Raw genomic sequence first — 72089 nt, 5'->3', positions numbered from 1 at the left:
GCCGGGCTTCAGATTTTATCAATTTTGCTATTGTCGCTGTAGATTTTCTTTTAATACCACAGTATATAGTGGGAAATGATAGCTCTTCAGAGTCCTCATCTAATAGCAAATCCATGGGTCTATGGCCTTCACCAGGAGCTATTTCAATATTTTGAATTTGAACATTTTCGACTGGAATATAATCTAAGAGGGTTTCTTGGGGGTTATGTTCTTCAATGTGATCTTCATCTAAGTTAAAATCAATGACGCTCGATAATAGACTTCGATCTTCGGAATTTGCTATAAACGGCACTTGATCAGCAGGACCCATATTGGCCAACCATTCAGATGAAATACAAATTTCATGTTTCCTGTACAATTCGGTTTCAATAAGGTATCTTGCTGCTTCGAAAATTTTGCCGGGCCGAATCGTTTCAGACATAAAATAGTGTGTGTAAGATATTCTTCGCTTCAAATGAACCTGGATAACTTCAGTTTGATCGGCCGTTCTTGGAAGGACGTTGACGGTGGAATCGAGTGAAATGGGGACATTTACTACTGCACCCCTTACAGCACACTGTCGATTATAACCCAATGAAACTATTCTCATAAAGGGAATTCGTGGCGCAACAAACCTTTCTTCCAGCGACGTCAAGCCCTGAAGTTCACTCGGAATAGCTGGAAAATGTAGACCTTCTGAGAGACACATAGAAGGAACCTTCCCCGCATTGATTATTTTGTGGCATGTGTTGCAGAATTTATATATATCGTTATCAGATGGAAACTGGTCTGAAAGGAAAAAAACTGTACTTAAATTTGGGTATTTTTATACCCTCCACCATGGGTAGGAGGGTATATTAACTTTGTCATTCCGTTTGTAACACCTCTAAATATTCGTCGTAGACCTCATAAAGTATATATATTCATAATCAGCATAAAATTCTAAGACGATTTAGCGATGTCCGTCTGTCTGTCTGTCTGTCTGTCTGTCTGTCCGTCTGTCTGTCTGTCTGTTGAAATCACGATAGAGCCCACATTATTTGACGTAGACCTTTGAAATTTGGCACAAGTGTGTGTATTGTCCCTAGGATGGTTGGTATTGGAAATGGGATATATCGGTCCACGTTTTGGTATAGCCCCCATATAACGGTACCTCCCGATATTCGGTATTTTGATTATTTTTGCCACATTTTTCCACGGATTTGTCTAAAAATTGACCTTTGTAAGTCGTAATGGATTCTAGCTCCAGTGGGGTAACATTATATGTATGGGTCCACGTTTTCATGTAGCCCCCATATAACGGTACCTCCCGTTATTCGGTATTTTGGTGATTTTTACCACATTTTTCCACGGATTTGTCTAAAAATTGACCTTTGTAAGTCATAATGGATGCTGGCTCCAGTGGGGTAACATTTTATGTATAGGTCCACGTTTTCATGTAGCCCCATATAACGGTACCTCCCGATATTCGATAATTTGATGATTATTGACACATTTTTCCACGGATTTGTCTAAAAATTGGCCTTTGTAAGTCATAATGACTTCTAGCTCTATTGGGGAAACATTATATGTATAGGTCAACGTTTTCATACAGCCCCCATATAACGGTACCTCCCGTTATTCGGTATTTTGGTGATTTTTACCACATTTTTCCACGGATTTGTCTAAAAATTGGTCTTTGTAAGTCATAATGGATTCTGGCTCCAGTGGGGTAACATTATATGTATATGTCAACGTTTTCATAAAGCCCCCATATAACGGTACCTCCCGATATTCGGTATTTTGATTATTTTTGCCACATTTTTCCACGGATTTGTCTAAAAATTGGCCTTTGTAAGTCATAATGGATTCTAGCTCCAGTGGGGGTAACATTATATGTATAGGTCAACGTTTTCATATAGCCCCCATATAACGGTACCTCCTGGTATCCAGTATTTTGATGATTTGTTGCCACATATTTCCACGGAATCGTTCCGATGATATGAAGATATTGATATTAAAAGTTTGTAGCGGGTGACAAAACATTCGCTGTATAGGTCCCCGTTTACTTTAGACTCCATATGACGGTACCTCCCGATTTTTGGTATTTTGATAATGTAAGTCGCAATTTTAAACGGAATTGGCCCAAATTTGTTATTTGAAATTTGTAACAAGTTCTTAATCCAGTGGCTAAGCATTATATAATATTCCGTTTAGTATTTGGGGTTTGCAATGGGGTATGACATTGTATTTATAGGTCTACGGTAGCAACAACTTTATTTGAGTATGTATAGCGCCTATATGATGGTTTATAAAAGTTGTTATTGTTTGTGCCACAAATTTAGGGTAATAGATTTTAGTTTATCGCCACAGGTAGTATGGTTGTGATTTTTATTGCCTCTGTTTGCTTGATCCTGTTTTTGTACTGTTTCTACAGGTAGTACAGAGTGCATTTTGGTAACAATAACATAATAATTAAATGTACCTGTGGGTTATATAATCAAAACTCTCTTAAATTACCAGTAAACAAAGGTTAACCATAATAATAAAACTAATGTAATATACCTGGCGGTAATAAAACCCTCCCACTCGTCAACTTGGTTCATATACCTGGTACTCTACGCAGATTTTTACAAAACATCTTACCTGGGCAGTAAGTATTTGTGTATATAATAAACCAACTCAACTTTAACAAATCAGTTCACAACGAATCGTTAAACAAAACATAACCTAATACCAACGAAAATAACTGAAAAGTTTTCTATACAGATTTAAAACTGTTCCAATTCGACAATCAATAATTATGCCTAAACTACGTAAACAATCGGCACTACAACGTCAACGAATTATGAGGCAACATCTTCACAGTTACCGTGAACGGAATTTAAATGACGATCGGCTCAGAAACTCTCAACAGTTAGCAACAAGGAGACAGGATCCTGAATATAGAGAAAATGAGCGAGAAAGGGATAGAGCAGCACATTCAACTCGGCGCCAAGCAGTAAACTATAGATCTGCGGAACAAGAACGGGATATTTTGGCACACTCTATTCTCCGAATGAATTCCAGTTATCGAGCAACTGAACAGGCGCGCGATGCTTTGGCTCACGCTAATCGAAGAATGGATCCAACGTATAGGGAAGAAGAACAACAGAGGGACACATTGGCCCATTCAGTTCGAAGGATGGATCCGACGTACAGGGAGGAGGAACAACAAAGGGACACGGTAGCCCACTCAATGCGAAGAAGGGATCCGACGTATCGCGAAGAAGAGCAAGAGAGGAATACACTTGCACACTCTATCCATCGGATGAATGCGACATTTCGGGAAGGAGAACAAGAGAGGGATACTGTGGCTCGATCTGTTCGGAGAATGGATCCAACATACCGGGAGGAGGAACAACAGAGGGACACTTTGGCCCACTCTATTAGGAGAATGGATCCAACTTACAGGGAGGAGGAACAACAGAGGGACACTTTGTCCCACTCTATTCGGAGAATGGATCCAAGTTACCGGGAGGAGGAACAACAGAGGGACACTTTGGCCCACTCTATTAGGAGAATGGATCCAACTTACCGGGAGGAGGAACAACAGAGGGACACTTTGGTCCATTCTATTCGAAGAATGGATCCGGCGTATCGTGGAGAGGAACGAGAAAGGGACTCTTTGGCAAGATCTATTCGGCGACAAAATGAAGAATACCGCCAAGTCGAAAGAGAGAGAGACACAGCAATGCACCGAGTACGTCGAAGAAATCCAGTTTTCCGTATTATGGAACAAGAGCGGAACACTTCAGCTCGTCGTGTCACCAGACAAGTTGCTATGCAAATGCAAGAAGCAGAAAACAGGATGAGAAGTTGCCGCGTCCTTATTCATCGTATGAATCCTACAAACAGAGAAAATATAAACATGAGACAAGCTCTGAGAAGTTCAGCAAGGAGAAGAAATTTGTCGCCGGATTCGAGGTCACAACAACAAATTCAAGATACTTTGAGGTGCAGAGCTAGGATAATTTCCAATTTTTGCAATATTATCAAGAGCGGACCCACAGAAGTTTGTATTTGTTGTGGAGGTCTTTGGTTTGTTACTCAAATTAAGACTCTCCGCAAAACATTTGTTCTACAAAAATACCCAAATTTAAGTACAGTTTTTTTCCTTTCAGACCAGTTTCCATCTGATAACGATATATATAAATTCTGCAACACATGCCACAAAATAATCAATGCGGGGAAGGTTCCTTCTATGTGTCTCTCAGAAGGTCTACATTTTCCAGCTATTCCGAGTGAACTTCAGGGCTTGACGTCGCTGGAAGAAAGGTTTGTTGCGCCACGAATTCCCTTTATGAGAATAGTTTCATTGGGTTATAATCGACAGTGTGCTGTAAGGGGTGCAGTAGTAAATGTCCCCATTTCACTCGATTCCACCGTCAACGTCCTTCCAAGAACGGCCGATCAAACTGAAGTTATCCAGGTTCATTTGAAGCGAAGAATATCTTACACACACTATTTTATGTCTGAAACGATTCGGCCCGGCAAAATTTTCGAAGCAGCAAGATACCTTATTGAAACCGAATTGTACAGGAAACATGAAATTTGTATTTCATCTGAATGGTTGGCCAATATGGGTCCTGCTGATCAAGTGCCGTTTATAGCAAATTCCGAAGATCGAAGTCTATTATCGAGCGTCATTGATTTTAACTTAGATGAAGATCACATTGAAGAACATAACCCCCAAGAAACCCTCTTAGATTATATTCCAGTCGAAAATGTTCAAATTCAAAATATTGAAATAGCTCCTGGTGAAGGCCATAGACCCATGGATTTGCTATTAGATGAGGACTCTGAAGAGCTATCATTTCCCACTATATACTGTGGTATTAAAAGAAAATCTACAGCGACAATAGCAAAATTGATAAAATCTGAAGCCCGGCGTTATGATAGAAGATGTGCGCGGGTAGACAAAGTCTTATACTCGTATAAAAAATTAGAGTTTTCTAAAATCAAGAACAGTATTTCTACTTGTTTGAGGAAGAAAATTGGTACTCGCAATTATACTGCAACGGATGCTCTTAATGACCGGTTCATACAAAATATAGTGCAGCACGACGAAGGGTATCACATTTTGAAAGGCGTGCGGTCTTCTCCAGCACATTGGGAGGCAGAGAAAAAGAAGGTCTTGGCTATGATCAGGCAATTTGGCATTCCAACGTTCTTTATAACTCTTTCTGCTGCTGAATCACAATGGCCAGAATTGATCGTTATATTGGTAAAAATTGCAGAAGGAAGGAATATTACCGAAGAAGAGGCAATGTCATTTAGCACCCAAAAACGGTACGAACTAATTAGGTCAGATCCAATTACATGTTCCAGGTATTTTGACCACAGAATAAGACACCTCTTCAAAAGTTTCACGGTTAATGGTGGAATATTCGACGAGTTTAATGTAATCAAATTCTACTGGAGAATAGAATTTCAACAGCGAGGGTCTCCTCATGTCCACGGCATATATTGGCTAAACAATGCCCCTTTGTTTGATATATCAGATCGAAATAGCTTCCAACGTGTTACGGATTTTGTAGATAAATTTGTTTCTACAGATTCGTCTAATAGCGAAATCCAAGACATAGTCCACTACCAGCAACACAACCACGGAAGAGCATGCCAACGTGAAATAAGAGGTCAAAAATTCTGTAGATTTCATATACCATATCCGCCAATGTCTAATACGGAACTTCTTTTGCCGTTTTCGGATGATGTAGATGAGCAACAATTATCAGCTCATAAGTGCAACTATGACAAAATTTATAATTTACTTAACGCAAAGTTAACAGATATAGAATGTGAACGATTAAATAATTTTGATCAGTTTTTGGCAGACCCACGGATTAATATGGACAAAGATGAATATCTTGCGGCGATCAGATCTTCTCTAAGAAAACCTAAAATTTTTCTTAAAAGATCCTTCAAAGACAGATCAATAAATGCTTTTAATTCGCGGATTTTAAAAATGCACAAAGCAAACATGGATATTCAATTTGTTCTGGATGCTTATGCATGCGTGTCATATATAGTTAACTATATAAACAAGTCGAATCGGGGTGTTTCACGTTTGTTGCAAGAAACAATGAACGAGATACGTGAAGGAAATTATTCTGTAAAACAAAAGTTGCAGCATATAGGTAATAAATTCATATCAGCATCCGAAGTCTCAGCCCAAGAAGCAGCTTACAATATCTTGGGAATGCATTTGTCTCAGTGTAGCAGCAGTGATGTTTATGTCAATACTCTCTTGCCAGAAAAACGTGTTCGCATACTAAAACCGAGGCAAGAGCTTCAAAATCTTTCTCCTGATTCAACCGATATTTATGTATCGAATTTACTTGAGCATTATATTCAAAGACCGGATAATCTAGGCGATGTATGTTTGGCTTATTTCGCTGCACATTATACATACTCTAAGACATTGCGCAAAAGGAATCGTCAACATGATGAGGAGGATGAAGATATTCTTGAAGATGACGAGGAACATCCTGATGATGTCGGGGCTTTGTTTCGCTTAAAAAATAATTCGGGTTACGTATATAAAAGAAGAAGTCCGGCTATAATTCGTTTTCCCTCATTTAGGGCCGACTTAAACAGGGACGACTATTTTCGCACATTGGTTATGTTATACTTTCCATGGCGTAACGAAGACGAAGACATTATAGGAAGAAACAACGAAGATACCTGCTCTATCTACATGGATGTAATTGAAAGGAACCGACAGCAGTTTGAAATGTTCAAGGATGGTGAATTACATGATATATTGCAAAGTATTCGTGAAGACAGTGATGGTGGTGAAGACCATGCGAGTAACGATAACATTACAAGTGACCAACTTTTAGACGAGGAGTTTAGAGCCTTGGTTGTTCCAGAATTAGAGGAAAATATAAATGTCTTCGACATTGACAACCACCATGAAGATGACCTGGAATCAGAAGCCAATGTACACTTAGTAAGACTCCCACCATTAGTAAATTTCGAAGAACTTCAGCATTTAATCAGAACGCTGAACAATAAACAGCGGTCTTATTTTCAACATCTTTTACAAAATATAGTTCAGAAAGTTCGATTTTATGAGTATGTTGCGGGAGGAGCTGGCGTAGGAAAAAGTCGCCTTATAAAAACTATTTATCAGGCAGTTACTTTTAGATATAATTCTATACCTGGCGCTAATCCGGATTTGCCAAAAGTATTATTAAGTGCTCCTACCGGAAAAGCTGCTTTTGGAATTGGAGGTGCGACATTACATTCACTTTTTTCCCTTCCAGTAAACCAGTTCCGAGGAGAGCTACGTCCACTAAGCAGTGATCTTGTTAATAAGCTCTTGGTTAAATTTACAGATCTGAAATTGATCATAATAGACGAGGTCTCCATGGTTGGATGTAGAATGTTAGGTTTCCTTGACGCACGCCTGAGGCAGATTTTTAAAACCACTGAAGCCTTTGGAGGAATCTCTATAGTTTTGTTCGGAGATCTAAAACAACTGCCTCCAGTTGGGGATAAATGGATATTTAGTACCAATACTGCTAATCCATACCACATCCTCGCAGGGGGTGGCTTGTGGGATCTGTTTTCCTTTAATGAGCTAACAGAGATAATGCGACAAAGGGAGGACCAAGATTTCGCGTTTGCACTGAACCGAATGTCAACTGGAGAAATGACTGAAGAAGATGTTTCGCTCATAAAGTCAAGGGTCATACCAACATCGGAGATACCAAATGAAGCAATTCATTTATTCCTGTCAAACGAAGAAACCGATAATTATAATTCCCTTAGATTGGAACAAATCACATCTGAACAATTTGTTTCCAAGGCATCCGATATTTTGAAGTCAGATTCATTAGCTATCGGTCAACGGAATCAAATTTTAAGTTCGGTTCTCAATTTAAAGACCTCAGAAACGCAAGGACTTTGTAGTGAACTAAAATTAAAATTGAGTGCAAAATATATGATGACGATCAATATTGATACCAACGATGGCCTAGTCAATGGAGCCACTGGCATACTGAAGCATATTGATTTTGGTAGAAACTCAACAAAACCAATAACGCTTTGGATCTTATTTTCTGATGAAAGTGTTGGAAGAATGGCGAGAAGAAAAAAACCACATCCCACAGAATTATTGTGGACTCCCATTGAAAAGTGCCGCCGAACGTTCCAGTACAAACGGAATGAACAAATAACTATAGAACGCTTACAGTTTCCATTGGTAGTTGCAGAAGGTATAACCATACACAAAAGTCAAGGCGCAACCTATGAAAAAGTTGCTGTTCATGTTCGGAAAGGTATGAGTAGGGCTTCTCTCTATGTCGCTTGTAGTAGAGCCACTAAAGCAAGTGGGCTATACATTATTGGAACATTTACTCCACCAAAACCTTTCTGCAGCTCTGATGTTGTCAAAATAGAATTGGAACGGCTTAGATTGCATAAAGCCATACACTTGCAGCATAGTAAGTTTAACACATCGAATAACGCTTTCACAATATTTTATCAAAACATACAAAGTCTGAGTGCTCATCATTCTGATATTTCTAGTGATGTCACTCTAATGCATTGTGACCTATTGTGTTTTGTGGAAACGTGGACATACCCGGAAGAAGAACTTTTCTTTGACAATTTCTCAATATTGTCACGAATAGATTGCAATCATACTGAAGGAAGAGTAAGAGATAAGAGGGGTATCGCAATTTATATTAAGAACGAAAAGTTTTCTGAGGCAAATATTATTTGTCAAAAAGATCTAAGCAGAGGCAGAAAATCATTTCAGTATTCCCTCATCCAATTCAGAGATTTGTATCTTATAGTACTTTACAGGAATTCTTCATATCCCGAATGCAACTTCAAACGTATTTTACTTGAAGCTATATGTGATATTAGAGAACGTTTCGGCGATAATTCAAATATTGTAATTGTCGGGGATTTCAATATCTGTAGAAGTAGTCGAACTAGTACAATTGAAACTGCTCTTCGTTCAATGGGCTTATTATCAAAGTTGGAGAGAAATATACCAACAACGAATCACGGTACGCACATCGATTGGGTATTTAGTAAAGAAAATTTAAATATTAATTGTAGCACTTACGCCACAGTTCACAGCCACCATGATGGAATAGTAATATATAATTAGAATGTTATACTTATAATATAGAATGTAAACACATTTTTTAATAGATTTAGTTTTTATAGAGTTTTGTAAAATATTTTATTGTTTACTCTGTAATCTGTATTAATATATAGATTTATGTTTGATCATAAACATAATATTAATGCAATGAATGACGAATTCGATTCATGTATGACTTCTATATATTTAATTATATTGAAATCCATATTAAGAATAAAATGTAAAATAAGATAACGTTAATTAAGATAGCAATAATTAGATTGTATTTAGACAATGAATTTTAGGTAATAAAAAACATACAGATAAAAAACAAAATAACCATTTTTTATGTTTTGTGTTAGAATAAGAATTTGATGTACAGATGAGGGTTCTTTTCAGATTTGGCGTTTCAAACATGTTTCTAAAACGTGTTTATTTCTAATGTGTACAATTTTCTTATGTGTACAATTTTTTCTGTGAAAGTTATGAGAAAGGAAAGGTGTTTCAAAAAAAATGTTTACATCCGTTTGAAAGAAAAGAAAACAAATATTTAGTTTTACTTCAAACACTAATTGTGGTGGAGGGTATACAAAGTTCGGCCCGGCCGAACTTAACGCCTGTTTTACTTGTTGTAGAACAAATGTTTTGCGGAGAGTCTTAATTTGAGTAACAAACCAAAGACCTCCACAACAAATACAAACTTCTGTGGGTCCGCTCTTGATAATATTGCAAAAATTGGAAATTATCCTAGCTCTGCACCTCAAAGTATCTTGAATTTGTTGTTGTGACCTCGAATCCGGCGACAAATTTCTTCTCCTTGCTGAACTTCTCAGAGCTTGTCTCATGTTTATATTTTCTCTGTTTGTAGGATTCATACGATGAATAAGGACGCGGCAACTTCTCATCCTGTTTTCTGCTTCTTGCATTTGCATAGCAACTTGTCTGGTGACACGACGAGCTGAAGTGTTCCGCTCTTGTTCCATAATACGGAAAACTGGATTTCTTCGACGTACTCGGTGCATTGCTGTGTCTCTCTCTCTTTCGACTTGGCGGTATTCTTCATTTTGTCGCCGAATAGATCTTGCCAAAGAGTCCCTTTCTCGTTCCTCTCCACGATACGCCGGATCCATTCTTCGAATAGAATGGACCAAAGTGTCCCTCTGTTGTTCCTCCTCCCGGTAAGTTGGATCCATTCTCCTAATAGAGTGGGCCAAAGTGTCCCTCTGTTGTTCCTCCTCCCGGTAACTTGGATCCATTCTCCGAATAGAGTGGGACAAAGTGTCCCTCTGTTGTTCCTCCTCCCTGTAAGTTGGATCCATTCTCCTAATAGAGTGGGCCAAAGTGTCCCTCTGTTGTTCCTCCTCCCGGTATGTTGGATCCATTCTCCGAACAGATCGAGCCACAGTATCCCTCTCTTGTTCTCCTTCCCGAAATGTCGCATTCATCCGATGGATAGAGTGTGCAAGTGTATTCCTCTCTTGCTCTTCTTCGCGATACGTCGGATCCCTTCTTCGCATTGAGTGGGCTACCGTGTCCCTTTGTTGTTCCTCCTCCCTGTACGTCGGATCCATCCTTCGAACTGAATGGGCCAATGTGTCCCTCTGTTGTTCTTCTTCCCTATACGTTGGATCCATTCTTCGATTAGCGTGAGCCAAAGCATCGCGCGCCTGTTCAGTTGCTCGATAACTGGAATTCATTCGGAGAATAGAGTGTGCCAAAATATCCCGTTCTTGTTCCGCAGATCTATAGTTTACTGCTTGGCGCCGAGTTGAATGTGCTGCTCTATCCCTTTCTCGCTCATTTTCTCTATATTCAGGATCCTGTCTCCTTGTTGCTAACTGTTGAGAGTTTCTGAGCCGATCGTCATTTAAATTCCGTTCACGGTAACTGTGAAGATGTTGCCTCATAATTCGTTGACGTTGTAGTGCCGATTGTTTACGTAGTTTAGGCATAATTATTGATTGTCGAATTGGAACAGTTTTAAATCTGTATAGAAAACTTTTCAGTTATTTTCGTTGGTATTAGGTTATGTTTTGTTTAACGATTCGTTGTGAACTGATTTGTTAAAGTTGAGTTGGTTTATTATATACACAAATACTTACTGCCCAGGTAAGATGTTTTGTAAAAATCTGCGTAGAGTACCAGGTATATGAACCAAGTTGACGAGTGGGAGGGTTTTATTACCGCCAGGTATATTACATTAGTTTTATTATTATGGTTAACCTTTGTTTACTGGTAATTTAAGAGAGTTTTGATTATATAACCCACAGGTACATTTAATTATTATGTTATTGTTACCAAAATGCACTCTGTACTACCTGTAGAAACAGTACAAAAACAGGATCAAGCAAACAGAGGCAATAAAAATCACAACCATACTACCTGTGGCGATAAACTAAAATCTATTACCCTAAATTTGTGGCACAAACAATAACAACTTTTATAAACCATCATATAGGCGCTATACATACTCAAATAAAGTTGTTGCTACCGTAGACCTATAAATACAATGTCATACCCCATTGCAAACCCCAAATACTAAACGGAATATTATATAATGCTTAGCCACTGGATTAAGAACTTGTTACAAATTTCAAATAACAAATTTGGGCCAATTCCGTTTAAAATTGCGACTTACATTATCAAAATACCAAAAATCGGGAGGTACCGTTATATGGAGTCTAAAGTAAACGGGGACCTATACAGCGAATGTTTTGTCACCCGCTACAAACTTTTAATATCAATATCTTCATATCATCGGAACGATTCCGTGGAAATATGTGGCAACAAATCATCAAAATACTGGATACCAGGAGGTACCGTTATATGGGGGCTATATGAAAACGTTGACCTATACATATAATGTTACCCCCACTGGAGCTAGAATCCATTATGACTTACAAAGGCCAATTTTTAGACAAATCCGTGGAAAAATGTGGCAAAAATAATCAAAATACCGAATATCGGGAGGTACCGTTATATGGGGGCTTTATGAAAACGTTGACATATACATATAATGTTACCCCACTGGAGCCAGAATCCATTATGACTTACAAAGACCAATTTTTAGACAAATCCGTGGAAAAATGTGGTAAAAATCACCAAAATACCGAATAACGGGAGGTACCGTTATATGGGGGCTGTATGAAAACGTTGACCTATACATATAATGTTTCCCCAATAGAGCTAGAAGTCATTATGACTTACAAAGGCCAATTTTTAGACAAATCCGTGGAAAAATGTGTCAATAATCATCAAATTATCGAATATCGGGAGGTACCGTTATATGGGGCTACATGAAAACGTGGACCTATACATAAAATGTTACCCCACTGGAGCCAGCATCCATTATGACTTACAAAGGTCAATTTTTAGACAAATCCGTGGAAAAATGTGGTAAAAATCACCAAAATACCGAATAACGGGAGGTACCGTTATATGGGGGCTACATGAAAACGTGGACCCATACATATAATGTTACCCCACTGGAGCTAGAATCCATTACGACTTACAAAGGTCAATTTTTAGACAAATCCGTGGAAAAATGTGGCAAAAATAATCAAAATACCGAATATCGGGAGGTACCGTTATATGGGGGCTATACCAAAACGTGGACCGATATATCCCATTTCCAATACCAACCATCCTAGGGACAATACACACACTTGTGCCAAATTTCAAAGGTCTACGTCAAATAATGTGGGCTCTATCGTGATTTCAACAGACAGACAGACAGACAGACGGACAGACAGACAGACAGACAGACGGACATCGCTAAATCGTCTTAGAATTTTATGCTGATTATGAATATATATACTTTATGAGGTCTACGACGAATATTTAGAGGTGTTACAAACGGAATGACAAAGTTAATATACCCTCCTACCCATGGTGGAGGGTATAAAAATAGCATACTTTAAAATGGCCATAACTCCTTAACTATTGACATTTCGGGGTTTTTTAGCTATAATTTGTGATCACTATTATAAAGAGGAAAAATAGTATACTTTAAAATGGCCATAACTCCTTAAATATTGACATTTTGGGGTTTTAAGCTATAATTTGTGATCACTTTTTGAAGGAGGAGAAATAGCATACTTTAAAATGGCCATAACTCCTTAAATATTGACATTTCGGGGTTTTTAGCTATAATTTGTGATCACTATTATAAAGAGGAAAAATAGTATACTTTAAAATGGCCATAACTCCTTAAATATTGACATTTCGGTGTTTTTAGCTATAATTTGTGATCACTTTTTGAAGGAGGAAAAATAGCATACTTTAAAATGGCCATAACTCCTTAAATATTGACATTTCGGAGTTTTTAGCTATAATTTGTGATCACTATTATAAAGAGGAAAATAGTATACTTTAAAATGGCCATAACTCCTTAAATATTGACATTTCGGGGTTTTTAGCTATAATTTGTGATCACTTTTTGAAAGAGGAAAAATAGTATACTTTAAAATGGCCATAACTCGTTAAATATTGACATTTCGGGGTTTTTAGCTATAATTTGTGATCACTTTTTGAAGGAGGAAAAATAGCATACTTTAAAATGGCCATAACTCCTTAAATATTGACATTTCGGGGTTTTTAGCCATAATTTGTGATCACTTTTTGAAGGAGGAAAAATAGCATACTTTAAAATGGCCATAACTCCTTAAATTTTGACATTTCTAGGTTTTTAGCTATAATTTGTGATCACTTTTTGTAGGAGGAAAAATAGCATACTTTAAAATGGCCATAACTCCTTAAATATTGACATTTCGGGGTTTTTAGCTATAATTTGTGATCACTTTTTGAAGGAGGAAAAATAGCATACTTTAAAATGGCCATAACTCCTTAAATATTGACATTTCGGGGTTTTTAGCTATAATTTGTGATCACTTTTTGAAAGAGGAAAAATAGCATACTTTAAAATAGCCATAACTCCTTAAATATTGACATTTCGGGGTTTTTTAGCTATAATTTGTGATCACTTTTTGAAAGAGGAAAAATAGTATACTTTAAAATGGCCATAACTCCTTAAATATTGACATTTCGGGGTTTTTAGCTATAATTTGTGATCACTTTTTGAAAGAGGAAAAATAGCATACTTTAAAATGGCCATAACTCCTTAAATATTGACATTTCGGAGTTTTTAGCTATAATTTGTGATCACTTGTTGAAAGAGGAAAAATAGCATCCTTTAAAATGGCCATAACTCCTTAAATATTGACATTTCGGGGTTTTTAGCTATAATTTGTGATCACTTTTTGAAAGAGGAAAAATAGTATACTTTAAAATGGCCATAACTCCTTAAATATTGACATTTCGGGGTTTTTAGCTATAATTTGTGATCACTTTTTGAAGGAGGAAAAATAGCATACTTTAAAATGGCCATAACTCCTTAAATATTGACATTTCGTGGTTTTTAGCTATAATTTGTGATCACTTTTTGAAAGAGGAAAAATAGCATACTTTAAAATGGCCATAACTCCTTAAATATTGACATTTCGGGGTTTTTAGCTATAATTTGTGATCACTTTTTGAAAGAGGAAAAATAGCATACTTTAAAATGGCCATAACTCCTTAAATATCGACATTTCGGGGTTTTTAGCTATAATTTGTGATCACTTTTTGAAAGAGGAAAAATAGCATACTTTAAAATGGCCATAACTCCTTAAATATTGACATTTCGGAGTTTTTAGCTATAATTTGTGATCACTTGTTGAAAGAGGAAAAATAGCATCCTTTAAAATGGCCATAACTCCTTAAATATTGACATTTCGGGGTTTTTAGCTATAATTTGTGATCACTTTTTGAAAGAGGAAAAATAGTATACTTTAAAATGGCCATAACTCCTTAAATATTGACATTTCGGGGTTTTTAGCTATAATTTGTGATCACTTTTTGAAGGAGGAAAAATAGCATACTTTAAAATGGCCATAACTCCTTAAATATTGACATTTCGGGGTTTTTAGCTATAATTTGTGATCACTTTTTGAAAGAGGAAAAATAGCATACTTTAAAATAGCCATAACTCCTTAAATATTGACATTTCGGGGTTTTTTAGCTATAATTTGTGATCACTTTTTGAAAGAGGAAAAATAGTATACTTTAAAATGGCCATAACTCCTTAAATATTGACATTTCGGGGTTTTTAGCTATAATTTGTGATCACTTTTTGAAAGAGGAAAAATAGCATACTTTAAAATGGCCATAACTCCTTAAATATTGACATTTCGGAGTTTTTAGCTATAATTTGTGATCACTTGTTGAAAGAGGAAAAATAGCATCCTTTAAAATGGCCATAACTCCTTAAATATTGACATTTCGGGGTTTTTAGCTATAATTTGTGATCACTTTTTGAAAGAGGAAAAATAGTATACTTTAAAATGGCCATAACTCCTTAAATATTGACATTTCGGGGTTTTTAGCTATAATTTGTGATCACTTTTTGAAGGAGGAAAAATAGCATACTTTAAAATGGCCATAACTCCTTAAATATTGACATTTCGTGGTTTTTAGCTATAATTTGTGATCACTTTTTGAAAGAGGAAAAATAGCATACTTTAAAATGGCCATAACTCCTTAAATATTGACATTTCGGGGTTTTTAGCTATAATTTGTGATCACTTTTTGAAAGAGGAAAAATAGCATACTTTAAAATGGCCATAACTCCTTAAATATCGACATTTCGGGGTTTTTAGCTATAATTTGTGATCACTTTTTGAAAGAGGAAAAATAGCATACTTTAAAATGGCCATAACTCCTTAAATATTGACATTTCGGAGTTTTTAGCTATAATTTGTGATCACTTGTTGAAAGAGGAAAAATAGCATCCTTTAAAATGGCCATAACTCCTTAAATATTGACATTTCGGGGTTTTTAGCTATAATTTGTGATCACTTTTTGAAAGAGGAAAAATAGTATACTTTAAAATGGCCATAACTCCTTAAATATTGACATTTCGGGGTTTTTAGCTATAATTTGTGATCACTTTTTGAAGGAGGAAAAATAGCATACTTTAAAATGGCCATAACTCCTTAAATATTGACATTTCGGGGTTTTTAGCTATAATTTGTGATCACTTTTTGAAAGAGGAAAAATAGCATACTTTAAAATGGCCATAACTCCTTAAATATTGACATTTCGGGGTTTTTAGCTATAATTTGTGATCACTTTTTGAAAGAGGAAAAATAGCATACTTTAAAATGGCCATAACTCCTTAAATATTGACATTTCGGGGTTTTTAGCTATAATTTGAAGGAGGAAAAATAGAATACTTTAAAATGGCCATAACTCCTTAAATATTGACATTTCGGGGTTTTCAGCTATAATTTGTGATCACTTTTTAAGGAGGAAAAAAATAGCATACTTTAAAATGGCCATAACTCCTTAAATATTGACATTTCGGGGTTTTTAGCTATAATTTGTGATCACTTTTTGAAAGAGGAAAAATAGCATACTTTAAAATGGCCATAACTCCTTAAATATTGACATTTCGGGGTTTTTAGCTATAATTTGTGATCACTATTATAAAGAGGAAAATAGTATACTTTAAAATGGCCATAACTCCTTTCGGGGTTTTTAGCTATAATTTATGATCACTATTATAAAGAGGAAAAATAGTATACTTTAAAATGGCCATAACTCGTTAAATATTGACATTTCGGGGTTTTTAGCTATAATTTGTGATCACTTTTTGAAGGAGGAAAAATAGCATACTTTAAAATGGCCATAACTCCTTAAATATTGACATTTCGGGGTTTTTAGCTATAATTTGTGATCACTTTTTGAAAGAGGAAAAATAGCATACTTTAAAATAGCCATAACTCCTTAAATATTGACATTTCGGGGTTTTTTAGCTATAATTTGTGATCACTTTTTGAAAGAGGAAAAATAGTATACTTTAAAATGGCCATAACTCCTTAAATATTGACATTTCGGGGTTTTTAGCTATAATTTGTGATCACTTTTTGAAGGAGGAAAAATAGCATACTTTAAAATGGCCATAACTCCTTAAATATTGACATTTCGGAGTTTTTAGCTATAATTTGTGATCACTTGTTGAAAGAGGAAAAATAGCATCCTTTAAAATGGCCATAACTCCTTAAATATTGACATTTCGGGGTTTTTAGCTATAATTTGTGATCACTTTTTGAAAGAGGAAAAATAGTATACTTTAAAATGGCCATAACTCCTTAAATATTGACATTTCGGGGTTTTTAGCTATAATTTGTGATCACTTTTTGAAGGAGGAAAAATAGCATACTTTAAAATGGCCATAACTCCTTAAATATTGACATTTCGTGGTTTTTAGCTATAATTTGTGATCACTTTTTGAAAGAGGAAAAATAGCATACTTTAAAATGGCCATAACTCCTTAAATATTGACATTTCGGGGTTTTTAGCTATAATTTGTGATCACTTTTTGAAAGAGGAAAAATAGCATACTTTAAAATGGCCATAACTCCTTGAATTTTGACATTTCTATGTTTTTAGCTATAATGTGTGATCACTTTTTGAAGGAGGAAAATAGCATACTTTAAAATGGCCATAACTCCTTAAATATTGACATTTAGGTGTTTTTAACTATAGTTTGTGATCACTTTTTGAAGGAGGAAAAATAGCATACTATAAAATGGCCATAACTCCATAGATATTGACATTTAGGTGTTTTTAACTATAGTTTGTGATCACTTTTTGAAGGAAGAAAAATAGCATACTTTAAAATGGCCATAACTCCTTAAATATTGACATTTCGGGGTTTTTAGCTATAATTTGTGATCACTATTATAAAGAGGAAAAATAGTATACTTTAAAATGGCCATAACTCCTTAAATATTGACATTTCGGGGTTTTTAGCTATAATTTGCGATCACTTGTTGAAAGAGGAAAAATAGCATCCTTTAAAATGGCCATAACTCCTTAAATATTGACATTTCGGGGTTTTTAGCTATAATTTGCGATCACTTTTTGAAGGAGGAAAAATAGCATACTTTAAATGGCCATAACTCCTTAAATATTGACATTTCGGGGTTTTTAGCTTTAATTTGTGATCACTTTTTAAGGAGGAAAAAAATAGCATACTTTAAAATGGCCATAACTCCTTAAATATTGACATTTCGGGGTTTTTAGCTATAATTTGTGATCACTTTTTGAAAGAGGAAAAATAGCATACTTTAAAATGGCCATAACTCCTTAAATATTGACATTTCGGGGTTTTTAGCTATAATTTGTGATCACTTTTTGAAGGAGGAAAAATAGCATACTTTAAAATGGCCATAACTCCTTAAATATTGACATTTCGGGGTTTTTAGCTATAATTTGTGATCACTTTTTGAAGGAGGAAAAATAGCATACTTTAAAATGGCCATAACTCCTTAAATATTGACATTTCGTGGTTTTTAGCTATAATTTGTGATCACTTTTTGAAAGAGGAAAAATAGCATACTTTAAAATGGCCATAACTCCTTAAATATTGACATTTCGGGGTTTTTAGCTATAATTTGTGATCACTTTTTGAAAGAGGAAAAATAGCATACTTTAAAATGGCCATAACTCCTTAAATATTGACATTTCGGAGTTTTTAGCTATAATTTGTGATCACTTGTTGAAAGAGGAAAAATAGCATCCTTTAAAATGGCCATAACTCCTTAAATATTGACATTTCGGGGTTTTTAGCTATAATTTGTGATCACTTTTTGAAAGAGGAAAAATAGTATACTTTAAAATGGCCATAACTCCTTAAATATTGACATTTCGGGGTTTTTAGCTATAATTTGTGATCACTTTTTGAAGGAGGAAAAATAGCATACTTTAAAATGGCCATAACTCCTTAAATATTGACATTTCGTGGTTTTTAGCTATAATTTGTGATCACTTTTTGAAAGAGGAAAAATAGCATACTTTAAAATGGCCATAACTCCTTAAATATTGACATTTCGGGGTTTTTAGCTATAATTTGTGATCACTTTTTGAAAGAGGAAAAATAGCATACTTTAAAATGGCCATAACTCCTTGAATTTTGACATTTCTATGTTTTTAGCTATAATGTGTGATCACTTTTTGAAGGAGGAAAATAGCATACTTTAAAATGGCCATAACTCCTTAAATATTGACATTTAGGTGTTTTTGACTATAGTTTGTGATCACTTTTTGAAGGAGGAAAAATAGCATACTATAAAATGGCCATAACTCCATAGATATTGACATTTAGGTGTTTTTAACTATAGTTTGTGATCACTTTTTGAAGGAGGAAAAATAGCATACTTTAAAATGGCCATAACTCCTTAAATATTGACATTTCGGGGTTTTTAGCTATAATTTGTGATCACTTTTTGAAGGAGGAAAATAGCATACTTTAAAATGGTCATAACTCCTTAAATATTGACATTTCGGGGTTTTCAGCTATAATTTGTGATTACTTTTTGAAAGAGGAAAAATAGCATACTTTAAAATGGCCATAACTCCTTAAATATTGACATTTCGGGGTTTTTAGCTATAATTTGAAGGAGGAAAAATAGAATACTTTAAAATGGCCATAACTCCTTAAATATTGACATTTCGGGGTTTTCAGCTATAATTTGTGATCACTTTTTAAGGAGGAAAAAAATAGCATACTTTAAAATGGCCATAACTCCTTAAATATTGACATTTCGGGGTTTTTAGCTATAATTTGTGATCACTTTTTGAAAGAGGAAAAATAGCATACTTTAAAATGGCCATAACTCCTTAAATTTTGACATTTCTAGGTTTTTAGCTATAATTTGTGATCACTTTTTGAAGGAGGAAAACAGCATACTTTAAATGACCATAACTCCTTAAATATTGACATTTAGGTGTTTTTAACTATAGTTTGTGATCACTTTTTGAAGGAGGAAAAATAGCATACTATAAAATGGCCATAACTCCATAGATATTGACATTTAGGTGTTTTTAACTATAGTTTGTGATCACTTTTTGAAGGAAGAAAAATAGCATACTTTAAAATGGCCATAACTCCTTAAATATTGACATTTCGGGGTTTTTAGCTATAATTTGTGATCACTATTATAAAGAGGAAAAATAGTATACTTTAAAATGGCCATAACTCCTTAAATATTGACATTTCGGGGTTTTTAGCTATAATTTGCGATCACTTGTTGAAAGAGGAAAAATAGCATCCTTTAAAATGGCCATAACTCCTTAAATATTGACATTTCGGGGTTTTTAGCTATAATTTGCGATCACTTTTTGAAGGAGGAAAAATAGCATACTTTAAATGGCCATAACTCCTTAAATATTGACATTTCGGGGTTTTCAGCTATAATTTGTGATCACTTTTTAAGGAGGAAAAAAATAGCATACTTTAAAATGGCCATAACTCCTTAAATATTGACATTTCGGGGTTTTTAGCTATAATTTGTGATCGCTTTTTGAAAGAGAAAAATAGCATACTTTAAAATGGCCATAACTCCTTAACTATTGACATTTCGGGGTTTTTTAGCTATAATTTGTGATCATTTTTTGAAAGAGGAAAAATAGCATACTTTAAAATGGACATAACTCCATAAATATTGACATTTCGGGGTTTTTAGCTATAATTTGTGATCACTTTTTGAAGGAGGAAAAATAGCATACTTTAAAATGGCCATAACTCCTTAAATTTTGACATTTCTAGGTTTTTAGCTATAATTTGTGATCACTTTTTGAAGGAGGAAAAATAGCATACTTTAAAATGGCCATAACTCCTTAAATATTGACATTTCGGGGTTTTTAGCTATAATTTGTGATCACTTTTTGAAAGAGGAAAAATAGCATACTTTAAAATGGCCATAACTCCTTAAATATTGACATTTCGGGGTTTTTAGCTATAATTTGTGATCACTTTTTGAAAGAGGAAAAATAGCATACTTTAAAATGGCCATAACTCCTTAAATATTGACATTTAGGTGTTTTTAACTATAGTTTGTGATCACTTTTTGAAGGAGGAAAAATAGCATACTATAAAATGGCCATAACTCCATAGATATTGACATTTAGGTGTTTTTAACTATAGTTTGTGATCACTTTTTGAAGGAAGAAAAATAGCATACTTTAAAATGGCCATAACTCCTTAAATATTGACATTTCGGGGTTTTTAGCTATAATTTGTGATCACTATTATAAAGAGGAAAAATAGTATACTTTAAAATGGCCATAACTCCTTAAATATTGACATTTCGGGGTTTTTAGCTATAATTTGCGATCACTTGTTGAAAGAGGAAAAATAGCATCCTTTAAAATGGCCATAACTCCTTAAATATTGACATTTCGGGGTTTTTAGCTATAATTTGCGATCACTTTTTGAAGGAGGAAAAATAGCATACTTTAAATGGCCATAACTCCTTAAATATTGACATTTCGGGGTTTTTAGCTATAATTTGTGATCACTTTTTAAGGAGGAAAAAAATAGCATACTTTAAAATGGCCATAACTCCTTAAATATTGACATTTCGGGGTTTTTAGCTATAATTTGTGATCACTTTTTGAAAGAGGAAAAATAGTATACTTTAAAATGGCCATAACTCCTTAAATATTGACATTTCGGGGTTTTTAGCTATAATTTGTGATCACTTTTTGAAGGAGGAAAAATAGCATACTTTAAAATGGCCATAACTCCTTAAATATTGACATTTCGGGGTTTTTAGCTATAATTTGTGATCACTTTTTGAAGGAGGAAAAATAGCATACTTTAAAATGGCCATAACTCCTTAAATATTGACATTTCGTGGTTTTTAGCTATAATTTGTGATCACTTTTTGAAAGAGGAAAAATAGCATACTTTAAAATGGCCATAACTCCTTAAATATTGACATTTCGGGGTTTTTAGCTATAATTTGTGATCACTTTTTGAAAGAGGAAAAATAGCATACTTTAAAATGGCCATAACTCCTTAAATATTGACATTTCGGAGTTTTTAGCTATAATTTGTGATCACTTGTTGAAAGAGGAAAAATAGCATCCTTTAAAATGGCCATAACTCCTTAAATATTGACATTTCGGGGTTTTTAGCTATAATTTGTGATCACTTTTTGAAAGAGGAAAAATAGTATACTTTAAAATGGCCATAACTCCTTAAATATTGACATTTCGGGGTTTTTAGCTATAATTTGTGATCACTTTTTGAAGGAGGAAAAATAGCATACTTTAAAATGGCCATAACTCCTTAAATATTGACATTTCGTGGTTTTTAGCTATAATTTGTGATCACTTTTTGAAAGAGGAAAAATAGCATACTTTAAAATGGCCATAACTCCTTAAATATTGACATTTCGGGGTTTTTAGCTATAATTTGTGATCACTTTTTGAAAGAGGAAAAATAGCATACTTTAAAATGGCCATAACTCCTTGAATTTTGACATTTCTATGTTTTTAGCTATAATGTGTGATCACTTTTTGAAGGAGGAAAATAGCATACTTTAAAATGGCCATAACTCCTTAAATATTGACATTTAGGTGTTTTTGACTATAGTTTGTGATCACTTTTTGAAGGAGGAAAAATAGCATACTATAAAATGGCCATAACTCCATAGATATTGACATTTAGGTGTTTTTAACTATAGTTTGTGATCACTTTTTGAAGGAGGAAAAATAGCATACTTTAAAATGGCCATAACTCCTTAAATATTGACATTTCGGGGTTTTTAGCTATAATTTGTGATCACTTTTTGAAGGAGGAAAATAGCATACTTTAAAATGGTCATAACTCCTTAAATATTGACATTTCGGGGTTTTCAGCTATAATTTGTGATTACTTTTTGAAAGAGGAAAAATAGCATACTTTAAAATGGCCATAACTCCTTAAATATTGACATTTCGGGGTTTTTAGCTATAATTTGAAGGAGGAAAAATAGAATACTTTAAAATGGCCATAACTCCTTAAATATTGACATTTCGGTGTTTTCAGCTATAATTTGTGATCACTTTTTAAGGAGGAAAAAAATAGCATACTTTAAAATGGCCATAACTCCTTAAATATTGACATTTCGGGGTTTTTAGCTATAATTTGTGATCACTTTTTGAAAGAGGAAAAATAGCATACTTTAAAATGGCCATAACTCCTTAAATTTTGACATTTCTAGGTTTTTAGCTATAATTTGTGATCACTTTTTGAAGGAGGAAAACAGCATACTTTAAATGACCATAACTCCTTAAATATTGACATTTAGGTGTTTTTAACTATAGTTTGTGATCACTTTTTGAAGGAGGAAAAATAGCATACTATAAAATGGCCATAACTCCATAGATATTGACATTTAGGTGTTTTTAACTATAGTTTGTGATCACTTTTTGAAGGAAGAAAAATAGCATACTTTAAAATGGCCATAACTCCTTAAATATTGACATTTCGGGGTTTTTAGCTATAATTTGTGATCACTATTATAAAGAGGAAAAATAGTATACTTTAAAATGGCCATAACTCCTTAAATATTGACATTTCGGGGTTTTTAGCTATAATTTGCGATCACTTGTTGAAAGAGGAAAAATAGCATCCTTTAAAATGGCCATAACTCCTTAAATATTGACATTTCGGGGTTTTTAGCTATAATTTGCGATCACTTTTTGAAGGAGGAAAAATAGCATACTTTAAAATGGCCATAACTCCTTAAATATTGACATTTCGGGGTTTTCAGCTATAATTTGTGATCACTTTTTAAGGAGGAAAAAAATAGCATACTTTAAAATGGCCATAACTCCTTAAATATTGACATTTCGGGGTTTTTAGCTATAATTTGTGATCGCTTTTTGAAAGAGAAAAATAGCATACTTTAAAATGGCCATAACTCCTTAACTATTGACATTTCGGGGTTTTTTAGCTATAATTTGTGATCATTTTTTGAAAGAGGAAAAATAGCATACTTTAAAATGGACATAACTCCATAAATATTGACATTTCGGGGTTTTTAGCTATAATTTGTGATCACTTTTTGAAGGAGGAAAAATAGCATACTTTAAAATGGCCATAACTCCTTAAATTTTGACATTTCTAGGTTTTTAGCTATAATTTGTGATCACTTTTTGAAGGAGGAAAAATAGCATACTTTAAAATGGCCATAACTCCTTAAATATTGACATTTCGGGGTTTTTAGCTATAATTTGTGATCACTTTTTGAAAGAGGAAAAATAGCATACTTTAAAATGGCCATAACTCCTTAAATATTGACATTTCGGGGTTTTTAGCTATAATTTGTGATCACTTTTTGAAAGAGGAAAAATAGCATACTTTAAAATGGCCATAACTCCTTAAATATTGACATTTCGGGGTTTTTAGCTATAATTTGTGATCACTTTTTGAAGGAGGAAAAATAGCATACTTTAAAATGGCCATAACTCCTTAAATATTGACATTTCGGGGTTTTTAGCTATAATTTGTGATCACTATTATAAAGAGGAAAATAGCATACTTTAAAATGGCCATAACTCCTTAAATATTGACATTTCGGAGTTTTTAGCTATAATTTGTGATCACTATTATAAAGAGGAAAATAGTATACTTTAAAATGGCCATAACTCCTTAAATATTGACATTTCGGGGTTTTTAGCTATAATTTGTGATCACATTTCGGGGTTTTTAGCTATAATTTGTGATCACTTTTTGAAAGAGGAAAAATAGCATACTTTAAAATGGCCATAACTCCTTAAATTTTGACATTTCTAGGTTTTTAGCTATAATTTGTGATCACTTTTTGAAAGAGGAAAATAGCATACTTTAAAATGGCCATAACTCCTTAAATATTGACATTTCGGGGTTTTTAGCTATAATTTATGATCACTATTATAAAGAGGAAAAATAGTATACTTTAAAATGGCCATAACTCCTTAAATATTGACATTTCGGGGTTTTTAGCTATAATTTGTGATCACTATTATAAAGAGGAAAAATAGTATACTTTAAAATGGCCATAACTCCTTAAATATTGATATTTTGGGGTTTTAAGCTATAATTTGTGATCACTTTTTGAAGGAGGAGAAATAGCATACTTTAAAATGGCCATAACTCCTTAAATATTGACATTTCGGGGTTTTTAGCTATAATTTATGATCACTATTATAAAGAGGAAAAATAGTATACTTTAAAATGGCCATAACTCGTTAAATATTGACATTTCGGGGTTTTTAGCTATAATTTGTGATCACTATTATAAAGAGGAAAAATAGTATACTTTAAAATGGCCATAACTCCTTAAATATTGATATTTTGGGGTTTTAAGCTATAATTTGTGATCACTTTTTGAAGGAGGAGAAATAGCATACTTTAAAATGGCCATAACTCCTTAAATATTGACATTTCGGGGTTTTTAGCTATAATTTGTGATCACTTTTATAAATAGGAAAAATAGTATACTTTAAAATGGCCATAACTCCTTAAATATTGACATTTCGGGGTTTTTAGCTATAATTTGTGATCACTTTTTGAAGGAGGAAAAATAGCATACTTTAAAATGGCCATAACTCCTTAAATATTGACATTTCGGAGTTTTTAGCTATAATTTGTGATCACTATTATAAAGAGGAAAATAGTATACTTTAAAATGGCCATAACTCCTTAAATATTGACATTTCGGGGTTTTTAGCTATAATTTATGATCACTATTATAAATAGGAAAAATAGTATACTTTAAAATGGCCATAACTCCTTAAATATTGACATTTCGGGGTTTTTAGCTATAATTTGTGATCACTTTTTGAAGGAGGAAAAATAGCATACTTTAAAATGGCCATAACTCCTTAAATATTGACATTTCGGGGTTTTTAGCTATAATTTGTGATCACTTTTATAAATAGGAAAAATAGTATACTTTAAAATGGCCATAACTCCTTAAATATTGACATTTCGGGGTTTTTAGCTATAATTTGTGATCACTTTTTGAAGGAGGAAAAATAGCATACTTTAAAATGGCCATAACTCCTTAAATATTGATATTTCGGGGTTTTTAGCTATAATTTGTGATCACTTTTTGAAAGAGGAAAAATAGCATCCTTTAAAATGGCCATAACTCCTTAAATATTGACATTTCGGGGTTTTTAGCTATAATTTGTGATCACTTTTTGAAAGAGGAAAAATAGTATACTTTAAAATGGCCATAACTCGTTAAATATTGACATTTCGGGGTTTTTAGCTACAATTTGTGATCACTTTTTGAAGGAGGAAATATAGCATACTTTAAAATGGCCATAACTCCTTAAATATTGACATTTCGGGGTTTTTAGCTATAATTTGTGATCACTTTTTGAAAGAGGAAAAATAGCATACTTTAAAATGGCCATAACTCCTTAAATATTGACATTTCGGGGTTTTTAGCTATAACTATAGTTTGTGATCACTTTTTGAAGGAGGAAAAATAGCATACTATAAAATGGCCATAACTCCATAGATATTGACATTTAGGTGTTTTTAACTATAGTTTGTGATCACTTTTTGAAGGAGGAAAAATAGCATACTTTAAAATGGCCATAACTCCTTAAATATTGACATTTCGGGGTTTTTAGCTATAATTTGTGATCACTTTTTGAAGGAGGAAAATAGCATACTTTAAAATGGTCATAACTCCTTAAATATTGACATTTCGGGGTTTTCAGCTATAATTTGTGATTACTTTTTGAAAGAGGAAAAATAGCATACTTTAAAATGGCCATAACTCCTTAAATATTGACATTTCGGGGTTTTTAGCTATAATTTGTGATCACTTTTTGAAAGAGGAAAAATAGCATACTTTAAAATGGCCATAACTCCTTAAATATTGACATTTCGGGGTTTTTAGCTATAATTTGAAGGAGGAAAAATAGCATACTTTAAAATGGTCATAACTCCTTAAATATTGACATTTCGGGGTTTTCAGCTATAATTTGTGATCACTTTTTGAAGGAGGAAAAATAGCATACTTTAAAATGGTCATAACTCCTTAAATATTGACATTTCGGGGTTTTTAGCTATAATTTGTGATCACTTTTTAAGGAGGAAAAAATAGCATACTTTAAAATGGCCATAACTCCTTAAATATTGACATTTCGGGGTTTTCAGCTATAATTTGTGATCACTTTTTAAGGAGGAAAAAATAGCATACTTTAAAATGGCCATAACTCCTTAAATATTGACATTTCGGGGTTTTTAGCTATAATTTGTGACCACTTTTTGAAAGAGGAAAAATAGCATACTTTAAAATGGCCATAACTCCTTAAATATTGACATTTCGGGGTTTTTAGCTATAAGTTGTGATCACTTTTTGAAAGAGGAAAAATAGCATACTTTAAAATGGCCATAACTCCTTAAATATTGACATTTCGGGGTTTTTAGCTATAATTTGTGATCACTTTTTGAAAGAGGAAAAATAGCATACTTTAAAATGGCCATAACTCCTTAAATATTGACATTTCGGGGTTGTTAGCTATAATTTGTGATCACTTTTTGAAAGAGGAAAAATAGCATACTTTAAAATGGCCATAACTCCTTAAATATTGACATTTCGGGGTTCTTAGCTATAATTTGTGATCACTATTATAAAGAGGAAAACTAGTATACTTTAAAATGGCCATAACTCCTTAAATATTGACATTTCGGGGTTTTAAGCTATAATTTGTGATCACTTTTTGAAGGAGGAAAAATAGCATACTTTAAAATGGCCATAACTCCTTAAATATTGACATTTCGGGGTTTTAAGCTATAATTTGTGATCACTATTATAAAGAGGAAAAATAGTATACTTTAAATTGGCCATAACTCCTTAAATATTGACATTTCGGGCTTTTTAGCTATAGTTTGTGATCACTATTATAAAGAAGAAATATAGCATACTTTAAAATGGCCATAATTTCTTAAATATTGACATTTCGGGGTTTTTAGCAATTTGTGATCACTTTTTGAAGGAGGAAAAATTACATACTTTAAAATGGCATAACTCCTGAAATATTGACATTTCGGGGTTTTAAGCTATAAGTTGTGATCACTTTTTGGAAGGGGGGAAAATAGCATACTTTAAAATGGCCATAACTTCTTAAATATTGACATTTCGTGGTTTTTAGCTATAATTTGTGATCACTTTTTGAAAGAGGAAAAATAGCATACTTTAAAATGGCCATAACTCCTTAAATATTGACATTTCGGGGTTTTTAGCTATAATTTGTGATCACTTTTTGAATGAGGAAAAGTAGCATACTTTAAAATGGCCATAACTTCTTAAATATTGACATTTCGTGGTTTTTAGCTATAATTTGTGATCACTTTTTGAAAGAGGAAAAATAGCATACTTTAAAATGGCCATAACTCCTTAAATATTGACATTTCGGGGTTTTTACCTATAATTTGTGATCACTATTATAAAGAGGAAAAATAGTTTACTTTAAAATGGCCATAACTCCTTAAATATTGACATTTCGGGGTTTTAGCTATAATTTGTGATCACTTTTTGAAAGAGGAAAAATTACATACTTTAAAATGGCCATAACTCCTTAAATATTGACATTTCGGGGTTTTCAGCTATAATTTGTGATCACTTTTTAAGGAGGAAAAAATAGCATACTTTAAAATGGCCATAACTCCTTAAATATTGACATTTCGGAGTTTTTAGCTATGATTTGTGATCACTATTATAAAGAGGAAAAATAGTATACTTTAAAATGGCCATAACTCCTTAAATATTGACATTTTTTGTGTTTTAAGCTATAATTTGTGATCACTTTTTGAAATAGGAAAAATAGCATACTTTAAAATGGCCATAACTCCTTAAATATTGACATTTCGGGTTTTTTAGCTATAATTTGTGATCACTTTTTGAAGGAGGAAAAATAACATACTTTAAAATGGCCATAACTCCTTAAATATTGACATTTCGGGTTTTTTAGCTATAATTTGTGATCACTTTTTGAAGGAGGAAAAATAGCATACTTTAAAATGGCCATAACTCCTTAAATATTGACATTTCGGGGTTTTTAGCTATAATTTGTGATCACTTTTTGAAAGACGAAAAATAGCATACTTTAAAATGGCCATAACTCCTTAAATATTGACATTTTGGGGGTTTTAGCTATAATTTGCGATCACTTTTTGAAAGAGGAAAAATAGCATACTTTAAAATGGCCATAACTCCTTAAATATTGACATTTCGGGGTTTTTAGCTATAATTTGTGATCACTTTTTGAAGGAGGAAAAATAGCATACTTTAAAATGGCCATAGCTCCTTAAATATTGACATTTCGGGGTTTTTAGCTATAATTTGTGATCACTTTTTGAAAGAGGAAAAATAGTATACTTTAAAATGGCCATAACTCCTTAAATATTGACATTTCGGGGTTTTAAGCTATAATTTGTGATCACTTTTTGAAGGAGGAAAAATAGCATACTTTAATATGGCCATAACTCCTTAAATATTGACATTTCGGGGTTTTTAGCTATAATTTGTGATCACTATTATAAAGAGGAAAAATAGTATACTTTAAAATGGCCATAACTCCTTAAATATTGACATTTCGGAGTTTTCAGCTATAATTTGTGATCACTTTTTGAAGGAGGTGTTTACGTCAAAACGTAAACCATTTTCATTTCCTTAAACTGTATCTTAAATATGAATAGCACCATTGTTATTGTACTATCCATTCGAACTGTTATCGAAGTTAAGATAATTATTCTATGTTTTTCCTTTTCCCATTTTCATATTTTCTTTTTATCGGCCTTCTCTAATGGCCATATTGGGAGTCTAATTTCCGCATCATCTTGAATTCTGTTCTAATTCGACTTCTGAAGCTGTTAGTCAAATCCAGTGAAATCCTAATAAATATAATTCTTAGCTAAGAAAGTTAAAAGCTTTTGTTTCATTTATATTGGATTTGAGTTCTAATACTCTTCTACGTTTCTGCTAGTTATAACGTTCAAGATAAAAACTGGTCTTGGATTTTGTTTGGGCTCCAGAGAGTAAATTGTCTACATCCACAGCTTTCCCAGGCAATTCAGCCGTTTGCCTGAACATTTTGGTCCACGTCGAACCGGATCGACAAGCTGCTCTCCAGAGATTTCAGCTGCAGAAGCTTTTGATTCCTGTAGGTACGTTTCTCTTCTAATAATTTCGTCTTTTCAGTACTAAACAAGAAGTCGAAAGATCCACATAAATTTATATAAATTACCGTGTCGTGTTTTCACACATAACCTGAACAAAAATTATAAACTTAAAGTAATTATATATCTGGAAATTCCTGGCTAACTCCCCAAATATCTAAGAAGAGAGGATCGACAACATAGGAATTGCTGATTTATCAAGAGGAAATTCCTAACCTGTGCCAACTGCCTTAAGACAACAAGTGGATTGTGAGTAAGTTCAATTAATCAAAAAAAAAAATATATATATATATATATCCTGTGTGTGGAAAAACAGCCGTGAGTGAGACTACACAAAACAATTCTCTGTGGGAAATTCTTAAAAAATTAAATAAATTCGTTTAAAGGAAAAGAAGAATTCCAAAAATAATAAAAAAGGGGCAAAATTCGTTTAACATATGTGTGAACATAAGTGGTACATTTGCTCCTTAGTGTAACAGATTCGACGCTGTTAAATTAAAAAACGTGTTCTGTAGAACTCTGTTAATAACAGAGTCATAACATTTATCTGCAATAGCCTCACTGTTCACTATTTGTTTATGGGAACATCTCTCTGTTGTACCAGATACATTTCAGGTTTACCCTGAAAACACATTAGAAGCTCTTTCTCCAATATCATCCAGGCACTCATAACACACATGGAAGCGAGCAACCTCCATGCATGATCTCTTCCATATTGTTGTTCACTCGCCTTGCTTGATCCATTCCATTCTCTTTTCAGCTTCATATTTATTCCTATGATTCTAGTACGCATGTCCATTGAGTACATGCTCTTACGTATGGATGCTGAGATCCAAGCTTGCCTTGTTCTCTTACGTTATTTTTCAGCTTACCTTCGACTTCTGTGGTCCGAGTGAGCATAGGCTACTCTTATGCATGTATGTGGTGAGCAGAGCTTGCACACTTCTCTTAACTCAGTTTCAGCATCACTCTCTTCTTTTCTATTGTTCGAATGCGCATGTCCACTGAGAATGCGCTTCTCTCGTGCATGCTGAAACTAAAGCTCAACTCAGCGTTCTCTTCCTCAGCCACATACATCCTATTGCAACCAATGTTTACATTCTCTGCTTTGAGTGCGCATGTCCAATGAGAATGCGCTAGTCAATTGTGGGTGAGATTACAGCTCAATCGTGTTGTTGTATCATTGCCGTGTAACTACTATTGCAGAGTTTGTGTTCTCCTGCTCAATCAGTTGTTACATTTGTTTCTTTTCTCTATTTATTTTTTTACGTGTCATTCTCGCTGTTTGAGAGTGCGACACATACCAACGGAGGATTGATTGCTCAGAGCGGAGCATATCATTCCAAATTCTTCCAATTATTCCAATTCTTCCAAATTCTTTCCACTTACATTGAGTTCAATGAACTCTTGAACGATCAGCTGTTCTTCTACTTTGGCAAAGTTGGATTTTTCTTCGTGATGTGTCTGAAGCACATTTAGAAGTATTTAGATACAAATAGTAATATCTGGATACCAACGCACAGTGGTACCAAATATAACTTTTCTACAATCAAAAAAAAAAATATTAAACAAAAAATATATATACTTGCCGCTATTTCCACTTTTACTTGAAAATTCAACCAATTAAATGTAATTAATTAGAATTAATTAATTGAAATTACTGGAGAAAAATATTATTCTACTGAAACTAAAATAAAAAAAATTAAAAAAAAAATAATAAAAATAAAAAGAAAATAATTAAAACTAATAACAATCAAATACTTTAATTAAATTTTAAAGATATAAATTAATTATTTAATTAGCATTCGAAATCAGTAATAACTACGTCATTTGTATACCTGTGCTACTTTTTCTTCCACATTATATTCAAATCTCAAACCTACGAACAGGTACCGATTCCGGTGGCTAAAGGTTACTGTTCCAAAATCTTGAAAGTTTTTTATTCATTATATATAATCCGCTTTAGTCTATTTATTTTTCTCGTTTGTAGTCATGTCACTCGACAAATTTATTCGCCTAGCTGACAGCTTGGTAGAATTTGAAGCGGCACTTACTGCCAATGAGTTTCCTTTAACAACGCGTTGTTTGTTGGAAACCCACACTGAAGAGGTGAAATCCACATGGTCACATCTTAAGCAAGCTTATGAGCAATGTTTGGCGGACTTGGAAAACGAAGAAGAAGATGAAGAGGTGTCTGATGATCGAGAAACCAATGAGATAGCGACAGTAAAGGATAAATATAAGAAATCCTACTCCACTTACTGTCGTTGTATCTCAAAGCTCAATGAAGCTCTGGAACCTCTCTCTCCTTCCTCTTCTAGTCCAAGTTTACGGTCCAGTAACTCTTTTAACTTGCCTCCAATTGAGTTATCCACATTCCATGGGGACTACAAATCCTGGCCAAGCTTTCGTGACATGTTTACGGCCATTTGCATACGCAATTCCAAATTAAGCCCAGTAGAAAAATTGTTCTACCTAAGTCAGAAGACCAAAGGTGAAGCACACGACATTGTTAGGAAAAGTCCTTTGACGAATTCCGGATTCACCTTAGCGTGGAACAATCTATGTTCCAGGTTTGAGAACAAACGAGTGCTGGTTAATGGCCAACTAAAGAATTTATTTTCACTTGTCAATATTCATACAGAAACTGCAATATCCATCAAGAAGCTTCAAAGAGATATCAATTCTTGTATATCCACTCTAAAGCTTTATTATGTTGACGTTGAAAGCTGGAATCCGATTTTCGTGTTCATTTGTTCCAACTGTCTTCCAGATTCTACTTTAACTTTATGGGAACAAACACTCTCGGATAAAACCAGCATTCCAAAATGGTCTGAATTGGATATATTTCTTACCAACAGGTATAGAACATTGGAGGCTGTCTCTGAAATGAGAAGTTCTTCTGATTCCAAGTCCAAAGGGGATAAGTCCAAACCTTTAAATACAAAGAATCAGAAGGACAGGCTTCAGACATACCAAACCAACGTCAACAAAACTAAATGTCGATTGTGTTCCAATGAATTCCACATAATAAGGAAATGTCCTCGGTTCCTAGCATTTAATTACGCACAGAGATTGGCGGAAATAAAGGCCAGCAATCTCTGTCTAAATTGTTTTTCCAGCTCCCATGCTGTCAAAAATTGTAAAAGCAAAAATTCTTGCTTCAAATGTCAAAAACGACATAATACTCTCCTCCATAAGGATGCTGAGCAACAAAATATACCCGTTAGTACTTCTCCTGCAGCTTCCAATACACCACTTCAAACGCCTAGGACATTTGCATTCCAAGCTTCTCCAAATTCCTCCATACAGTCCACTAACTCTTCAACCGATGTTATTCAAAATTGTTTCGCGGTTAATTCAAACGGCGTTTTGCTTGGTACCGCTGTAGTAAAAGTTATTCATGCAGGTGTTGGTTATATAGCGAGGGCCCTCATAGATTCAGGTTCAGAAGGTACCTTTATATCTCAAAACCTTGCCAATGCCCTCAGGTTACCTTCCAAACCTACATCCGCTATCATATCAGGCCTTAATAACACGGTTTCAGCTGCTGTTCAAAAAGAATGTCGCTTTATCCTGGGCTCCTATGCGGATAAAGCTTTCGAGATCGATGTTTCAGCCTTAATTGTGCCTCATCTTTCTAATAACCTTCCAACCTGCACAATAGGGTCTGATATTCTCTATTCGCTACCAAAGTTAGACTTAGCTGACCCGTATTTTTACCGAAGCTCCAAGATTGATATCCTAATTGGCGCAGATTTACTTCCTTCTGTCATGTTATCTGGGTGCCAGCGAGCGATTTGCGGATCCTTATTCGCCCAGGAGACCGTATTCGGATGGATCCTCACTGGCCCCATTCCAACCAAAGCTCCAAAGTCCTTCTCTACATGTGTATCGTACTTCTGCGAAATTTCTTTAGAAAAAAGTCTTCTGAAATTTTGGGAGGTGGAGAATATTCCACAACAGCGTGTAATGTCCAAAGCTGATAGACAATGTGAAGAAATTTATCAGAGAACGACAACTAGAGATGGGAATGGAAGGTATACTGTTTCGCTTCCGTTTAAAGACGAATATTCCGATTCACTAACCTTAGGTCAGTCGAGAAAAGGTGCGATGGCCCAATATATTCGGAATGAAAGTCGTCTGCTAAAAAATCCAGAATTGAAAAGAGAATATGATCTTAATATTGAAGAGTACGTCAAATTAGGACATATGATTCCTGTTCTACCTCCTACAATCTCAGAATTTCCCGATCACTACTATTTGCCGCATCATGCTGTTGTGAAGCCAGATAGTTCTACCACTAAAGTCCGTGTGGTTTTCAATGCTTCTTACGCAACATCGAATGGTACAAGTCTAAATGACGTTTTGTATACTGGTCCAGCCTTACAGAACGACTTGACTATTCTCATCCTTAAGTGGCGTTTTTATCGCTATGTTTTCAGTGGTGATATAGAGAAAATGTATCGCCAAATCCTTGTGTCTCCTTCTCACACCCACTTTCAGAGAATCCTGTTCCGCCAGAATCCAACTGAACCAATAAAGGATTACGAGTTGAAAACTGTAACCTTTGGTGTTAACTGTGCACCGTATCTTGCGATACGTACGATGATTCAACTAGCCAATGACGTCCATGATTCATATCCATTAGCTAGTCATGTTTTGAAGAATTGCATGTATGTGGATGATGCCCTTGCAGGGGCACATGACATACACACAGCAATTTCAACCGTACGTGAATTAATCCTATCACTGAAGTCCGCAGGATTCAACATGCGAAAATGGACCTCCAATTCAACAACAATTCTCTCGGACTTGTCACCCGATGATCTTCTTAATGATGGCTTTTTAGACTTTAACGCACATTGTGCAGCTAAAATGTTAGGCATTCGTTGGAATGCGTATTCTGATCAGTTTTATTTCTCCTCCATTGCATTTTCTCCCCATACTTATACCAAACGAGAGGTTCTTTCCCAAATATCAAGACTATTTGATCCTGCTGGCTGGATTTCGCCGGTCATTGTATTAGCCAAGATAATTATGCAAAAAATATGGCTAGATAAAGTGGGTTGGGATGAAGAGATATCACCAGAATCAATTGACTTATGGAAAGCATTTCAGTCTTCATTTTCTTCCATCAATGAGATTCGTGTTCCACGTTGGTTTAACTTTGTCCCAGACCATGAAATTGAATTCCACGGGTTTTCGGATGCATCAGAAAGGGCTTATGCCGCAGTACTATACATTCGAATTGTTTCTCCAACTACTGTGTACACCCACTTAGTGGCTTCCAAAACGAAAGTAGCACCGATTAAGTCCCTATCTATTCCTAGACTGGAATTATGTGCAGCTACTCTCCTTGCTGAGTTAATTGACAATTTAGTGCCTCAATTCGACGTTCACCGTCACTCATTACATTGCTGGACGGACTCCACCATTGTGATTTCATGGTTAGCAAAACAACCATGTCATTGGAATACTTTTGTGGCAAATCGAATTTCTAAAATCATCCAAACTGTCGATCCACCAAAATGGCACCACGTCAGTTCAGAGGACAACCCCGCCGATCTCGCGAGTAGAGGTGTCTATCCACAGGATCTAATCCAAAATGATCTTTGGTGGAGAGGTCCTGCATGGTTATCTGAATTTGACACTCCTTGGGAAAATTACTCTAATCAAGATGTCCAACCAACTGAATTAGAGAAGAAGTCGGTAAAGACACATTTTGCATATTTCGAAAACTTCCACGATTACTTAACGAATTTTTCTTCCTACCCAAGAGCTCTAAGGATTATGGCGTATGTATATCGTTTTATAAATGGTACTCATCCACGATATAAGACCAATAATAGACGTTATGGTAACGTCATAGAAGCTCAAGAAATCATCCATGTTCGCTCAAAGCTGATATCCATATACCAAAGGCTATTTTACCCAAATGAGTACATGGCGCTGAGTATCCAAAGACCGATTCCTTCTTCTAGTAAACTATTGAGTTTGAATCCCTTCTTAGATTCTGAAGGTCTAATGCGAATTTGCGGTCGACTTGAAGTATGTCCAGAGTTATCCTACAACGAGAGACATCCTATAATTGTTCCATACAACTGTCAATATTCCAAACTATTAGTCCAATATATCCATTTGATAAGTCTACACGGGGGCAATCAACTTGTCCTCCGATTGGTCCGTACACAATACTGGATACCAAAGGTTCAAAATCTTATAAAATCCATTATACGAAATTGCAAGATCTGTGTCATATATAAGAAAAGATGCCAAAAGCAGTTGATGGCTGCATTGCCTCCAGAAAGATGTGAAATATCCCGACCATTCACACATACCGGTTTGGATTTTGCAGGACCTTTTGATATCAAGAGCTATACTGGAAGATATTGTCGGATTACCAAAGGATATGTGTGTGTGTTTGTCTGTTTTTCCACAAAGGCAATTCACCTTGAAGCAACATCCGACTTATCCACATCCAATTTTCTGGCAGCTTTTAACCGTTTTGTTTCCCGTCGTGGCTGTCCACTCCATTTGCACTCTGACAACGGAACTACGTTTGTCGGAGCTTCCAAGAGGATCGCAAAAGATTTTATCGATACCTCGAATCAAGCTCTAATGTCTAATTACGCCCACCAAAATTTGACATGGCATTTCATACCTCCCGGAGCTCCTCATATGGGTGGACTCTGGGAAGCCGGCGTAAAAAGTTTCAAACAACATTTCCGCAAAGTTGCTGGCAATACAAAATACACATACGAAGAATTTCAAACCTTACTGACTAAAATTGAGGCGTGTCTAAACTCTAGACCAATATCCCCATCTTCTCAAAGCCCATTAATCGGTTCTCCTATACTATCTCCCTTAGAACCAGAAATTTCCCAGTCATCCATTTCTATTCAAAATCGCTGGCAACGACTCCGATCAATGTATCAACATTTTTGTAGCAGATGGAAGACTGAATATCTGAAGGAACTTCATAAAAGGACTAAATGGAAAAGTCCAGAACGCGATGTCGAAGAAAATATGCTGGTGGTTATTCAGGAAGAAAATCTCCCTCCGACCTGTTGGCGTTTGGGCAGAGTGATTCGTGTCTATCATGGCAATGATCAGAAAGTGCGCGTTGCTGACATTCTCACTCAGAAGGGAAGAATCACCCGGCCAATTACAAAGCTGGTCATCTTACCAGATAACCAGTCTTAGACTTTATCCTCATACAAAGCCTGAGACAAATAATTTTTCCAATTTCTATTTTAGTTCAATTCAATTACATTCTTCTTTTTTTTTAATTCATTCCTTTTTTTCAGTTCTTTATTTACAATATTACAATGAAGGGTCCTTCGTCTTCTCGTTATTCGGAATTTGCCTGCAGGTTGTGCCGCAAAAAACATCCTCTGAAATCGTGCTGGAAATTTCGTGCCATGAACTCCGCAGAAAGGTTAAATGCGGTCAAGAAATATGGGTACTGTATGAACTGCCTGGCGCATACCCATTCACAGGGCACCTGTTTTACCACCACAGGATGTGGATATTGCCACAAAAAGCACCACTCCTTGTTACATCAACACCCAAGGTTACAAAAGGCCAAATCATCCTCGACGAAAAATACCAATAAGATGGTTATCCCTCTTGATATCACCACCCCCAAGGACTCTTCAGCCACTACCGGCTCAATACCGAGGTCAACATCGACATCCAGTATTACCTCTTTGTCGGCACTTCTTAGGCAGAATGCCACCCCTCTTCTTCCTACTGCAGTCGTCAAAATCAACGGAGCAAATAGCACACAGTTGGCAAGGTGTTTATTGGATTCCGCGGCCCCCATGAGCTGCATTTCCAAACGCTTCGTAGATAAGTTGAGGTTGTCTACGCTCGAGTTGGAAGATGAAGTTATGTGCCCCGTCACCTTGACATCCTGCGTCGATTCCAAGACAAAGATAGAGGCTATATTGCGAATGAGGAACAGGATTGGAATTACAACTCCTAAGCAATCGCTGCCCGAGTCTTCAAAACTCAGTTTCAAAAACTTCGTCCTAGCAGATAGCAAATTCTATAAGGCAGCTTCTGTTGATATCGTCATTGGTGTTGACATATATTCCAAAATTATTGTCGACGGCATCTTTATTCGCCATGGACTTCCTACAGCTCAAAATACCCTTTTCGGATTAGTGCTATATGGAACATTTTCAAATTAATACAAATAATTGTACTCTCTTCCACCACTTTTATTCTGAATTTACGATACCTTTTTTTTAAATACTAATATGCCAATTGAAATCGCTTGAAAAGACATATTGTATTATGATATAATAAGTTATGCATTAAGTCATTTAGTCATATGAATTTAGTCCTAAATGAATTGATTATATAATTGTCATGTCCCCTTGCCATGGGGGGCGGAATGTTTACGTCAAAACGTAAACCATTTTCATTTCCTTAAACTGTATCTTAAATATGAATAGCACCATTGTTATTGTACTATCCATTCGAACTGTTATCGCAGTTAAGATAATTATTCTATGTTTTTCCTTTTCCCATTTTCATATTTTCTTTTTATCGGCCTTCTCTAATGGCCATATTGGGAGTCTAATTTCCGCATCATCTTGAATTCTGTTCTAATTCGACTTCTGAAGCTGTTAGTCAAATCCAGTGAAATCCTAATAAATATAATTCTTAGCTAAGAAAGTTAAAGGCTTTTGTTTCATTTATATTGGATTTGAGTTCTAATACTCTTCTACGTTTCTGCTAGTTATAACGTTCAAGATAAAAACTGGTCTTGGATTTTGTTTGGGCTCCAGAGAGTAAATTGTCTACATCCACAGCTTTCCCAGGCAATTCAGCCGTTTGCCTGAACACCTGGAAAGAAGAGAGAATAAAGAATATTAATGGTTTAATGGAACCAAGAAAACCATTTTTTACAATGTATTTTGTTTTGATCTCTTGTTAATAACTTGTTTTTGATGTGCATCTAATTTTCACTAAGACTCATTTTTTAAATTGATAGCGATGTATTCGGCTTAAAACTCTTTAAAAGGGTGGTAGGAATGAGTTAGAGGGGTAAGTGAAGGGATCGAATATGGGGCACCCTGTGAATAGGGGTGTCATGGCGAGAGGTAATCTCGGTGGGTGGACAGTTTCCCTAACCGGATAGCCGCTAGAGATGTTAAAGGTGAGTTCGTTGCTTCAAGTAAATCACTTTCGTTGCCTTCATCAATCTGTTCAATATTGCATTTTTCCTTAAACCCCAAAGAACACATTTATAAATAATCTTAATGTTTATTAATATAAAGTATCGGTAAGTACTTAATACTAAAGAACAAACGTTTTTATAAAAACAACAATAAAGGGACCATTTTGCAACAGCAATATACTATGTTATCCCGAACAAATAAGCCAACACTGTTCTATTAATAGACAAGGCATGGTCGACGAAGGGGTTTTTGTTGTAACAGACAAAACCAACTTACATGGTTATGCCACTTCGTTCATGTAAAACGAAAGTATAACAAGTGGAGAAAGATGAAAATGTTTATAAGTGCGATTGTAAGATTTGGAAGGCTTTTCAAAAGAATTTTAGTTTTATATCATCATTGGAAATAACTTTATTTGGTTTTATCATAGTAAGTAGTTTTATATCTTTACTTGCAATCTATTGAATTTTAAAATATCATATTTATCATCATACTATTTCTAAATGTGTTGCTTAAGTAAGAATTGTATCCACTTATTTGGAATGGGATCATGTGCAGTTTGTTGCACCACTTATCGTACTGTACATTCGTTGAAAGCCGTTCACTACTTCGTATTGCAACATTGAATTGGCGCCTTGCCTGTCGTTTGAGTGTTCGTGCCCAACATTTTAAATATTACAAGATCGTGTGTTATTAGTAATAGAAAAAAGTTAAAGTTAGTAAAAGGGGAAACAAGGAGTTTAGTGTCTACTTACCACATTGGGTACAGAATTCCACTCAGGGTTCGTCGACGATCTGCATTGTTTGACTTTTTCTGAAAATACAAGAAAAGAAACGTTACAAAAAGGTTCTGCAGTGTGTTCGGAATGTAATTACAACGCTACCACCACAAACTTAAACATTTTACTTTCACATTGAGATAAAGATGCATATAAAGAATCTTCATCACTTTTATATTGGTTTCGATATTTCCAATATTTTCCTTCTTTTCTTTTTCTTCCGTTTTTCTTTCCATTTGCATGTACTCACCGACAACGCTTGTTGCCATTCACAAAAGATTATAGATTTGCCATTGATTGATTGATAAATTTGTTTGCGTATTTGAGCTTTGGAAGGTAGAACTTGTAGTACAGGGCATGTCATCTGTCGTGACATGACTTAGTTGAATCTTTGCCTCTGAAGCTCTATGTGATATAATTGATGTCGTATGACTTCTTGGTAGAGTGTCTGCGTTTCCAATGTGCAACTTTGTGTGAGGTTTTTTCTTACAATATAAACATCAGTGCGCACTGAAACATTCCCTTTTGTTATGTCCACTCTTTAAGCAGTTATTACATAACCTCTTTTCTCTTGCGAACTCTTTTCTCTGACTAACAGTCATATTATTAAATCTCATACAATTTTTCAAAATATGGTTTTTATAACACATGACACATCTATATGATTGTGTCGAATGAGCATTTTGATGCGATATATGATCACTTCTAAATTAAGTTTAAGCTGTTTGACTTCTGAGACCATCTATTCGCTCTAGATCCCGATGTATGTTCTTAAGAAAATCCTCCATTTGCGAACATTTGGCTAGCTCTGAATGCGATTCGAGCGATTGTTCCCATAGGGTCAGTGTATCAACCGGAAGCTTAGTTGAACATAAGTATATTAAAATTGGATCCCATCGATCCACTTTTATACTATGAGCTCTCAATATAGCCAAGCAGTCACTTACTGTCGATTGTATTCTTTTAATATCTTTGCTAGATTCAACCGTTGCTGCAGAAAGATTGAATAATATCTTCAGTTGGTTATCAACTAGTACCCTAACATTTTCGTATCGCACCAATAATGCTTTCCATGCTAATGAAAAATTTTGATCAGATAAAGGGTACCGATCTACAATTCTACCAGCCTCACCCTTTGATTTGTTACGCAAATGATAGAGTTTCTGCGCAGGTGTGAGTCTGGGATGATTTCCATAAATAGCCGTAAACATATCTCTAAATGTTGGCCATTCTTCATAACTTCCGTAGAAGTCTTGAGTGTCACAAGGTGGCACTTTAATACAAATCTCAGACATATCAAACGTTGTACCCGGAGAATAAATAGCTGAGCTGTGAAACAACGATGGATTTGAAACTTCGCCTCTAGCGGTATTACTTTTGCTCTGCGCCTTTCGATTTTTTAATATTTCCAATATAGTAGCTTTAGTCACTTGGTAATTATCTCTGGCGAAAGCAAACATATCTCTAGGCCTCAATTTGTAATCTTCATCTCCCTCATTAAAATAGACACTTTCAAATTCACTGCGTACATTGTGCCAATCTTCATCCATTGATTCTAATTTTGTTTCTATTAAAGAATCAGACAGCTCGTTCTCTGCTGTGCTTCCTATTTAATGCAAGTTTGCATTAGGTTTTCGGTCTCGTATTCAAATCTAGCATACAATTTAGAAACCATTTTGTAATATTAATTTAAATTAGTTATTTAGTTTATTTTATTAGTTTTTATTTGTTGATATTTAGTTTTTGATATTTATTGATATTTTTAAAATCATTTTTATTATTCATAAATTTTATTATTTTTGAATATACAAACACTTCAACTATCAATTTATTTATAAATTTAGAAATAAATGAAGTTATATAAAATTTCAAATGTGTTTGTTGCGTATATCCTTCTTTTCTCAATAAACGTTTATTTTTTAAACCTTAAGAGAACTATTAACAATGTTGTTAATTTTTAGATATATGTATGTTGTTGATTTATGTGCTTTTTTAATTAAGATTTATTTTATTTATTTGTTCCTATTAATTTTATTTTTTGTTACATTCGATTGTTTGTTTATTATTGTGGTATTCAATATATGTACTAGCTTTATACGTTACGTTACTCGTCGCAGTAACTGCACAACTCTTTTTCACCACACCAGCTGATCGATAGTCGAACAATGGTAAATGACAGATCGATCAAAGAAGCAATGAAACAGATGACAAAGCTTGTTATATTTGTTGTTCACGAATGTAAGCAAAACAAATGTAACAAAAAATGATGCAGCAAAGTTATTATGGTGTTAGTGTATATTAATTTGTGTTAAGCAACAACAAACATACATATAAAAGAGTTTTTCTCTTTAAAATGACTCTGTTGATTATTTGGCAACAGAACAAAAGCGAAGACGACAAATAAAAATTGTAAAAAAGAATTGTTTTATTTTGTAGGGGTTCTAAATCTACAGAGTAGATTTAGATCCGAAAGTATATTATTTGTTGCACAAAGACGAACAACAAAACTATGAATATTAGACAACACAACAAGTATACAGGCGATACTTACGTGTTGCTAACAAGGCACTGGTGGTTAAGGCTTCAATAAAACACTTGTTATGTATTTATTTGTTAAAACAATTCTTTTTGTTGTGGCAAAGTTTAGCTTCTTGCTTCTTCTAGCTTAGCGATCAATCTCTCTTGATGACAGCAGGTAATTGTTGAGGTATCGATTGTTGGCCTATCGGTGTAATAAACCAGGAACCTCTACACCTGGTATAATTCCCAAAGACATTGTACTCTTAACTTGGACGGCAGAACGGATGACGACAAATCAGTTAAATTCGGTGAATATTGCATAGAAAGAAAAGAGGAAAACGACTAAAAGTTAGTAGAAGGGAAACAAGCAGTTAAGTGTCTACTTACTACATTGGGCACAAGATTCCTCTCGCGGTTGAGCTCAAGTGTTACGAATTTGTACGGCCCCGATCTGCATTGTTTGACCTTTCGTTAATATACAAAAATAAAAAAGAAACGTTATAAAAAGGTTCTACAGTGTGTTCGGAATGTAATTACAACGCTACCACCAAAAACTTGAATATTTTACTTACACATTGGGAAGAGCCGCCTCCAGATCAAGCCTAAATAATCTTTATCAGCCGCCAGATATAACCTGAAAATAAAGAGGTTGCCTGGAAAGAAGAGAGAATAAAGAATATTAATGGTTTAATGAAACCAAGAAAACCATTTTTTACAATGTATTTTGTTTTGATCTCTTGTTAATAACTTGTTTTTGATGTGTATCTAATTTTCACTAAGACTCATTTTTTAAATTGATAGCGATGTATTCGGCTTAAAACTCTTTAAAAGGGTGGTAGGAATGACTTAGAGGGGTAAGTGAAGGGATCGAATATGGGGCACCCTGTGAATAGGGGTGTCATGGCGAGAGGTAATCTCGGTGGGTGGACAGTTTCCCTAACCGGATAGCCGCTAGAGGAAACCTGATTCGAATTAGGAGATACTTGTCTAAATCAAAATGTTAAAGGTGAGTTCGTTGCTTCAAGTAAATCACTTTCGTTGCCTTCATCAATCTGTTCAATATTGCATTTTTCCTTAAACCCCAAAGAACACATTTATAAATAATCTTAATGTTTATTAATATAAAGTATCGGTAAGTACTTAATACTAAAGAACAAACGTTTTTATAAAAACAACAATAAAGGGACCATTTGGCAACAGCAATATACTATGTTATCCCGAACAAATAAGCCAACACTGTTCTATTAATAGACAAGGCATGGTCGACGAAGGGGTTTTTGTTGTAACAGACAAAACCAACTTACATGGTTATGCCACTTCGTTCATGTAAAACGAAAGTATAACAAGTGGAGAAAGATGAAAATGTTTATAAGTGCGATTATAAGATTTGGAAGGCTTTTCAAAAGAATTTTAGTTTTATATCATCATTGGAAATAACTTTATTTGGTTTTATCATAGTAAGTAGTTTTATATCTTTACTTGCAATCTATTGAATTTTAAAATATCATATTTATCATCATACTATTTCTAAATGTGTTGCTTAAGTAAGAATTGTATCCACTTATTTGGAATGGGATCATGTGCAGTTTGTTGCACCACTTATCGTACTGTACATTCGTTGAAAGCCGTTCACTACTTCGTATTGCAACATTGAATTGGCGCCTTGCCAGTCGTTTGAGTGTTCGTGCCCAACATTTTAAATATTACAAGATCGTGTGTTATTAGTAATGTAAAACGCATTTACTCTTTATTATAATATCAATAAAAAATAATAATTTGATTTTTTTCTATTTTTCTCCCTCTTTTATCTGAGTTCAATTTGAGCGCATCAACATTTGATCCTGTCGAGCTACGATTGAAATAAGAGTCAAATAAAAAAAGGACAGTCTTATCGATGAATTTTAGATTGTCTTCTAAGTTTGTGTGGGAGAAGTAATCAACATCAACAAAATCATCATCTCCATCATATTCATTTCTATACAAACGCTAGGTGTCGTGCATTTTTATTGCAGTGAGCCTGTGAAAACAAATAAAAAAAATACTACAATAACAAAACGTTCACTTTACATCGCGTCGCAGAGTTTCTTTTTTCGTTTGTGGTTAACATCGAACAGTGCAAATGAGAAAGAAACTAATTCGAAAGAATAACAACTAAAAAACATTAAGTTTGCCGGGCCGAACTTTCAATACCTTAGGGTAAAGGAAGCATTTTTATATAAAAGTATCTGAATTCAAAATACCAAATATGGATGGGTATAGGATGTGCGCTTTAGGAAAACATGGAACTAAATATTCAATGTTCTGCCAGCGGGCTAGAACCCATTATGAACTGCAAATACCAATTTTTATCAAAATATCGAATATCGGGAGGTACAGTTATATGGCGGTTATACCAATTTCTGTACCATCATATACACAATACAAATTGTTTAACTCAGAGGGGCTCCGTAATACGCAGAATGCGTCGAGCAGTAGATCGTAGGCTGAAATGTAAAAGATAAATAAAAACACAATGGTTTTTCTTAATATATATGCAACTATTTATTGCTAGTTTGGTTGGTGGAAACGATATTACCTGTGGCAACATATGCCTTTCTATGCACAACGATACGTGCTTTGCAAACGATATTGTGGGTGTTGTCTGTCCGAATGACAGCGAAATACTACCTGATGTCTAAAGGAGGCGGATAAAAAGTGACAATAATTACTATGCAAGGGAATTGGTTTGTCTGTATAACTTTCCAAACACACGACCGTGTTTATACATTCTAAAAGAAAGGTGACTAAATCTTTCCACGAAGTAAGAACCGCTTTGTTTTTAATACATTGTTCCCTTAGCATTGTCGTTTCTTCCGATAAGCGTTGCAGGCAAAGAAAGACAAGTATCGGATCCCATTGATCTGTGGGAACGTCGTAAGTCGACATGAAGGAGATACAACGATTAATTCCAAATCGAATCTCTTTCAAACCAGAGATTGTTTCCTTATCTGGAATTGGAAGTCTAAATAACGAAGACAACTGTCGATGTACCAATATACGAGTATTGTCATACTCATCATGTAATGCTTTCCAAGCCAAAGCAAAACCACGAAACTGCGAAACTATTTCCCTTGCATCAACTACAGTTTTTTGCAGCAAGTAATACAGGCGCTGCACATCACTAAAGCGCACATCACTAAATTACTTATAAAAATAGCACTAAACGAATCTTGAAAGGAAGGCCTAGAAGAAAAATTTCCGTTGAAAATATCACTATCATATCATCATTGCCATATTGTGAACAATATCTCAACCAAATGAAATATTTGCGGCAATCTTTTCCTGCGATTCAGGAACCAAAAGAGATTAAGCCGAGTGCTCATGAGTTTTGTCCGCAATTTTAATCGGACTTTTTAATACACAACGATCTTTTATATTTTTTTATTATTGCGGCCATAGTGCTGGAGTAAATGTTTAAAGAAACATTATATTTACTTTCTGCCAAATGCAGATATTCTTTTGTAATATTTTTCGAATTTTCTGAGCTTTGTAATGACTTATAGACCGATTGCCATAGTTTTTCTAACTTGCTCTTCCTTTCACCTAGCATACTAATATCTAAATCGTCATCTTTATTGCACCAAGTTGTGCACCAAATTCTATCAGGCCAAACGAAGACGTGGACCATTTAGAACGAATTTGGAAATTTTCGAAATAATAACATTCGCCAAAAATTCTGCTAACATCTTAAAAATACGTCATATAGCCGTAATATTACGGCTGTACGACGTGCACCTACATGAATAATGACGCTAAAATCATCAAAATACCGAATATTGGGATGTACAGTTATATGGGGGCTATACGAAGACGTGGACCTGCATATAAAATTATCTGCCTTAGGCTGTAGTATTTATAACGAACTTCAAACACCAAGTTTGAAACAATTCCGGTGAATAATGTCGCTAAAATCAAAATACCGAATATAGGTACCGTTATATGGGGCTATACGAAGACGTGGACCTGCATAAAAAATTTTCTGCCTAAGGCAGAAATTTGAAACAATTCCGGTGAATAATGTCGCTAAAATCATCAAAAAACAGAATATCAGGAGATGCTTATATATGGGGGCTATACGAAAACGTGGACCTACATGGCCCATTTACGAACTTAACCTGCTTACTAGTAAAATTAACATGTGTGCAAAATTTTAGCCTTCTATCCAAATCGTTCGAAAGATAGCGTGATTACAACAGACCGACGGACAGACAGACATGGCTTAATCGTCTTAGAATTTTACGCTGATAAAGAATTTATATACATTGTTGGGTGTGACATGAGTATTTCGAGGAGTTACAAACTATATATAACTTTAATTTTACACGCAATACCAACTAATATAACAAGCAACGGTGACCGACCAATGTAGGGTAGCTACTCAATCTAAACGGACGCGACGGAAAGAGGAGCAAACAAAAATATTCTTCCTTTGTTTGTTATGTTCGTTCACTTATCTAACAAAGCACAAACAAGAAGTGCTGATCAGAGAACAACGACAAAGCATGCAGTGATGTTGGTGGATGATAAAGCAGTATTGTTGTTGTTTGTGACAAACAAAACAGAAAATGAATTTGACTGTTGTTACAACGAGAAAAGGAGAATAAATGTAACAACAACAATTTGCTATATTAAAGCGAACAGACCAAACAAAGAGAATAATATTGCGAAATGTGCTTTAGGCAGTAAAGCACACCAAACTATGAACTAGGAACAACAATGCCTGAAGGTGATTTTGTTGGAATAAACGAAACGAAATGATTTGTTATTTTACATGAAACAAAACAAAATGAAAATTAGCAAACGGGTTTTGCAACAAATTTATTTTCGGTTTTTGTTTTGATTGTGATGCTGCCGAATGCAAGCAAATGGTGGATGTCCCACAGAGTTCTGAACAGCAGGTTAGCTAGGTGGAGTTTACAGCTGCAAACTTTCACCTTTGATATAGAGCACCGAAAAGGAGCCCAAAGCGTCATCCCAGATTCGCTGTCAAGGTATGACATAGAAGAGGTGTTGTGTCTTGTTGAGACTGATGAATAAATAATGCACGATCTTTACGTTATAATGATAATGATACACTATTATAAATAACTTAATCTACGATAATGCAAAAAGGATCGAATTGAAAATGGTGACCGGTTGCTTTGATTGAAATGTACGAATGAATACAAAACAAAGATGCTGTAGTGACAAGTGCCATATGTTGCCACATCGTCACGAGCAGAAAGTATCACAATACAATTACATGGAGTGTAACAATGACAAGTGGTTACGGATCTCACTTAAGTCACCACAATTCTCCCCCACTAAAACAAGGACATATATGATTACTACGATTAATGCTAATGGCGAACATAATCGCTTAAATACTGGGGTTGTCTCCGTTGCCTTGCAGAGGTACGACGACTTGGTGTGGACTCAGCATCAGCGTTTTGGGTAGAGGCTGATGGCGTTCCAACTGGTGCTTCGGTTCCGGCTGCAGTTGGTGTTGTGGAAGTACCGGGAACTTCTGGATCATTAGCATGTGTACTCAGTGGAATGTAGGGTGCCATAATTAGAGGCTGATGAGACTGTTCGCCATTCCCTGAACTAAAATCTGGGACCGACTCAGTCTGCTCAGTATCTGGAGAATAAGGCAGTTTTACATTTGTGAAACGGAGTTGGTCTATGTGGCGCTTGAAGACATAACCATTGTCGAGTTTTACCAGATAATGAAGGTTACCAAGCTTTTTAGAAATAATTCCGAATTTCCATACAGGTTTGTTTGGCGTATAGTATCGGACTTGAACTCGGTCTCCCTCACTCAGTTTCCTAACTGGACATTGTGGCGTAGATGACTGAGTTAATTTTGATGGCTTCAAGGCATCCAATCGGATTCGGATTTGTCTACCCAGGTACATTTCTGATGGGGATTTACCATTTCGAAGAGGTGTAGCTCGATATTTAAATAAAATTTCTCTTACTTTTTTAGATATCGGAGAAGGATCCTCTGCCATGGCTGCTAGACGCTGCTTGAGTGTTTGAACATTTCGTTCAGCTAGACCATTTGTGGCAGGGTGGCCAGGTGCAATGTATTTCTGGAAGATACCGGAATTAGTGCAGAAATTTTGAAACTCTTCACTTTTAAAAATCGTTGCATTGTCAGAGACAAGAACATCAGGGTATCCATTGCGTGCAAAAATGTTGTTTAACATTTCGATTGTTGACGTTGATGTTGGCGCAGAGGAGCACACCCCCACTTCTGCCCACTTTGATTTTGCGTCGACGACAACAAGAAATTGATATCCCTGATATGGCCCCGCGTAATCAATATGAATACGTTGCCAATTTCCATCCGGCTCCTCCCAAGGATGGAGAACTGCTTTCGGAGGATTTTTCTTTACCAAGGCACACGCAGAACAGGAACGTACAAATTGTTCAATATCTTTATCAATTGATGACCAAAACACATAACGTCTCGCCAATTGCTTCATCTTGGTTATACCTATATGAGTATAGTGTAACTCTTCTAAGACTGCCTCTTGAAGTGAAGTTGGTACAATGACCCTTTTCCCTTTGAACAATATGCCGGCATCGATGGTGTACTCCGAATCGACCACATTTGAGTTACGTAAATCGAACAAAATTTTGGAAAGCATTGCGTCATTCTTTGTTGCGTCTCGAAGTGATTTGAAATTTAATTTTATTGAAGCAATTTGATGTATTGTTGACCCGCAAATTGAATGTACTTCTAGATCAATTAAATTTGTAGTGCCAATCCCTGATTTAATTGGGGCCCTGGAGAGACAATCGGCATTGACATTTTCCTCGCCCTTTTTCGTACTGACTTCGTAATTATATCCAGTGAGGAAAGCGGCGTATCGTTGAAGTCGAGATGACGTCATTAGGGGCAATTTCGAATTTTGGTGAAAAATTCTTGATAACGGCTTATTATCCGTTATAAGCTTAAAAATTCGGCCAAATATGTACTCGTGAAAATGTTGAACCGCATACACAATTGCTAGGGCTTCCCTATCTAATTGCGAATAATTTTGCTCTGCTGGAGTAAGAGACCTTGAGGCAAACGCTATCGGTCTTTCTTGGCCGTCAATAATGTGCGACAAAACACCAGCTATCCCGGTGGGACTAGCGTCGCACGCAAGCTGTACCGGCAAATCGGGATTATACGGCATCAATACGCGATCGCTGGAAATTTCTCTTTTCAAAACATCGAAAGACTTTTGGCATTCCGATGTCCATTTAAAAATAGCGTTTTTGAGCAGTAAATTGCGCAACGGGGTGGTAATTGTAGACGAATTCGGTATGAATCTTGCGTAATATGTTACCATACCCAAAAAACGGCGAACATCTTCTACACTTTCTGGTTGGGGCATTTGTAATATGGCTTGTACTTTTGAAGGTGACTTTTGGACCTTGTTGTGCCGTATTACGTGACCCAAAAACTCCATTTGATTGTCAAAAAATTTGCATTTTGCCATATTAAGGTGCAGATCGTACTTCTGCAACTGGGCTAAACATAATTTTAAGTTTGCTTTGCACTCACTCAAAGTCTCGCCATGTACCACGATGTCGTCAAAATAGGATTCTGTTTTGGGCACTTCCCGTAAAATTTGATCTATAATCCTATTAAATTCCGCCGGGGCAGTTTTAATGCCGAAGGACAGACGATTCATTCGAAAAGTCCCTTTGTGGGTCGAAATGGTTTGAATTTCGCTTGACTTTTGGTCCACTTGCACATGTAAATAGGCTTTGTATAAATCAAGCCGACAAAAATGTTTAGAGTCCCTGAGACTATTGAAAATTGCATCTATTTTCCGAATGGGGTAATGAGCATTCACAAGTCGCTGGTTGACTCCCACCTTGTAGTCAACGCAAAGGCGCACTCCACCGTCAGCTTTAGGGATGACCACCAGTGGTGACCCCCAGTCACTATTGGCAACCTTGGTGATTATGCCAGCCTTCTCCAACTCTTCCAGCTCCTTGTTAACACGCTCGGTTAAGGCGTATGGAATTTGACGCTCTTTTGTATAGGTTGGTGTGGCATCTTCACGCAATTGAAGTGAAACTTTATGGCTAGGGATGCAGCCAATCTTTTGTTGAAATACAGCTGAAAATTCGGAAATGTATTCTTGAATGTCGCTCGACTCACCGATAGAATTGGTAACCATGTTGTTCGACTTATGTTCGTCTAGCTCGTTTAGATTAATTCCTAGACGACGTATCCATGTACGACCAATTAACGCCGAACACCCGTCTGGGACAACGTAGAGATCATCGATGAATGAAACGTTTTTGTATTTTATATTTACTCGGACTTTCCCATCTGGTACGAATTTATCTTGGGTGTATGATCGGAAAACGATGTTTGTGGCGGTTAATTGGTTAGACAATTTTAATTTCCCAAATTCACTCCTAGGCAAAAATGAGTATCCAGAGCCAGAATCTACTTCAAAAGATACCACTCTACCTTCTATGAAGATATTCGCATAGTAACGCTCAGCATTGGCATTTGCGTAATCGTTACGGTACACATCCACGATTTTATAAATACCGTACGAATCATCACGTACTTGATTCGTGGACGCCTCCCTCGTACTGGGTTTACCCCGTCGTCCGGCATTAGGACCATCCGCCAAAAGTGAAGCAATGCAGACTTTTGCTACATGCCCTTGCTTGGCACACAAGTTACATTTAAGATTTTTGTTAGAGCGACACTCCTTCGCAAAATGATTGTTTTTGCCGCAGCGTAAACATAGACCGGCAATACCTAATTGCTCGTAATTGACTTTACGCTTCTGTTGCCCCTGACGAGATTTGAAATTTTTCGATGGGCTTTTATTAAAAATTTTATTTATATCCGTCGAATTTGAAGAATTTGCCGTTGCTTGGGACAATTCTCTGGCGTCCATCTTCGCAGCCTCTAGAGCCAATGCCTTCCCAACAATTTCATCAATTTTCGCCGTACTGGATTGAAGAAGTTGTTCGCGTACAGTATTGTCACAAAGGCCTCGAATAAATTGTGCCCTCAAAAACACATCGGCTATGGACGCTCCACATTTGCACGGTGAAACAAATTCGCACGAATTAATATCAGTACGGAGTGCAGCCACAAAATCTGCCACTGATTGCCCTTGCATCTGATATTTTGATAAAAATTTGTGTTGTGCCACCAACACATTCTTTTTCGGTGCTAAATGATTTTGCAAAATGGTTAGCAATTCATCGTATTGCAGATCTGCCGCTGCTCTGGGCGCTGCCAACGCCGTCACCATGTTAAAGTACTTCGCACCAATAGAGTTAAGAAGCAACTTTGTACAGTACTCCTTATTAGCACTGACGCCCTTCATTGCAATGTAGTTGTTAAACCTCTCTATATAATTGGTATACATTTCCTTTGCCGGATCAAAATGATCGAAGTTTGGTACCAATGTCGTGTTGATGCTGGTGTTGCTGCTGCCTTGCGCTGCACTTGAAGTAGGAGCACCCACAGTCATCTTCGATATTTGGCTAAACAACGCCTTTTGCATATCCATAAACGCGGCAAATTGAGATGCATCCATTTTGTTATATTTGTGTTGTTGTTAAAAGCTTGCACTTGCTTTAATAGAAAAAAAATATGCAGAATATTAGTTTTCCAAAATAATATTCCACTTTTTACGCTCGTCGCCAAACTGTTGTGTCTTGTTGAGACTGATGAATAAATAATGCACGATCTTTACGTTATAATGATAATGATACTTTATTATAAATAACTTAATCTACGATAATGCAAAAAGGATCGAATTGAAAATGGTGACCGGTTGCTTTGATTGAAATGTACGAATGAATACAAAACAAAGATGCTGTAGTGACAAGTGCCATATGTTGCCACATCGTCACGAGCAGAAAGTATCACAATACAATTACATGGAGTGTAACAATGACAAGTGGTTACGGATCTCACTTAAGTCACCACAAGAGGTATTAATAGAAATAAAGTCTTTAATTGATTTAGATTCGTCCGCCTTCAAATCGGACGAATACGCCGAGCTTATAGCAAACACTGAACGGAATTCCTCACAGCTTCCTGACTTTAAAGTGATAGACGCTATGTGTGCGTGTATTTCTTTAATATCCTTGAGGTTTTCAATGCAGGCAGTTATATTAAATTAACCAACAATTGTTTCATAGAGTCATATTTTCAAGCTAGTCTCCACGGCAGTTTCCTAATATTTAAAGAAAAAGATCTCGCAGATAGATAGTCCAACTAGCATCTGATCTATCATAACTGGGATGAATATTGCACTATCCCTTACTTGAAAATCTATCTTTTTCAATTATACAAGTTATTGCACTGACTAAAGGTAAATAGAAGTCATTATGCTAAATATTCTATGCTATCCTTATCTAATATTGCACATAACGTGTTTGCTATAGAAAACGCAGCTCAATATTAGCCAGGCTGATGGACATTGACATAACCCTTATGACTATGGATTCCATTTAAGCTATTTTTATGGCACTTATATGTTATTGCACAATGTCACTAACTTTTTGTTCCATTGGAACTGTTTTTTTTTAATTTGGCCGCCATCTGTTATGATCCCTGTTAAGCGGCGCTAGAGGGGACCTTTCGGTTAGCTAGTGGTCTTGGGTCTACGGTTCTCAACCCGTCCTCTTCTCTAGACCATCAGGGCAAACATGAGTTAAACTTTACTAGACAAAACAAACATACATTTACAAACAATAAACCTGCTTTGACAAGGCAGTATTGGTGTTGTACTCCCACATTTTGCCATCCCAATTATGGTTTCCTCCCCGCTTCAAATATTATTGGAACCACCACAGCACACACATACATTCACCTCATAACCTTTTGGATTCCTCCCTGTTTACCAAAAATTCACACATATTTTCTTTTACATAAAAGCTACATTAAAACATTTATTAAAACATAGATATCTTAATTCTAATTTTGTATCTTACCTTTGTAGGCTATTATCCATACATGGACTTTCTAACACCATACCTAAGGCAATCAAAAAAGGCTAATGTCATCAATATTAGGTATTCCCGTCGAAGCAATAAAGGGAACCTAAAACGTATTTAGTCGAACAGTTTCTTCTTTACGAAATTCTTACCCTAAGATAGCTCACTTAAGAAAGATTTTAGTCTGATATTATTTACTACGTCAAAGTCTTTTCTAGCGTTCTTCAGGAAAAATAAGTTACACTTAAAAAAACCAGGTGTCCGGCATTAAAAAATTCTAAAAATTAGAAATCAAATACTTATAACTAGAACAAACACACAGACAACACATTCACACACACAAATTAATTTTTTTAGAAACGTTACAGTTCTCAGTATTCTGAGGGTTGGTATAACCGCCACGGAATTTCTCTCTCAGATCTTAGCAACGATCGACGTTATTATAGTGGGTTACCTCTTTTCAATGTTATTCTCTTATCCTTTACCCTTTTTAATGGTGTGATAAAGTGGGTGTTCGGGAGGATTTCGCCACCAGACTAACCAGAATAAATTAATTGTTGGCGGTTTGCTGGTCAACTCGGCACAAAGGCACTTGGTCCACAATTTGGACAGACTTATTTTTAAATTCACCAACGAAACTTGCCAACAATAAAAAAAAAATTTATTTATTTAGGTTTCCGGTTTTTGCGTTATATACCGGTTCCCATTTTCCTCTATTTTGCCTAATTTTTCACTACATTTTAAAACACATATAAATGGCTTCAGCTACATTTAGTTTACTACATATCAAGGAATATAGCCATTAAAATTCAGATGTACTGAGCGGCCATTTGATCTGCATTGTTTGACTTTTTCTGAAAATACAAGAAAAGAAACGTTATAAAAAGGTTCTGCAGTGTGTTCGGAATGTAATTACAACGCTACTACCACAAACTTAAACATTTTACTTACACATTGAGATAAAGATGCAGATAAAGAATCTTCATCACTTTTATATTGGTTTCGATATTTGCAGTATTTTCCTTCTTTTCTTTTTCTTCCGTTTTTCTTTCCATTTGCATGTACTCACCGACAACGCTTGTTGCCATTCACAAAAGATTATAGATTTGCCAGATCGAGAAAGTTTAGAGTTGCCAAATAAAGTTTCTTGTTATAGGTAACACATACAAAGCAGGTTTGCATCAAAATTAATTTATTGAATTTTGTACTTTTTCCCTCCTATACCTTGATAAGGATGTCGGCAGGATAGTTGGCTTTGTGGGTGCGTCTTATAGAGGGTTAAGCTTAAAAGGAATAAATAAAAAAGAAGAAGAATATTGCCAAACATCTGCAAAAACATCTGTTTTGTTGCAACCGCATGCAAAAATGTCAAGATAAAGGAGAAGAAAAACAAAAATGTCAAGATGAAGGAGAAGAAAAACCAAAAGAAAATAAGTCTGACAATCAAAAATTTCCCCTTTTGATTTTCAATGGTGAAAAAATTGGTTGTGTGGCTCCCGCTAACCGACAACAGCAAGAACAACAAAAAAACCCGAATTCTTTTTAAATTGTATTTTTTGGCGTTTATTAAATTTTCTTTTTGTTTTTAAACTTAAAAAGAAAAAATATTAAAGAAAGATTAAATGTAATTAATTAAACAACTAAAGACAAATATTGAAACACAAAACTTGGAAACAATCTTAGAATTTACATCAGGAGCCACACCAACACCGTCCAGTCCAACGTGGGTAGCGCAGATTAGCGGCTTTGTTAGTCTGGCAAGCCCCTGGTGTAGAAGTTCCGTTACAGGCGTGTGGACTTGTAGGGGTTCTAAATCTACAGAGTAGATTTAGATCCGAAAGTGTATTATTTGTTGCACAAAGACGAACAACAAAACTATGAATATTAGACAACACAACAAGTATACAGGCGATACTTACGTGTTGCTAACAAGGCACTGATGGTTAAGGCTTCAATAAAACACTTGTTTTAATTACAAGATTCTGACGGTCTGAATTTATGTATTTATTTGTTAAAACAATTCCTTTTGTTGTGGCAAAGTTTAGCTTCTTGCTTCTTCTAGCTTAGCGATCAATCTCTCTTGATGATAGCAGGTAATTGTTGAGGTATCGATTGTTGGCCTATCGGTGAAATGAACCAGGAACCTCAACATGCCGGGCCCCTTGCACTGGTGCAACCTCTTGAAGTGTACTCGGTTTGCTTTTTCATGGTAATCATCTTCAGCAACTTAAATTTGTTTGGGCCAAACTTTTTCGATTGAAAAGGGCAAACCCGCCAATTCTCCTTTTGAATTTGATCAACTTGTTCTAGAAAGAAATACTCAAAAGCAAGAAATGTGTACCATACCCAATATGGCATTGGAACAATTATTATCTTCATTTTTTATCTTCAAATTCATTTCATAATTTCTTTATGTCACCTCTAGTGACAAATAACCATCCCTAGTGAAACATTTCCACTTTTCTTAATGTTTTCTTTTTTTGGAGAGATCAATTTTGAAAATTGACCACCTTTGTAACCACCTCTAGTAACATTATCATCATAATTTCTTTCATTCATATTTGACATCAGCAATATTATTTTGCTTTTTAGAAAGTCATTTTTTCTTCATGCACCTCTAGTGACCCATTCATATGTCGTAACAAATCATCTACTGTAATTTGTTATGAATTATCCTCTTCTAGTGAACAATTTTAGTACAAATCATTATATTCATTTCAAATTTTAGTTGTCACCTCCAGTGACTTTGATTTAAAAAGTACAAAAGATCTTCAGCGGTTGATTTGCAATTACCTAACCACCATTTACTGTGCCTGAGACACAAGATTTGTTTTTAATAAATGTTTCACCTCTGTCATTAGTACTAAGTAATTTCGGACTCGATCAATAAATTTATCATATTTTACAACAAGGTACATTTTCTTAATGTCGCCAATTTTGTGTTTCTGTTAATATTTAATAATGTTATAAATACATTTTCAAGTACCAATTCAGACGAATAGTCTCGTAATCCACATCCCTGATTTGCATTAAATGGATGTATGTATAACTTTAGTGTTGGTGCGCCGCTACTTTTTTATATTTTTATACCCTCCACCATACTATGGAGGGTATATTAACTTTGTCATTCCGTTTGTAACTCCTCGAAATACTCATGTCAGACCCAACAAAGTATATATATTCTTGATCAGCGTAAAATTCTAAGTCGATTTAGCGATGTCCGTCTGTCTGTCCGTCTGTCTGTTGTAATCACGCTATCTTTCGAATGAATTGAGATAGATGGCTAAAATTTTGCACACATGTTTTTTTTTTCCAGTAGGCAGGTTAAGTTCGTAAATGGGCCATGTAGGTCCACGTTTTCATATAGCCCCCATATAACGGTACCTCCCTATATTCGGTATTTTGATGATTTTAACGACATTATTCACGGGAATTGTTTCAAATTTGGTATTTGAAGTTCGTTATAGGAACTACAGTCTGTGACAGAAAATTGTCTGTGCGGGTCCCGGTCTTCGTATAGGCCCCGTATATCAGTACCTCCCTATATTCGGTATTTTGATGATTTTAGCGATATTATTCACCGGAATTGTTTCAAAATTGGTATTTGAAGTTCGTAATGAATACTACAGTCTAAGACAGAAAATTGTATGTGCAAGTCCATGTCTTCGTATAGCCCCCTTACAACGGTACCTCCCGATATTCGGTATTTTGATGATTTTAACGACATTATTCACGGGAATTGTTTCAAATTTGGTATTTGAAGTTTGTTATAGGAACTACAGTCTGTGACAGAAAATTTTCTGTGCGGGTCCAGGTCTTCGTATAGGCCCCATATATCAGTACCTCCCTATATTCGGTATTTTCATGATTTTAGCGACATTATTCACCGGAATTGTTTGAAGATTGGTATTTGAAGTTCGTAATGTATACTAAATTCTAAGATAGAAAATTGTCTGTGCAAGTCCATTTCTTCGTATAGCCCCCATATAACGGTACCTCCTGATATTCGGTATTTTGGTGATTTTAACGACATTATTCACGGGAATTGTTTCAAATTTGGTACTTGAAGTTCGTAATGTATACTACACCCTAAGACAGAAAATTGTCTGTGCAGGTCTACGTCTTCGTATAGGCCCCATATATCAGTACCTCCCCATATTCGGTATTTTGACGATTTTAGGTACAATACCCACCGAAATTGTTTGTGGTATGTGGTACATGAAGTTCGTAATGGATGCTACAGCCTGTGACAGAAAACTGTCTATGCTGGTCCAGGTTTTTGCACAGCTCCAATTTAACGGCACCTCCTTATATAAGATATTTTGATGATTTTAGCTACATTATTTACCGTTTATTTCAAGTTTCCAATTTGAATATGGTAATGGCGTATGACAAACAATGCCTATGTATGTCCACGGTATTTTTGAAATTTTAACAGAATTTTTTAAGGATTTTATTTTTTAAAAATTTCCAAATTCGTTGCAAATGGTGGAGGGTATTAAAAGTTCGGCCCGGCCGAACTTAGTGCTTTTTAACTTGTTCTTTCTTCAGTATTTCCTTGTTGCATATATTTCTTTTCTTATTAATTATAGGACCATTTATATACCATCCAAAGATGGAATTTTGAGCTATCATACTCCCAAACACATTTGTTCTAGTTCCATTCAATATTATGGATGGTAATATATCACTACCAATTAATATATCAACCTCATTTGATTGTAAGAAAAGAGGATCTGCAAGTTTTAGTTCACGGATTTCATTCGGCGTAGACATTGGAATAAATTCAGTGGAATTGTTTTTCGTTATGTTTTCGATAACTAAAGCGTTTACTTCTACTGTTTTGTTTGCATTTCCACACAAAGATATGTTGCACATTTATTTGTATACCACTTATCCCGCTAATATGGAAATTAGACTTAGTTGTTGCACTCCCTATTCTTTCTACCGCTTTAGTTGTTATAAATGATCGTTTCGATCCAGTGTCTAATAAAGCTCTAGCTGTAAAAGTTTTCCCACAGTGCTTGATTTTTACAATCGCAGTTGGTAACAAAACATCACCATCACTGATTGATAAATTTGTTTGCGTATTTGAGCTTTGGAAGGTAGAACTTGTAGTACAGGGCATGTCATCTGTCGTGACATGATTTAGTTGAATATTTGCCTCTGAAGCTCTATGTGATATAATTGATGTCGTATGACTTCTTGGTAGAGTGTCTGCGTTTCCAATGTGCAACTTTGTGTGATGTTTTTTCTTACAATATAAACATCGGTGCGCACTGAAACATTCCCTTTTGTTATGTCCACACTTTAAGCAGTTATTACATAACCTCTTTTCTCTTGCGAACTCTTTTCTCTGATTAACAGTCATATTATTAAATCTCATACAATTTTTCAAAATATGGTTTTTATAACACATGACACATCTATTTGATTGTGTCGAATGAGCATTTTGATGCGATATATGATCATTGCTAAAGGAAGTTTAAGCTGTTTGACTTCTGAGACCATCTATTTGCTCTAGAACCCGATGTCTGTTCTTAAGAAAATCTTCCATTTGCGACCATTTGGCTAGCTCTGAATGTGATTCGAGCGATTGTTCCATTAGGGTCAGTGTATCAACCGGAAGCTTAGTTGAACATAAGTGTATTAAAATTGGATCCCATTGGTCCACTTTTATACTATGAGCTCTCAATATAGCCAAGCAGTCACTTACTGTCATTTGTATTCTTTTAATATCTTTGCTAGATTCAACCGTTGCTGCAGAAAGATTGAATAATATCTTCAGTTGGTTATCAACTAGTACCCTAACATTTTCGTATCGCACCAATAATGCTTTCCATGCTAACGAAAAATTTTGATCAGATAAAGGGTACCGATCTACAATTCTACCAGCCTCACCCTTTGGTTTGTTACGCAAATGATAGAGTTTCTGCGCAGGTGTGAGTCTGGGATGATTTCCATAAATAGCCGTAAACATATCTCTAAATGTTGGCCATTCTTCATAACTTCCGTAGAAGTCTTGAGTGTCACAAGGTGGCACTTTAATACAAATCTCAGACATATCAAACGTTGTACCCGGAGAATAAATAGCTGAGCTGTGAAACAACGATGGATTTGTAACTTCGCCTCTAGCGGTATTACTTTTGCTCTGCGCCTTTCGATTTTTTAATATTTCCAATATAGTAGCTTTAGTCACTTGGTAATTATCTCTGGCGAAAGCAAACATATCTCTAGGCCTCAATTTGTAATCTTCATCTCCCTCATTAAAATAGACACTTTCAAATTCACTGCGTACATTGTGCCAATCTTCATCCATTGATTCTAATTTTGTTTCTATTAAAGAATCAGACAGCTCGTTCTCTGCTGTGCTTCCTATTTTAATGCAAGTTTGCATTAGGTTTTCGGTCTCGTATTCGAATCTAGCATACATTTAAGAAACCATTTTGTAATATTAATTTAAATTAGTTATTTAGTTTATTTTATTAGTTTTTATTTTTTGATATTTAGTTTTTGATATTTATTGATATTTTTAAAATTATTTTTATTATTTATAAATTTTATTATTTTTGAATATACAAACACTTCAACTATCAATTTATTTATAAATTTAGAAATAAATGAAGTTATATAAAATTTCAAATGTGTTTGTTGCGTATATCCTTCTTTTCTCAATAAACGTTTATTTTTTAAACCTTAAGAGAACTATTAACAATGTTGTTAATTTTTAGATATATGTATGTTGTTGATTTATGTGCTTTTTTAATTAAGATTTATTAATTAATTTTATTTTTTGTTATATTCGATTGTTTGTTTATTATTGTGGTATTCAATATATGTACTAGCTTTATACGTTACGTTACTCGTCGCAGTAACTGCACAACTCTTTTTCACCACACCAGCTGATCGATAGTCGAACAATGGTAAATGACAGATCGATCAAAGAAGCAATGAAACAGATGACAAAGCTTGTTATATTTGTTGTTCACGAATGTAAGCAAAACAAATGTAACAAAAAATGATGCAGCAAAGTTATTATGGTGTTAGTGTATATTAATTTGTGTTAAGCAACAACAAACATACATATAAAAGAGTTTTTCTCTTTAAAATGACTCTGTTGATTATTTGGCAACAGAACAAAAGCGAAGACGACAAATAAAAATTGTAAAAAAGAATTGTTTTATTTTGTAGGGGTTCTAAATCTACAGAGTAGATTTAGATCCGAAAGTATATTATTTGTTGCACAAAGACGAACAACAAAACTATGAATATTAGACAACACAACAAGTATACAGGCGATACTTACGTGTTGCTAACAAGGCACTGGTGGTTAAGGCACTTGTAAAACACTTGTTATGTATTTATTTGTTAAAACAATTCTTTTTGTTGTGGCAAAGTTTAGCTTCTTGCTTCTTCTAGCTTAGCGATCAATCTCTCTTGATGACAGCAGGTAATTGTTGAGGTATCGATTGTTGGCCTATCGGTGTAATAAACCAGGAACCTCTACACCTGGTATAATTCCCAAAGACATTGTACTCTTAACTTGGACGGCAGAACGGATGACGACAAATCAGTTAAATTCGGTGAATATTGCATAGAAAGAAAAGAGAAAACGAGTAAAAGTTAGTAGAAGGGAAAACAAGCAGTTAAGTGTCTACTTACTTCATTGGGCACAAGATTCCTCTCGCGGTTGAGCTCAAGTGTTACGAATTTGTACGGCCCCGATCTGCATTGTTTGACCTTTCGTTAATATACAAAAATAAAAAAGAAACGTTATAAAAAGGTTCTACAGTGTGTCCGGAATATAATTACAACGCTACCACCAAAAACTTGAATATTTTACTTACACATTGGGAAGAGCCGCCTCCAGATCAAGCCTAAATAATCTTTATCAGCCGCCAGATATAACCTGAAAATAAAGAGGTTGCCTGGAAAGAAGAGAGAATAAAGAATATTAATGGTTTAATGAAACCAAGAAAACCATTTTTTACAATGTATTTTGTTTTGATCTCTTGTTAATAACTTGTTTTTGATGTGCATCTAATTTTCACTAAGACTCATTTTTTAAATTGATAGCGATGTATTCGGCTTAAAACTCTTTAAAAGGGTGGTAGGAATGAGTTAGAGGGGTAAGTGAAGGGATCGAATATGGGGCACCCTGTGAATAGGGGTGTCATGGCGAGAGGTAATCTCGGTGGGTGGACAGTTTCCCTAACCGGATAGCCGCTAGAGGAAACCTGATTCGAATTAGGAGATACTTGTTTAAATCAAAATGTTAAAGGTGAGTTCGTTGCTTCAAGTAAATCACTTTCGTTGCCTTCATCAATCTGTTCAATATTGCATTTTTCCTTAAACCCCAAAGAACACATTTATAAATAATCTTAATGTTTATTAATATAAAGTATCGGTAAGTACTTAATACTAAAGAACAAACGTTTTTATAAAAACAACAATAAAGGGACCATTTTGCAACAGCAATATACTATGTTATCCCGAACAAATAAGCCAACACTGTTCTATTAATAGACAAGGCATGGTCGACGAAGGGGTTTTTGTTGTAACAGACAAAACCAACTTACATGGTTATGCCACTTCGTTCATGTAAAACGAAAGTATAACAAGTGGAGAAAGATGAAAATGTTTATAAGTGCGATTGTAAGATTTGGAAGGCTTTTCAAAGAATTTTAGTTTTATTTAATTCTTTGGTTCCTTTTCTATTGAGCTTACGATCTCGTAACTTGGGTAAAAAAATGTTTTTTTTTGTCATAGAAGTTATTTTTAAAATATCTTCTGGGGAGAATATCCCAGATAAAAAACAAGGGAAATGATGATGTTTTTATAAAAACAACAATAAAGGGATTAAGCCTGACCATTTTACAACAACAAAACACTATGGTATCCAAAACAAACAAGCCAACACAGTTCTATTTTTAAAAAAACGTATATTATTTTTCTAATTGTTGAAAAATAGTTTTAGCTCCCTCTAAAACTATTTTGTTTTGTACGCAATTCTTGTAAAATTTAAATTAATTACTTCCGACCAAATTACCTATTAAAAAATCTTTTGCAAGTTTAAGTCAATTATAATTAAATTAAATACAACTTTGTGTTATATACATTTTATAAAAGTTATATTTATTAAAAGAAATAACAATTCAGTCATTTATTTTTGTATTTGTTATGGACTTGGACTTGGCACATAGTGAGGATTGCTATTTATAGTCAGATCTTTACATAGCATTGTATTCGTTTCTAATTTCTTTCTATGCTTCCCTTTATTAACGAAAACGAATCTGCTGCGGCGGAACAATGTTTCAAAGAAAGCAAGCGAGAGCACGTAAACCGTTGTGCAGTAATAAATTCCACTGGTCTATTTTATTGAATCAAGATCTTATTCTATAAGCTTTGGAAATTTTGAAATTAGGGAAAATGGATATATCATCATTGGATATAACTTTATTTGGTTTTATCATAGTAAGTAGTTTTATATCTTTACTTGCAATCTATTGAATTTTAAAATATCATATTTATCATCATACTATTTCTAAATGTGTTGCTTAAGTAAGAATTGTATCCACTTATTTGGAATGGGATCATGTGCAGTTTGTTGCACCACTTATCGTACTGTACATTCGTTGAAAGCCGTTCACTACTTCGTATTGCAACATTGAATTGGCGCCTTGCCTGTCGGTTGAGTGTTCGTGCCCAACATTTTAAATATTACAAGATCGTGTGTTATACTATGCTTCCCTTTATTAACGAAAACGAATCTGCTGCGGCGGAACAATGTTTCAAAGAAAGCAAGCGAGAGCACGTAAACCGTTGTGCAGTAATAAATTCCACTGGTCTATTTTATTGAATCAAGATCTTATTCTATAAGCTTTGGAAATTTTGAAATTAGGGAAAATGGATATATCATCATTGGATATAACTTTATTTGGTTTTATCATAGTAAGTAGTTTTATATCTTTACTTGCAATCTATTGAATTTTAAAATATCATATTTATCATCATACTATTTCTAAATGTGTTGCTTAAGTAAGAATTGTATCCACTTATTTGGAATGGGATCATGTGCAGTTTGTTGCACCACTTATCGTACAGTACATTCGTTGAAAGCCGTTCACTACTTCGTATTGCAACATTGAATTGGCGCCTTGCCTGTCGGTTGAGTGTTCGTGCCCAACATTTTAAATATTACAAGATCGTGTGTTATTAGTAATGTAAAACGCATTTCCTCTTTATTATAATATCAATAAAAAATAATAATTTGATTTTTTTCTATTTTTCTCCCTCTTATATCTGAGTTCAATTTGAGCGCATCAACATTTGATCCTGTCGAGCTACGATTGAAATAAGAGTCAAATAAAAAAAGTACAGTCTTATCGATGAATTTTAGATTGTCTTCTAAGTTCATGTGGGAGAAGTAATCAACATCAACAAAATCATCATCTCCATCATATTCATTTCTATACAAACGCTAGGTGTCGTGCATTTTTATTGCAGTGAGCCTGTGAAAACAAATAAAAAAATACTACAATAACAAAATGTTCACTTTAAATCGCGTCGCAGAGTTTCTTTTTTCGTTTGTGGTTAACATCGAACAGTGCAAATGAGAAAGAAACTAATTCGAAAGAATAACAACTAAAAAACATTAAGTTTGCCGGGCCGAACTTTCAATACCTTAGGGTAAAGGAAGCATTTTTATATAAAAGTATCTGAATTCAAAATACCAAATATGGATGAGTATAGGATGTGCGCTTTAAGAAAACATGGAACTAAATATTCAATGTTCTGCCAGCGGGCTAGAACCCATTATGAACTGCAAATACCAATTTTTATCAAAATATCGAATATCGGGAGGTACAGTTATATGGCGGTTATACCAATTTCTGTACCATCCTATACACAATACAAATTGTTTAACTCAGAGGGGCTCCGTAATACGCAGAATGCGTCGAGCAGTAGATCGTAGGCTGAAATGTAAAAGATAAATAAAAACACAATGGTTTTTTCTTAATATATATGCAACTATTATTGCTAGTTTGGTTGGTTGATATTACCTGTGGCTACATATGCCTTTCTATGCACAACGATACGTGCTTTGCAAACGATATTGCGGGTGTTGTCTGTCCGAATGACAGCGAAATACTACCTGATGTTTAAAGGAGGCGGATAAAAAGTGACAATAATTACTATGCAAGGGAATTGGTTTGTCTGTATAACTTTCCAAACACACGAGCGTGTTTATCCATTCTAAAAGAAAGGTGACTAAATCTTTCCACTAAATCTTTCCGATAAGCGTTGCAGGCAAAGAAAGACAAGTATCGGATCCCATTGATCTGTGGGATCGTCGTAAGTCGACATGAAGGAGATACAACGATTAATTCCAAATCGAATCTCTTTCAAACCAGAGATTGTTTCCTTATCTGGAATTGGAAGTCTAAATAACGAAGACAACTGTCGATGTACCAATATACGAGTATTGTCATACTCATCATGTAATGCTTTCTAAGCCAAAGCAAAACCACGAAACTGCGAAACTATTTCCCTTGCATCAACTACAGTTTTTTGCAGCAAGTAATACAGGCGCTGCACATCACTAAAGCGCACATCACTAAATTACTTATAAAAATAGCACTAAACGAATCTTGAAAGGAAGGCCTGGAAGAAAAATTTCCGTTGAAAATATCACTATCAATAGGGGGCATTGCAATATTGTGAACGATATCTCAACCAAATGAAATATTTGCGGCAATCTTTTCCTGCGATTCAGGAACCAAAAGAGATTAAGCCGATTGCTCATGAGTTTTGTCCGCGATTTTAATCGGACTTTTTAATACACAACGATCTTTTATATTTTTTTATTATTGCGGCCATAGTGCTGGAGTAAATGTTTAAAGAAACATTATATTTACTTTCTGCCAAATGCAGATATTCTTTTGTAATATTTTTCGAATTTTCTGAGCTTTGTAATGACTTATAGACCGATTGCCATAGTTTTTCTAACTTGCTCTTCCTTTCACCTAGCATACTAATATCTAAATCGTCATCTTTATTGCACCAAGTTGTGCACCAAATTCTATCAGAGCGTCTGAGTCTCTTAAGAAATTTTGAAGAGGAGCGAAGGCCACAATTATAGCAAGAAACGCCGTAGTAAATTGGGGAAAAATGGAAAAATAAATAAAATAAAAATTTTAATTTTATTTATTCAACTTGTCAAAATGACCGCCTATATTTTGTATTAATTTTTAAAAGATCAAAGACAACAACAAGTAAAAAAGCAGTAAGTTCGGCCAGGCCAAACGAAGTCGTGGACCATTTAGAACGAATTTGGAAATTTTCGAAAAAAATAACATTCGCCAAAAATTCTGCTAACATCTTAAAAATACGTCATATAGCCGTAATATTACGGCTGTACGACGTGCACCTACATGAATAATGACGCTAAAATCACCAAAATACCGAATATTGGGATGTACAGTTATATGGGGGCTATACGAAGACGTGGACCTGCATATAAAATTATCTGCCTTAGGCTGTAGTATTTATAACGAACTTCAAACACCAAGTTTGAAACAATTCCGGTGAATAATGTCGCTAAAATCAAAATACTGAATATATGGAGGTACCGTTATATGGGGCTATACGAAGACGTGGACCTGCATAAAAAATTTTCTGCCTTAGGCAGAAATTTGAAACAATTCCGGTGAATACTGTCGTTAAAATCATAAAAATACAGAATATCAGGAGATGCTTATATATGGGGGCTATACGAAAACCTGGACCTACATGGCCATTTACGAACTTAACCTGTTTACTGGTAAATTTAACATGTGTGCAAAATTTTAGCCTTTTATCTCAATTCGTTCGAAAGATAGCGTGATTACAACAGACCGACGGACAGACAGACATCGCTTAATCGTCTTAGAATTTTACGCTGATAAAGAATTTATATACTTTGTTGGGTGTGACATGAGTATTTCGAGGAGTTACAAACTATATATAACTTATATACAAACTATATATAAATTATATACTTATATATAACTTTAATTTTACACGCAATACCAACTAATATAACAAGCAACGGTGGCCGACCAATGTAGGGTAGCTACTCAATCTAAACGGACGCGACGGAAAGAGGAGCAAACAAAAATATTCTTCCTTTGTTTGTTATGTTCGTTCACTTATCTAACAAAGCACAAACAACAAGTGCTGATCAGAGAACAACGACAAAGCATGCAGTGATGTTGGTGGATGATCAAGCAAATGAATTTGACTGTTGTTACAACGAGAAAAGGAGAATAAATGTAACAACAACAATTTGCTATATTAAAGCGAACAGACCAAACAAAGAGAATAATATTGCGAAATGTGCTTTAGGCAGTAAAGCACACCAAACTATGAACTAGGAACAACAATGCCTGAAGGTGATTTTGTTGGAATAAACGAAACGAAATGATTTGTAGTTTTACATGAAACAAAACAAAATGAAAATTAGCAAACGGGTTTTGCAACAAATTTATTTTCGATTTTTGTTTTGATTGTGATGCTGCCGAATGCAAGCATCTAATTAGAAGCCGACGCTTAACGGGAAACGAAACACAAAAGGGAAAGAGGTGACGTTTAAAACGACGTTTGTACATCAACAAACCCGATTGTTTTGTTGGCGTCGCGGTAATTTATTTACGCGAGCTCGCTTGAATACACTGCACTATACGTACCTTGTAATGCGTGAGTAATGGACTGTTTATTTTGGATTCCAAACAAAAAGCAATATTTAATTCAAATCTAAATTAAACACAATTTGTTCTGCCAAATTTTGAACGTCTACGTCAAATAATGTGGATTGTATCGTGATTTCAACAAACAGACGGACATCGTTAAATCGACTTAGAAATTTATATATACTTTATGCGGTCTACGATGAATATTTATGGATGTTACAAACGGAATGACAAAGTTAATATACCCTCCTTTCCAAGGTGGAGAGTATAAATCACAGTGAATTTGGCGCATTCTATTTGGTATGAATGTGATCACTTTTTGTTTTGTCACATTTGTGCTGTGATCTCATGTTTGTATAAGATAAATAAAATAAAATGTAACAATAAATATAAGCATCAATTCTTTTAGTATAAATTGCATTGTTCGTTATTTATACATTATTATATGCACATATGCTATTGAGATATTTACATTCCAATAGTTCTCGTTGTTTGTCGTTCGATCATACACACACGCTGTATACATACATACCCTTGTTACTGGCAGCCGTCGCTTTACCGTCACATATCTTGATTGATTGTTCTTCTTTGTTACTTGTACTCTACGTGTGCATGTATTCTTATAAGCATTTTTGGACAATTTTAGTAAAGTGCACCCTATATTCGGAACATTTGACCTCTCGTGTTGATTAATTAAACGAATATAATTTTGTTGGTTTTAAATCAATTGTCATTCTAAAACTGAATATCATAATCGATAACTTCTTTTCTTTCTTTTTTTTTTTGTGGAAATTATTGATTCATTTCGCTTTTTGTGATTTTTTGAATAAAACAAACAGTTGTTGATAAATATTTTGGTATAGTCCCGATAAATTTCCCCTTTTCTAGATTCTCTTTAACTCTTTGAACACATTTGTCGGTTCTTTCACAACCTCGCCTTGCCTCCATGTTACGTAGACGGTAAGAGGTAGATGGTAATTTTCAGAATTGGCTTGTGTTTAGATATTTATTTAGAGCGTTCTACATAAATAAAATGCAACAAATTTATTTTCGATTTTTGTTTTGATTGTGATGCTGCCGAATGCAAGCATCTAATTAGATGCCGATGCTTAACGAGAAACGAAACACAAAAGGGAAAGAGGTGACGTTTAAAACGACGTTTGTACATAAAAAACCCGATTGTTTTGTTGGTGTCGCGGTAATTTATTTACGCGAGCTCACTTGAATACACTGCACTATACGTACCTTGTAATGCGTGAGTAATGGACTGTTTATTTTGGATTCCAAACAAAAAGCAATATTTAATTCAAATCTAAATTAAACACAATTTGTTCTGCCAAATTTTGAACGTCTACGTCAAATAATGTGGACTGTATCGTGATTTCAACAAACAGACGGACATCGTTAAATCGACTTAGAAATTTATATATACTTTATGCGGTCTGCGATGAATATTTAGGGATGTTACAAACGGAATGACAAAGTTAATTTACCCTCCTTTCCAAGGTGGAGAGTATAAATCACAGTGAATTTGGCGCATTCTATTTGGTATGAATGTGATCACTTTTTGTTTTGTCACATTTGTGCTGTGATCTCATGTTTGTATGAGATAAATAAAATAAAATGTAACAATAAATATAAGCATCAATTCTTTTAGTATAAATTGCATTGTTCGTTGTTTATACATAATTATATGCACATATGCTATTGACATATTTACATTCCAATAGTTCTCGTTGTTTGTCGTTCGATCATACACACACGCTGTATACATACATACCCTTGTTACTGGCAGCCGTCGCTTTACCGTCACATACCTTGATTGATTGTTCTTCTTTGTTACTTGTACGCTACGTGTGCATGTATTCTTATAAGCATTTTTGGACAATTTTAGTAAAGTGCACCCTATATTCGGAACATTTGACCTCTCGTGTTGATTAATTAAACGAATATAATTTTGTTGGTTTTAAATCAATTGTCATTCTAAAACTGAATATCATAATCGATAACTTCTTTTCTTTCTTTTCTTTTTCTTGTGGAAATTATTGATTCATTTCGCTTTTTGTGATTTTTTGAATAAAACAAACAGTTGTTGATAAATATTTTGGTATAGTCCCGATAAATTTCCCCTTTTCTAGATTCTCTTTAACTCTTTGAACACATTTGTTGGTTCTTTCTATATTTTCGGTAGAAACATAATTTTTTGGAATCAAATTTCTTCTTTTGAGAATCATTTCGCAAACTCCACTTGTTTTCAATTTTAAACTAAAGATCCTATATAAAATTCTAGAATTTATTAGAAATTTAAAACTTGAAAATCTCGATCTGAAGTTAGTCGGTTGAGAAAATCGTCTTTGAACTCTTCTTGTAGCAGTTCATTAGAATCGTTATCCTCCAGAAGCACAGTCTCGCGATGTTGCTTTAATAAGCTTGAACTTTTTCACCACACTTCTCCTGAGATGGGGAGGGTTCATGCTAGTTTCCCAATATCGGCTACTCAGATTCCTAGTGTTGTCCTGAGTTTTATCGATCCGCCTCAAAAATAGATAGTGTTCACAACCTCGCCTTGCCTCCATGTTACGTAGACGGTAAGACGGTAGATGGTAATTTTCAGAATTGGCTTGTGTTTAGATATTTATTTAGAGCGTTCTACATAAATAATTCGCGTTTGAGCGATATTGAGCGCCTTTGTTACATAGCGCGCAAAATCTCTCTCTCAAAAATGTAGTTCACAGACATTTCACGCTGCGCAGTCATGGTGTCCTGAGTCCTCTTTCGTCACAGGGTGAATTCAACAAAAACTGAAGCTTACAGTTCGTCCAATGCCACCTTTTCGGGCGTTAAGTGTTCACTTGCGGCTACATCAAAAAGTGTCTGTAATATAGAAATTAGAAGTATACTAGACTATTCGTAGTCCCTGAAAACATTAGCTTGCTCAAAATACCGTATTTGGTTGGAATGTAACTGGTCCTATTCCACATCGACAAAATCACTCTCTCGAAACTACGTAAAGCATTTCACCGTAGTTAATATACATATATTTTTCGATATGAAAATCTCGTATTTTATCTATCATTTTATCGGAGCACAATTGCGGCACATTGACATGTGTCAAGTTATCATTTGCAAAAAGTGTCATTTTTGTAACCAAAAACATCTTAGAAACATAAATCATATTCACACTATTTTTATATTCTACTTCCATATTGTCAACAATTATACCATTTTTTAAAAAATTGCTTAAAATATATTTTATGATGTTTCGGATGAATATTTATTATTAGTTGTTTTAGTTGTTGTTTTTATTTAGTTGTTTCCTGTGTATGCACAATGAATACATAAATAAGTATTTTGACAATAAGATGTTGCTGTCAAAAGATTCATTTTCAAAAAAAAAATTGAACATATGATTGCATGACTTTACCTTCTTAATTCTACAATGCATCTGTGCTTATGTACTAAATTTTTATAAATATATGCACAGTGGTGCCATGGTAGAACTAAGACGGCAAATTCACGCAATCATATGTTTACAATTATTTCAAATTTATACCTTTGACAACATCTCATTGTCAAAATCTATATTCATAAGTCTATTGAATACACACAAAATCAGGATTGGGAACTCTTTTTTATGCACTGAAATTTGACAAGGTAAATTACAAGAAATGCAGAGCTGGGAATGCTAATTTAAAATGAGGTTAAGTTTATTTCATTATACCATGAGTTGGATCTACCATTTTTATAATTAATTAACAAGTAAAAAAGCTGTAAGTTCGGCCGGGCCGAACTTTTAATACCCTCCACCATTTGGTACAAATTTGGCAATTTCCAAAATTCATGGCTCATTCTTTGACTTTGGATGAAGTATCCATTACGAACTTCACATACGAAATCTGAAACAATCCCTGTAAATAATGTCGCTAAAATCATTAAAATACCGAATATCGGGGGGTACCGTTATATGGGGGCTATATGAAGACGTGGACCTACATGGCTCATTCTTTGACTTTGGATGTAGTATCCATTACGAACTTCAAATACCAAATTTGAAACGATTTCGGTAAACAATGTCGCTAAAATCATCAAAAAACCGAATATCGGGGGGTACCGTTATATGGGGGCTACAGGAAGACGTGGACCTGCACAGATAATTTTCTGTCTTAGGCTGTAGCATCCATTACAAACTTCAAATGCCAAATTTGAAATAATTCCGGTGAATAATGTCGCTAAAATCATCAAAATACCGAATATCGGGAGGTACCGTTATATGGGGGCTACATGATAACTTGGACCTACATGGCCCATTTACGAACTTAACCTGCCTACTGGGAAAAAATACATGTGTGCAAAATTTTAGCCTTCTATCTCAATTTGTTCGAAAGATAGCGTGATTACAACAGACAGACAGACAGACGGACAGACAGACAGACAGACAGACAGACAGACACACAGACAGACAGACGGACATGGCTAAATCGTCTTAGAATTTTACGCTGATCAAGAATATATACTTTGTTGGGTCTGACATGAATATTTCGAGGAGTTACAAACGGAATGACAAAATTAATATACCCTCCATAGTATGGTGGAGGGTATAATAAGCGCATTATTGTTTTATAATAAGTATTAACATTTTAGATTGTTTCGGCAATAACCACGAAATGTGAACGTTTTGTCTGGACCAATTAGAAGTACCTT

At 34.9% G+C, this 72089-nt stretch overlaps 6 protein-coding genes and 2 long non-coding RNA genes across 12 annotated transcripts in view; 3 read left to right on the top strand and 5 right to left on the bottom strand.

The window, feature by feature from the left end:
• Window positions 1-778, bottom strand: part of LOC131804637 (uncharacterized) — a 2992-nt gene extending 2214 nt beyond the window's left edge. The window contains exons 1-2 of the mRNA XM_059127689.1: window positions 615-778; window positions 1-556 (exon numbers count right to left, since the gene is read on the bottom strand). The exon at window positions 1-556 is cut by the window's left edge and continues 2063 nt beyond it. Coding sequence (XP_058983672.1) covers window positions 1-421 — 421 coding nt within the window. The 5' untranslated portion in view covers window positions 422-556; window positions 615-778. The remainder of the gene's footprint in view (window positions 557-614) is intronic.
• A 1724-nt stretch (window positions 779-2502) lies between these two features.
• LOC131804697 (trichohyalin-like) lies at window positions 2503-4416 on the top strand. The gene is made up of 2 exons (XM_059127759.1): window positions 2503-4275; window positions 4334-4416. Exons 1-2 carry the CDS (start codon window positions 2762-2764, stop codon window positions 4341-4343), a joined length of 1524 nt encoding a protein of 507 aa, XP_058983742.1. The 5' UTR covers window positions 2503-2761; the 3' UTR covers window positions 4344-4416.
• Window positions 4417-9202: 4786 nt separating this feature from the next.
• On the bottom strand, window positions 9203-11055 carry LOC131804636 (trichohyalin-like). Its single transcript, XM_059127688.1, has 2 exons — window positions 9863-11055; window positions 9203-9221 (listed from the first exon to the last, which is right to left on the bottom strand). The coding sequence occupies exons 1-2, from the start codon at window positions 11053-11055 to the stop codon at window positions 9203-9205; spliced, it is 1212 nt and encodes a 403-aa protein (XP_058983671.1).
• Window positions 11056-29920: 18865 nt separating this feature from the next.
• Window positions 29921-38796, top strand: LOC131804670 (uncharacterized). Of its 2 annotated transcripts, none has more exons than XM_059127731.1 (2): window positions 29921-30410; window positions 37472-38796. In XM_059127731.1, exon 2 carries the CDS (start codon window positions 37493-37495, stop codon window positions 38357-38359), a length of 867 nt encoding a protein of 288 aa, XP_058983714.1. In that variant the 5' UTR covers window positions 29921-30410; window positions 37472-37492; the 3' UTR covers window positions 38360-38796. The 2 variants fall into 2 exon arrangements, with proteins under 2 accessions (XP_058983714.1, XP_058983713.1); XM_059127730.1 differs by having other exon boundaries at window positions 29921-30414.
• Window positions 35000-37220, top strand: LOC131804669 (uncharacterized). The gene is made up of 2 exons (XM_059127729.1): window positions 35000-35873; window positions 35942-37220. Exons 1-2 carry the CDS (start codon window positions 35040-35042, stop codon window positions 35999-36001), a joined length of 894 nt encoding a protein of 297 aa, XP_058983712.1. The 5' UTR covers window positions 35000-35039; the 3' UTR covers window positions 36002-37220.
• A 993-nt stretch (window positions 38797-39789) lies between the features above and the next one.
• Window positions 39790-43446, bottom strand: LOC131804686 (uncharacterized). The gene is made up of 5 exons (XR_009343225.1): window positions 43227-43446; window positions 43042-43119; window positions 42686-42921; window positions 40111-40169; window positions 39790-39994 (listed from the first exon to the last, which is right to left on the bottom strand). It is a non-coding gene; the product is annotated as an uncharacterized LOC131804686 (long non-coding RNA).
• Window positions 43447-48032: 4586 nt separating this feature from the next.
• LOC131804635 (uncharacterized protein K02A2.6-like) lies at window positions 48033-52250 on the bottom strand. Its single transcript, XM_059127687.1, has 2 exons — window positions 51570-52250; window positions 48033-51494 (listed from the first exon to the last, which is right to left on the bottom strand). The coding sequence occupies exons 1-2, from the start codon at window positions 52248-52250 to the stop codon at window positions 48033-48035; spliced, it is 4143 nt and encodes a 1380-aa protein (XP_058983670.1).
• Window positions 52251-53622: 1372 nt separating this feature from the next.
• On the bottom strand, window positions 53623-68509 carry LOC109614456 (uncharacterized). 4 transcript variants are annotated; one of them, XR_009343215.1, is made up of 5 exons: window positions 67921-68506; window positions 61506-61586; window positions 60965-61398; window positions 54610-54941; window positions 53623-54512 (listed from the first exon to the last, which is right to left on the bottom strand). It is a non-coding gene; the product is annotated as an uncharacterized LOC109614456 (long non-coding RNA). The 4 variants fall into 4 exon arrangements; XR_009343213.1 differs by lacking the exon at window positions 67921-68506 and having other exon boundaries at window positions 60965-61200; window positions 61321-61398; window positions 61506-62312; XR_009343214.1 differs by having other exon boundaries at window positions 60965-61586; window positions 67921-68509.
• Between the last annotated feature and the right edge of the window lie 3580 nt (window positions 68510-72089).

Source organism: Musca domestica, unplaced genomic scaffold (assembly GCF_030504385.1).
Source record: "Musca domestica strain aabys unplaced genomic scaffold, Musca_domestica.polishedcontigs.V.1.1 47, whole genome shotgun sequence".
In the NCBI taxonomy this organism is placed as follows: Eukaryota; Metazoa; Arthropoda; class Insecta; order Diptera; family Muscidae; genus Musca; species Musca domestica.
The sequence above is the reverse complement of the archived record's forward strand: the minus strand, read 5'-3'. Positions and strand labels throughout refer to the sequence as shown.

What these genes read in the sequence shown, in the direction of transcription:
- LOC131804697 (XM_059127759.1), top strand. Translation starts at nt 2,762, where the DNA reads ATGCCTAAACTACGTAAACAATCGGCACTACAACGTCAACGAATTATG.
- LOC131804636 (XM_059127688.1), bottom strand. Translation starts at nt 11,055, where the DNA reads ATGCCTAAACTACGTAAACAATCGGCACTACAACGTCAACGAATTATG.
- LOC131804669 (XM_059127729.1), top strand. Translation starts at nt 35,040, where the DNA reads ATGTTAGGCATTCGTTGGAATGCGTATTCTGATCAGTTTTATTTCTCC. An exon ending in CTGAATTAGAGAAGAAGTCG is followed by an intron (nt 35,874 to 35,941) that starts GTAAAGACACAT and finishes TTCCTACCCAAG; the next exon opens with AGCTCTAAGGATTATGGCGT.
- LOC131804670 (XM_059127731.1), top strand. Translation starts at nt 37,493, where the DNA reads ATGAAGGGTCCTTCGTCTTCTCGTTATTCGGAATTTGCCTGCAGGTTG.
- LOC131804635 (XM_059127687.1), bottom strand. Translation starts at nt 52,250, where the DNA reads ATGGATGCATCTCAATTTGCCGCGTTTATGGATATGCAAAAGGCGTTG. An exon ending in GAGAATTGTCCCAAGCAACG is followed by an intron (nt 51,495 to 51,569) that starts GCAAATTCTTCA and finishes AAATCTCGTCAG; the next exon opens with GGGCAACAGAAGCGTAAAGT.